This window comes from Mixophyes fleayi, chromosome 1 (genome assembly GCF_038048845.1).
Source record: "Mixophyes fleayi isolate aMixFle1 chromosome 1, aMixFle1.hap1, whole genome shotgun sequence".
NCBI classification, from domain to species: domain Eukaryota; kingdom Metazoa; phylum Chordata; class Amphibia; order Anura; family Limnodynastidae; genus Mixophyes; species Mixophyes fleayi.
In genome coordinates, this window is record NC_134402.1 from 232,275,854 (window position 1) to 232,347,942 (window position 72,089).

Here is a 72,089-nt window from a genome sequence, read left to right on the forward strand (position 1 = left end):
TTATGAAAAATGTAATTGGAATGTAAGTAACTGAAATTTAATAGTTTTACAATGAAGGCAGTAGAGAAGTACAAACCATTGTATACAATCTCACTTCGACCACTGCTTCCATATGATATGCTTACCAACCTGACTCATTTATCAATGTAATAATAGCCTGGTTATATTTTTTGTTCCTCATTTTCTACTGTAAATGATGTGGCAGAATTAATAACTGATAATAAAGGCATTTTGAAACCAATCAATATAGTTATTGCAATTTAAAAGAAATCTGAACATTAGAACCAAAGGTGAAAGGAGAAAAGTTGCCATATTATCACACAGTGGGGGTCATGTACAAGTTTGGAAAATTTCAGAGGTGCGTTGTTTCTTTCTGATTTATGATGTTATGTTTCGGTTTTGGATCTCACTAAATTGAAATATACATGAAACATTCATGGACTGGCACAGCAATATGTCATGGATTGTGTAGTAGCATGTGGGCGAATAAGGGCATTCCAAGCTGAAAATGGGATTCATTACAGCAGAGATAATCTCTTTGACACATGGGTATCCAGGACATTATCAGACCTTAGCTGTTCCTCCTGTGTCTTCTCACTAGTGTGGCTTCTGTTTAAGCTTGGAGGCTGTCGGCCCACAGCATACTGGAGAAGACAGACACAGTCTTGCGAGATAGTGCTTATGTCATCTAGCGAGCTCCATGTTGCAAGGACATGACTGGACAGCATAATAAATGCCAAATCCCGCCATGGACAGCTCAACAGCAACAACACCCCCTCCCCCCACACTGGTCAGGAAAATTACCAAAGTCAGAAGAAATTAAAGTTTTTAGCAAAGTAATCACACAAAGCACCTGCCCAGGCCCCAGTACTCAGTACTCGCCCCCCCCCCCCCCCCACTTCTCTGCACCTCTGATTATATTATAGGCCTGTGGCACCAGTGCTGGCAAATGTTTGTGCTTTTCCTCCCTTCACTATTAAAAATGAGACAAGACAGAGATGTCTCCTTGTCCTGCTTTTTGCACTGATAAATGAACCACTTGCTGAAAAGATTCACAACAGCAAGATATCTGGGTTTGGGCATTAAGGTCATAGTCTTATCCAGTGGATAATGGAAATTCAACTTCTCCTCTGCCCCTCATGCTCCCTCCTCCCATGGACAAATTGAGTTATGCCTAAGCATATGATAAAACGTAGCAAGCACATATTGAATGCAGCTGGTTGTCTAGTGGTGTCTCCCTAGAAGATGACTGACCCAACCACACTGACAGCAGTTATCATTAAACTTTGTCAAGTGCCCTGCTTGGAGTATATAGCCAGTATAATTTACAGCTGTCTAAATAAATGTATCAGTAATGGTGGGCCTTTCCCATGCCAATGGTGGTATTGTCTATGCCCCCCACAAAATCCTTCTCTTATCGTCCTTTACTAATGTGCCTCTTTTCCATTTCCACCAACATCTCCTTCAGGGTGCCCATTCTACATTATGCCTGCTGCATCCCACCAACATCAGTTACATCTAGGAAGATAGTTGGTTGTCTGTTATTGCAAAATAAAGGTCGTAGATTGTTTGGGAAATTACCTGAACATGGAAGTGAAAATGCTTGTTTATGCAAAGTACCCTTGCTCTGTACCCCTCTCCCCATATTTTTTCTGTACTCCTCACCAAACTATTTTGCAAAAGAAGTAACAGTGTATTTAAAAACAAAACAAAATATTTTCTTTGATCTTATTATTTATATAGCAATAAATGATTTCTGTTCAATGATCTTATTCATATTCCTCTTTGTTGCTATTTCTTATATAGACTGAATTTAAAGACGATTTACAGTATTATGTGAACAAATGCTAATTTATTAAAAGAGGAGGATGCAAATATATTGATTGCAGCGGAGCGCCAAATATTCCAGCACCGGCCATGACTGTCCCCAGCGCTGAAGCCAATTTCAACATGATCAATCCGTCAGCTCCTCCTGTAAAAATCATCATCTTCTCCATTGTTACACACACTATAATATCTTTCATATCCCAACAGAATAGCTGACGTTTTTCCTACTATGACATATCAAACAGCCCCACCCATATCACAGCAACCAACCAAGACATTAGTCACACCAACCACCCACACTCATTTCACCAGTTCTCCAGTATCACATTCACTATTTGTTTTATGTCATACTTAAAAACCTGAGATTTTCAAAAGTTTTTCCTACTATGACATAACAAACAGTCCCATCAATATCACAGCAACTGACTAAGAGGTTTGTCACATCCACCAGTCACACCCACCAGTCACACCCATTTCATCACAATGATTGACATAAGGAGGGTCATAGTGGCATGGTAATCATTTGCCTATATAACGGGAATTTTCTGGCCACTATACATCAGTCACTATTACAGGCTTTAAGCAGAAGGACTTGTCAGCCTGAAAAATGGATGAGTTCCCTTCATGGAGGATGTGTGACTGGGCCTCTGTTTGCTTTTTTTGTGGCGCAGATGGTGGGGCCTGCACACTTGTCCATTGTAGTGGAGGGAAGAGGAAGGCAATGACATGCAATTGAAGTAGAGAGAAAAGGTGGCTGGGACCAGGAAAAACTTGGGTGCAGGAGGCAAACAATGCCAATGTGATCAGAGCTTTACACTGCTAGAGAGAATTTGGACTCCAGAAAGAGGGCTTCTCCATATGAGCAACAGCTAAGAGCTACTAGAGTCAGGCAAGACATAGATAGAGATGTGATGGCAGCTACAAGTGTGAGGATGACAGCCGGCAGAGGAAACTAAATCTCCCACTTTAGTGTACATCTTATCTCCTAAGGCTGGCTTGCTACATTTTACTTTAAAACGTATGTTAGCATTTGTTGAATAGTGGAAGCTAGAGTTTACAGGTTTAAACACCATTATGTTTAAAAGGATGTATTTTTTTTCTCTGAAAGCCATCCTTGCCCCCAAGAACAGTTATAGAGGGTATTGGAAGGGTGGAACCTCTTCTTGGGGGCAGGGGTGGACTTCACAGTGGCTTTGTGCTAAATAGGTGGATTATCCAATCTATTTACTTGAAGGAGAAACATCTCCATGTGTAAGTGGTGAGACTTCTTTCAAACTGTTTAATACCACCCCAAGGTGGTTTATACAACAAAGGGTTATTGTAGATTTATTCTCCAGGTGATTATTCTAGACATTCTACGATGATATTACATGCATGTCATCTACCTAATGTATGTTTCACTTCTATAGCTTGTTGGTAAAGGATTGTATGGTGTGAATAGGATACAGCCTGTATTGTACACAAGGATATTCTCTGCATTATATTGTGCTCACTAGAATGTAGTCTGTATTGTACAGTAGAATGCTCTCTATTTTAGACAGGTCAGTAGAATGCTCTTTATATTGTGGACAGGTCAGTAGAATGCTCTTTATATTGTAATGGCCAATCAGACTAATCACTATTCATTTAAGAGGCTAATAAAGAAGTAAGTAAAGGTTTTGGGGTCTTTTTAATTTTATATGTGAGGATGACAGCCAGCAGAGGAAACTACATTTGTCACTTTAGTATAGATTTATCCTTTAATGTTGAAATGCACATATTACTTTAAAACATTGTTGGATAATACAGGAAACATTTTCATTCGATTGCGAACAGAATGAGACCAAACTCGATGTAATTAATATGTTGGAAACATTAATTCGCTTTTTAACCACATTATATTTTATATTAAAAGATATAACAAATGGTAAACATAATTAGATGTTGCTACAATAATACTTAAGTGCAGTATTAATCGCATCACAACTGATTGTAGTGTACAGCACTTATTGATTACCACCTTCACCCAATTATTTAACCTCAATAGCTGCTCCACTATAAACCTGATGACTACATTTGTAATCCATATAGCATTGAGCCTTACTAAAGTCTAGATAAGCTCCAACTATGGCCCCCGCTTGATCTATTACTTTAGTCACCCAGTCAAATGTCAATAAGATTTGTTTGACATGATCTCTCCCCAGTAAATCCATGCTGTTTGGGATCCTGTAAGTTACTGGTTTTGAAATATTCTACAACTCTTTCTTTTAAGAGTTTTTCCATTCCCATACTAAACATAATAAATACTCCTTTCTCACAGAGTGCCAGTGCTGCCAAAAGAATAAGGTGGAGTACAATGTCTGAGAAGACAAATTACAGGTGTTGAAGAGCAGACTGTGTGGGCCAATTGTCACTTAATCATCAGTTAGCATGCAGGGCAACAGCTCAAAGCCTCTTCCTACTCAACTCCTGATACACAGCAGGCACCAGCTGCTAAATGAGAAGCTATAATGGCTGACAGGTTATGTCAAACAAATCTTACTTTTGGTTTTGCTGACACGCGGGTAGGCGTGTAGAGGTGGCGGTTATGCGCAGGGGAGCCATCACCGATGTCCTCCTCTAGGTGCTGAGGCTGTTCAGATCTGTCAGCAGAGCCACGTATGTGAGGCCACAGAGACCGATAAGCAGTTGGGAGTCAGTTGGGAGTCATCAGAGAAGGGAGGGTAGACAGGTTCTGGTGGCATATAGGAATTGCAAGTACTGTTTAAACAGAGCGCACTTACATCCAGCACCCCTGCCCTGACTGGCTGTGCACCCTGTCTCTAATCCTAAACATCCTGATCCCCACTGACAGCAGTAGTACATTTACTATGTCAGGATTAGCCTCAATAGGACCTGGCCAGCTTGATTAGTGCCCTGAGCCCTCCTCCTCCCATGTCTGTGGATGGTTGAGTCCATAAGTCAAGGGGCCAATGCAGGGCCCCCATGACGTATGGGCCAGTGTGATCAATGGATGAAAAACCTATTGCCAGTGATAGAGCTTTCTTTTGCTGCATCCTATACATTACAAGGTTTCAATCGGCAATATCCCTGCTGGTGGTAAGACTTGCCAGCTTTTGCTACAGAAAGCTTCCACAAGACTTTGCATGGGGAAGCTTATTTAACAAGCACTGTGGCAGTACTTGTAACTTGCAATTCCTGTTCTGGCATACAATAAAAAAGACTTTTCAAACACCAGTGACTACATATCCTTACTGATTTGGCCACTTACCTAGGTGCACATATTTCCCTCTGTGCTTGTCAATTTATTATTTGTCAATATTGTATATTATATGACACACTCACCTTTGACCTAGGTAGTTGGGGTTATTTTGAATTATTTGACAGGTGTTTATCTACATGAGTGTAAACTTTATTTTGGAACAAGTTATGCGTCTGAAACATTAAGGCTCATTTACAAATCACAAAACCACATAATGTTCTTCTGTGATGTTACATGTATACTTTTGCACAACTGTGTGATGTTCTGGGAAAGTGAATGGATTTGCAATGAGATGAACTGGCCAGATCCAGGGCTTCCATTGCTAAGTGTGGAATATATGCACAGTTTTTCACTGATGCAAGATTTCATTTTGTGGAGTGGGTTTATAAAATGAGATTAATGGGTGAAAACTGGTACAGTCATTTATAGAGTTGTTCCCTGCTTTGCGAGATGATGTGCAGCTTTTATCCTTTGCAAATCAACTTGATTCTTCACCACCAGTGTGATCCCAGATATTGGGGTTACCTCCCTATAATAATAGTGGGTGTTACATCTTATGTATGCCTTTATTTCTGTGTCAACTCCACCTAGTGGCCAGCCTAGACTCAGCTTAACGGAACACCCCGGGCCAGACCCCAAAAACCTAGTTTGAACTGGTCTCTATTTCTTAGTGTGTGTGAGGGTGCCAATGTATATAGTGTGTATGTGAGAAGGGGCCAGTGTATATATTGTGTGTGCGTGTGTGAGAGAGGGGGCCGGTATATTAATATGTGTGTGTGTGTGTGTGTGTGGAGGTGGGGGAGCAGTATATTAATATAATATGTAAGGGAAGGGGATATTAATTTAATGGTGGAGTGCAGGTTGGGGGCTAATTATGGGTGCTATTTTATTTGTGGGTGGTGGGGCAAACTTTTAGTGGGGCCTATGAAGTTAAGATGGGGTGATTGGACCTTTAATTTAATGCAGGGGTGGTTTGAGAGCTATTAATTGAATGTGGGGCTGTTTGGGAAAAATGAGGTATATTTACCATGTGTGATTATGAATTATTTAATGCCTGTGATGGTTGTGGAAAATGGTTATATTTATTAAACGTAAATTCTATTTAATTTATTGCTGGGGCTGTTTGAAGGGAGGAAAATAGGTTTGTTTATTAAATGGAAATACTATTTAATGTTGGGGGGAAATAGGTCTATTTATTAAATGTGTATGCTATGAATTTAATGTCAGGGCTAGTTGGAGGGAATTAGATCTATTTATCAAATGTGAATACTACTATTTTAATTTTTGACTGAAGGGAGGCTTTATGAAATGTGGGTGTTATATTGATAAGTTTCTAAAGTTCATGCTTCATGTACCCATTTTTTTTACCAAATAGGGCCTCCAACATTCCAGGATCCAGACAAGCAGAAACTGATCAATAGACACCAGCAGCCACAAGTAGTGAAAGTGACAAGAACAGGTAGGAGAGAGGAGTACAGTCTGCCAACTGTCCTGAATCTGTTGGAGCAGTACTGAATTTGGGTGACTGTCTCGCTTAGTCAGGATTTGGTCTGACAGCAAGGACAGTTGGGAGATATGTCCCGCTTCACACTGTACTGTTCATGAAGGCAGAGCTGCATGCACCTAACAGTAGTGCACACAGTGTTGCCTGTGTATTTGTCTAAAATGAAAACCATATTACATCATAGGAGTCTGCCTGTTTAAAGTACCCGGGCCCCCCCAGAGCCTTGATCCAGCTCTGGGCAAGGTTGTCAGATTGACACCTAATGCTTTGCTCCTCCTAGCAGTAGCACCGCTCATATTATTTGTTTTAGGTTAACCCTAAAACAAATAATAACCCTATTAGTATATAGTATACTAATATTAGTATATTATTATTATTATTATTATTAATAATATATAGTATATTAGTATATAGGGCAGCACGGTGGCTAAGTGGTTAGCACTTCTTCCTTACAGCACTGGGGTCATGAGTTCAATTCCCGACCATGGCCTTATCTGTGAGGAGTTTGTATGTTCTCCCCGCATTCGCGTGGGTTCCAAGGCAAAAACATCAGGTTTTAAAGCAAAACGGCTTTTTGCATTTTGATAAATTAGCCTCTGTGTTCAGTACTATAATAGAACATTATATAATCTATTGCTATAATATGATTTATACCCCATTATAATCAGCCAGGTTTGTAAAATAAAACAAAAGTGCTGTAGGGAGAAGTAACATATAAAATAAAATGCAATATAAACAGAGGGGTTATTTTGTTGTTGAATTTTTTGTTTCATTATTTAAGATTTACCATTTATAAAATAAAGTATAGCTGGATTAAGCAACACTAAAATAGCCTCATTTTATATTGATAAATATATTTTGTACCGAAGACCACCCTTTAAAGATGGGCCGCTACTTATGGGTCAGTGCTATGTGCTTGCCCCAGGGCTAATGTCTGCCAGTCAGCCCCTGTCAATGCACCCTAGGTAAATGACAGGAGGGCAGATCTCACATATTCAACCAGACATGCAATATCTTTCCCCCCTTAGCACAGCTTTGATGGTAAGATTTCTGTCAGGTTATGCAGTTATGCCATGTTTTCATTGCATCATATTGTGATTGCATTCTACCATTTGTTTATTACAGTTTTACTACTCAAATTCACATGTTCTTTACTACTAAAACAAACACCATTCTTCAGATTTTTACATCTAGATTGTATTATTAAAGTAGGAGTGGTTATGCTATCTGCCTGTTTATATTCCTACCAAAGCAGAGGCGGAACTAGCGAGTTGTGGGCCCAGGTGCAAAAATTAGCTTTGTCCCCTCACTCACACACACGCACACACAAGCACAAAACATATATAGTATCGTTTTGTTTATTTAAAATTTATAAAAAATATAGTATATATCTCCTACAAACAATATAAATATATACATGTACGTACATTTGTAAAGAAAGATGTGCCCCTTCTTTATCACACTGTACCCCTACTCTATCACACTGTGGCACTTGCCCCCTTCTGTATCACACTGTGCCCCTTCACAATCACACTGTGCCCCTAGCCCCTTTCTGCATCACACTGTAGCACTGGCCCCCCCTTCTGCATCACACTGTGGCACTGGCCCTCCCTTCTGCATCACAGTGTTGTACTGGCTTCCCCCTTCTGCATCACACTGTGGCACTGCCCCCCCCCCCTTCTGCATCACAGTGTTTTACTGGCCCCCCCTTCTGCATCGCACTGTGCCCCTGGCCCCCTGCACCATCACACTGTGCCCCTTCTGTATCACTCTGTGGCACTGGCTCCCTTTTGTATCACACTATGGCACTGGCCCACCTTCTCTATCACACTGTGGCACTGGCCCACCTTCTCTATCACATTGTGCCCCTGACAGCTTCTGCATCACACTGTGCCCCTGGCAGGGCTGCCAAGAGAAATTCAGGGTCCGGGTACAACAAATTCATGGGGCCCCCCTCATAGTCGAGTAAGCCCCAAAAAATTTACGGCGGCGCCAAAAAATTGGTGCGTGGCTATCCTTATTTATTCTGTGCTTCTCTCCACTTTTTTATTTATCGTTTCTCTCCCCTTTTTTATTTTTTTAACTCTGTGCTTCTCTCCTTTTTTATTTATTCTGTTTCTCTCCACTTTTTTATTTATTGTTTCTCTCCCCCTTTTTTTTTTTTTTAACTCTGTGCTTCTCTCCTTTTTTATTTATTGTTTCTCTCCCCTTTTTTTTTTACTCCCCCTTCTTTATAGCACTGTCCCTTTCCTCCCCTTGCCTCTCCGTTTCTTTACTTACCTCCTGTCAGCTTCTTTCTTTTTCTCCTCTTCTCTTCTGTCCTCTCTTCTTCCTTCTAGCTTCGTCTTGTGCGGCGCTCCTCACTGACTGACAAGCGTGACTTGATGACGTCACGCCCGACAGTCAGTGTGAATGGAGAAAAGGAGGGACGCGGCGCCGCGGTCACGTGGGTATTTTCTTTTTGGTTTTTTTTTGTTTTTTTATTGTTCCAGCTCCCCCCACCAACGAACCGACCCCCCCACCCCTTGCCGGGAAAAAAAAAAGACAATAAAAAAAAGGCAGGATAAAGAGAAGACAAACAAAAAAAAATTTAGAAGCGAGTGCCCGGCCCGGGCCCCCTGGCAAGCCCGGGCCCGGGTAAAATGTGCCCCCCCCCCTCTCGGCGGCCCTGGCCCATGGAGCCACTTCTGTAACACACTGTGCCGCTGGTCCCCTACTGCATCACACTGTGCCCCTTTTGTATCACACTGTGCCTCTTCTGTATCAAACTGTGGAACTGCCCCCACTTCTGTATCACACTGTGCCCCTGGCCTTCTTCTGTATCAGACTGTGCTCCTTCTGTATTAAACAGTGCCCCTGGCTTCCTTCTGTCTCAAATTGTGGCCCTGACCCCTTTCTGCATCACACTGTGCCCCTTCTGTATCATACGGTATCCCTTCTGTATCACACTGTGCCCCTGTCCCCCTTCTGTATCACACTGTGTCCTTTACTTACCTTTTACTTGGCCTTCTTTCCTCTCTCTTCTTTGTTCAGGCTTGTTGCTCCTTTCTGCACCGCTCTTCACTGAAAATTGCGGACATGATGACATCACACCCGACAGTCCATGAGAAGGAAGAAGTGAGCAGGGAGGAGGATGCTGGGTCCCGGGCAATAACGGATTGGTAAATATACTGTATATTTTTTTTAATGGATGCTGGTTCGCCTGGTGAAGCGGGGAGTCCCATTATTGGCATAGGCCCTGGTACCGTGCACTGGCCACACCTTTGAGAGTTCCACACCTGGACCAAAGGCTGGACCAAGAGGCTTTTTTGTAGTGCGGGGGGGGGGGGGGAGGGAGGGATTTACCATAGTCACGCCCCTCCCTCTGATTGGTTAGCCCTGGTAGGTCCCGACCCCTCCTTCTCTTTGAAACTCACGGCCGAATTCAAAGGTATGGAGAGTGCTGCTGGTGGGAGGGGGGGGGGGATTGCCTTGTTTGCCCCCCCCCCTGACTCCACCACTGCAATCCCTTAAAAATTGCTTTAGCACTTCTGTGAGAAAGCAGATTTAGTGCACACTTCAGTCAATGTAATAAATGTGACACATGTAATAAAGACAGTCCCGATGTCTCCAAACTCTTTTAATTAATTCAAGGAATAAATAAGGCTAAGCCGAGCAGTATTGTAGAGGAAAATATGATTTATAATATTTTACTGTTTCTACTTTACACATTTTTGTAGAATCAGCCAAACTGCAAAACTAGGCATTTATAGATATAATATGTAATCGTAGACTGAGTTTTTGGGTGTGCTTCTAAATCCTGTGAAGTGTGTGTGCACTTCGAAATGTGCTTGGAGGACAAGTAGGCTTATTTGTGCACTTAAAATAAGCATTGAGGTCCTGCAGATTGTGCTTTCTTAAATGGCCCTTATTGTGCCTCATATATCTGCTTCAAGTCATTGAATTACTCTAGCCACCATATGAATGTCTTCTACTTTCACAATATAGAGCAGTGTGGTGGATCTCCGCTTTCTGGTGAGTCCCAATTGAGAATATTGAATGTTTGTGACACTTACTATTACTTGAATCCACCTGCCTGACTTTTTACATTTAATACAAGCATGCAATAAATTAGGAATGTAGGATTGTCATATTGTAAAGCATCTCAGGGCAGACAGTATGAAAACTTCCCAGCTGTAGTTCCAGAACATTTGCATGTTTATGCCATGTAATCAAAATGCTACATAACAGAAGAGGCGTCATTCTGTGGTCTGATCCAATATTTATAAAAATGCAACCTATCAATTTACTAGGAAGCAGCAACATCGTAGATTCACGTCAAAACTAATATTTATGAAGTATTGGTTCATTCTCATCAATATTAGTTATGACCACTTAGCTGTGTTGGTGCCAGGTACATATCTATGCACCTTTACCCAACCAATATACCTCATATTACTGTACCTATCACATGATCTTTTCTCTAAAAATAAACAGCCACATTTACAAAGGAAAAATGAAAAAACAATTTTGTTATTTTTACTTTTATTATATTTAAGAAATATTATAACACATTTTTGTTAAACTCAGCAACAACTGCAACTTATAAAAACATAATAGAGGCATCAATGACTGGTAACATATTAATTACTTTTGCTTCAGAATGAGGAGAAATATGTTACGGTTCTGATTATACAGTAGTTAAGTTAAAAAATGGTTCAGTTGGTTGTAACACGATATTGCGGAAATATATGGAAAGAGGACTCTTATATGCGCGAACATAAGACCAGAGGTCATGTGACTCCAGGGAACCCCACTCTGACATCGCTATACTCTCTTTTTCTTTACAAATCCGTTTGACATGGCTTGCCTAAATAAAACAGGATACAAAATTATGTTACTATATCATATAAGACTTCTTGAAATTAAATATGGAAAAGTTATTATGATATAAGAAACAGTCACTTGAGATAAGACTATGTTCTGTTCAGGAAACATATTTTTTACAGTATTCTGTTCTGCTATCTGCCTAATCATACCTGCAAAACATTAACTCTTGTTTAAATAACAAAGATGGTAGTTTACAGTACATGCAGACGTCAGAGAGCTTAGCCAGGCCACGTTTTCAGACAAGGCAGTGAAGGCATGTGCCTTGAGCCACAAGCCTGCAAGGGACTCCTGGAACAGGATGTGTACTGGTTCCATTCTATGCACTGTGTTATTTAAATAGCATTTAATGTTAGGGTTACAACGGCAATTGTTAATCCCTACGATTAAATCTTATAGGATCAATCGATTAAGAAAATTTTAAGCAACTTTAATCTTATGAGATTAAAAGCCATAAGGAAAATAAAACGTTCCAGTACTTTTTACTTCAATTAGCATTTGCTGCCCAGAATTATGTAAGATTAGAGGTACTTACAAATTTGAAACCAGTTTGAAAGTCAATAGTATTTCACCAGTTTCATGATTGTGAATATATTAACGTCACAATCTTCATAAGAGCCCAACTTCATTTTGTGGTTCAAAATGTGTGGGTCGCTTTTTGTCTTTGCTAGCTGAGGTTTTCTATATGCATAAAAAAAGAGCTAAAATTTAAGTTTGAAGGTGTTTGAGCTGGTTCGCACATTTTTTTGTACCAACTTGAGAAGCTGGTTCAAGAAACCGTTTTCAGTTAGATTGAAAATCTCCAAAATGAATAAGTGCTTGATTGCTCATTCCATTAAACTGTATGGAGGACCTGAAGTTCATGTGATTGAAGGAGATCATCATATAAAAAAGCAATTAAAGTTGTGTAATAGAGAGTACATAAGAATGAGATCAATCTCGTGAGATTGTGCAATTAAATTTACATGTGTAGCATAGCCCATAATTTATTATGCTTTTAGTATATTATAATCTTTTTATTTTGTACGATTTACTAAAAGTTTATAATTTTAATAATTTACAGGATTTTATTATTCTAGGCTCTATTCTACTAACTGGTATGTTATTGATTTCACAAAAAAGTGGATGTGGTACCAATATTCAAAAGGGCAATAGTTTTAATAGTGGCATTTATAGACCAATAAGTTTAACATGTATATTAGGATAGGAGGACATGAATTTACGAAAGATGAATATCATTGAAGATATTTTCTAAGTAGTAGGAAGTTGGACAGTGGTGTCACTGTGTATACTTAAAGGTTGTGGAATGGGGGTGTAGTGTAGAGAAGGAAAGACTATCTAAAGCTGGATACACACTACAGAAATTTTGACCAACTTTTTATGCCGAGCGATTTTACATGCGATAGATGGTCCGATCGCTCGGTCCATGGACTGCATACACACTAGCCTTGTTTAGGACGAGAAAGGGAAGAGCGGACGTCCCTTTAGCGACTTTTTACAGCCATGTTGTCGTGAGCAATGACTGTTATTTCGTACTCACTGTTGTGGATCGGTCGGAAGTTTATACACACTACACAGCGGAAACGAGATTGGAATGAAAATATTAAACGGTACGACCAACTAAATGAGGCGACTGTTAAGTGCGTATTGTCGCTAACCAATAACGATTGTCGAACCTCGATTTGTGTTTCCAACGCACAAAGATTTATTCACAAAAATTAGTATATGTTCAAGCGAAGTGATAATAAATACAACCGTTACTTATCGCAGGCGCTCTGGATCCAGTGTGCAGTCATTCAATCATTCAATTATGTCTAGTCTGGGGACAAGATGTCTGAACACTAGATGAGAAGCTGCTGCTTATATGCACACAGAAATATAGTAATACAATGGAGATGGTATAGCTTGCTTCTATTGGTCCAGGTTTCAGGAAGGTCCAAGGGGTTGTCATCATTGGCTAGTTCATACTAAAGAATCCAAAGGAGGGGGTCATCTCCCCAGGGGGTATGCTCTGCTCTTCCCGCCAAGATTCCTTAGTCTTAAGTAGTTCATAATTCCCTATCATTCATAACTTGTGTATGCACTCTGCGATTCCTTCGCAGAGTGAACCAAACAGTAACAAATGTTAAGAGGTTTATTATGATACCACACATGATATGATTCCTTCAACCTGTTCCATATATTTCACTAATGTGCATATAACTTATAATATATAACATAAATACTACTATATTTCGACATAAATGACTATGTGTTGCAACTACCATTAGTGTGTACTATTTTACAAGTATGCGTGTTTGTGCGAATGTATAGTAAAAGACCAAATACTGTTGCTGCCACGTGTTGCAGCTGCGTACGCCCTTCCATGCCGTAGCGTGCCCTTATACGCCGTAGCATACCGTACGCATCTTTTCAGACAAAGACAACCAAGTTTGCTCGACTTTAATTGAAATGACTTTATCCAATTTGCTGACTTCGACAGCTCCACCCTTTGATAGTGTAACAAACTATCACCCAATCACCGTTTCAAGTTCAGGATTATACAATACTTCTTCACAGACCATGATCTCGGTATCTGGTACCACCCTTTCAGTCTCTTTCTCTGTGTTACTCCTATGAGACCATTTTCCACACTTCAACACAGTAGGAACACATTTGACAAATAAACCAATTGCTAAGATGACACCCAGTATAAGGAGAAGGAGCTTACCTACACTAGCAATCATTTCCTGTACCCACTCCCCTAGACCAGAGAACCATTTCACAGGGTTCAACCATGAGAACCAACCTGCCACCTTTTCCCCGACCTCATATAACAAAGAATTATAGTTCTTTCGAAATTCCCATTTCAGTTGCAAAATTTCATCCATCTTCTGGTCTATAACCTCTTTAGGGTCATCCGTATTATTGGTGCTGTACGTGCAACATTTGACACAGAACTGGGTGGCCAGTGTCACACAGTACCCACCAGTAATAGAGGTGAGATAATTTAGTACCAGTCTATGTTGCACCAACTCCTTCTTGTACGCTTGTAGCTCCCCTCCAGTATACCTGAAAGTGTCATCATACATCTCGGTGATATTATCTATTAATTTAGCTAGGTCTTGGATATATTTAAAGTTTAATGTTCCCTGAGCGGTCCTGGTGAGATCTAGGGCTACCATAACTTGGAAACCAGCAGTTTCACTAATCAATTTTGTAGCTATGGGTTCCTCACCAGGAATCATATTTCTATTGCCACGGTGTTCATACTGTGTGTGTACGTATGGTGGTGATGTAGTCTTGTGAATACCAACCATTTCTTCATGAGTAATAGTCATGATTTCAGGAACCAGTTTAGCTAAGAAACACAAGCCCTTGGAACTCGGAGTCACCCAGGAATAAGCTTTCCTTCCACAAACAAAATACACATCATCAGGGAGAACATAAGGAACAGTATGCCCATTAATTATATCACACAGAGTTTTGATAAAACTACCCATGCCTAGTGTCTCCATTTGCTCCAGACACGTGTCGGCATGGATGACATTCTTACAATTATCTATAGAGACTTTTCCAATGGCTACTTTCTTATGTTTGGTTATACGCCCTAGTTTGTGACTTCCATCAACATTCCTGCCTATTGGTGACCTTGTGAGTCTCCCTCTAAAATGAGTGTGGCGAGCCATTGTCTGATCTGATGGGTCAGCTTCCCAATTCTCCAGACGTTTTGCATGAGAGATATTTAGGCACAGCAAAGATCTGTCTATGGAGTATTGTCGAACCGTCAGACTAGGGGACCTAGTGTTATTGTACCTCCCGTCTATGGGCCTCCCACCCCTCAATTCGAGTACTTCGGATATGGTTAGAGGGAATGGCTCTAGTCCTATATTATGCTGCCCTTGCGGTACGTGAGAGCACATCCAACACTCGGTTTGGTTTAGCACCTTACCCACCAGGGAGTGAAAATCCTTCAAAGGATGCCCGCCTATATTCAGAGTAATGGGGGACTGGCATCGTTGGATGCATCTCTCTTCAACTAGGGAGTCGCAAAACTTGCAGATGCAATACTCATCAGACAATAGCCCCTCACACTGCCTCTAAGTTCCTGAGCTAGCAGACCTTTTCATAACCCCCAGACCAAGCTTGATAATGGGCTGCTCTGAGTATTCTAATAACTTTTACTCTGCCTCCATTTCATCCGTATCACTACCAGAACTCTCCTCCGTCCTCCATCCTCCTTCACAAAAATAGAATGTCCTAGAAAGAGTAAAAACAAGAAAAATCCTGGAACAAAAGAAAAACAAAAACCGCCACTCCATCGCTGGAAAGATAGTTCTGGGGCAACGTCTCTGGTTCAGGTGTCTCAACTGCAGACTTTAGGTCTCCCGGAACAGACTCACAAGTGACAGATCTATGTCATCGGTCTCCGTTTTATCTTGCACTTTCTCCGGATTATGGACTCTCCTGCAGTGGGTGGAATGGACCCAAGTGTCTCTTTCTGCAACCTTCAGTGATGTAGAACTGGTCAGCAGCACTTGGTACGGGCCTTCCCAACGGGCTGTTAAACAACCTGAACGTAAGAAATTGCGGATCACAACATAGTCTCCAGGTTCAACATCATGACAGTTCGTTTCTGGCATACCAGATGACAGCATTTTTAGTTTTTGTTGTTGTTGCTTTAGCTGTCTACTCATTCTTATAAGATATTGTACAGTCACTTCATTATTACACTTCAAGTCGTCTTGTGGACTCACGATCAAATGAGGTTGTCGTCCGAACAGTATCTCAAAGGGGGACAGATTAAGAGGAGGTCTAGGAGTGGTCCGAATGCTATGGAGGACCAATGGCAAAGCCTCAGGCCATGCCAACCCAGTTTCAGCCATTACCTTACCAAGCTTGTTCTTTATAGTACCATTTACTCTCTCCACCTTACCACTGGCTTGTGGTCGGTAAGGGGTGTGAAGTCTGCTACCGATTCCCATGAGTTTACACATATTTTGGAAGATATCCCCAGTAAAGTGGGTACCCCTATCACTTTCAATGATTCTAGGGATACCGAACCTACATACAAAGTCTTGTACAATTTTCTTTGCAGTGAACACAGCAGTATTAGTGGCTGCCGGATATGCTTCTACCCAACCGGAAAACACATCAATACAAACTAACACATACTTTAGATTCCTGCACGGTGGTAATTGGATATAGTCAATTTGTATTACCTGAAAAGGTCCGTCTGTAGGAGGGATGTGGGATGGCTCAGCTGGAATAGTTTTCCCGACATTTTTCCTTAAACAAGTAAGACATGACATTGCCTTCTTACCAGCCTGAGAGGAAAATCCGGGAGCACACCAGTATGCTCTCACCAGTTTGCACATACCTTCTTTACCCAGGTGAGTCAGGCCGTGTGCTGCTTCAGCCAGGCTTGGATATTACGTTCGGGGAGCTACAGGCTTACCTTGTCCATCCCTTCAGAGTCCTGAGGACTCTTGACCACATCCCTTCGCCTTCCAGACCGCCTTTTCCTGCAGGGAACACAAATCTTGCATTTCAATTAATTTCTGCATGTCTAATGTCTGAAAAACCATCATAGTCTCGGTCAATACAGTCATAGGTTGCCCTGCTGCCCATTTAGCAGCTTCGTCTGCCCTGTTGTTGCCCAATGACACTGGGTCTTTTTCAAAGGTATGGGCTTTGCACTTTATGATGGCTACTGTTCTGGGTAACTGTATCGCTGTCAGAAGTCCTTTTATGTGTTGTGAGTGTGCCACTGGCGTACCTGCTGCTGTCGTAAAGTTTCTAAGACGCCAAAGGGCCCCAAAATCGTGCAATACCCCGAAGGCATACCTAGAGTCAGTATATATATTGGCTGATTTACCCTCTGCCAACTCACACGCTCTCCTTAATGCTACTAGTTCCGCCACCTGGGCTGAGTGAGGTGGACCAAGGGGTTCAGCTTCTACCACATCCTGATCGTCTACAACAGTGTAACCAGTACATAGCTCTCCCGTCTCTGTCTGTCTATGACAACTTCCATCTGTATAAAACGTAAAATCTACATTTTCTAAGGGGGTGTCATGTATGTCGGGCCTTGCAGTAAAGGTCTGATTCAGGTGTTCCATACAGTCATGCGTGTCAGTATTCTTGCCTAACTCATCATCAACCAGGGTCTCCTCACCTCCCACCCTTTGTGTCTCTAGAGACACATATGGAAGGTATGTAGCTGGATTTAAGGTGCTACATCGTTTAATGGTGATGTTTGAGGGTGCCATCAGGGCTAGTTCCCACTTTGTGAATCTAGCTGAAGAAACATGTCTGGTTTGGGCTGAATTTAACAGAGCTGATACAGCATGGGATGTATAGACAGTTGAATTATGTCCTAATACTACGTCCTCGCTCTTACTTACCAGAAGAGCAGTTGCTGCTACACTTCTGAGACATGATGGGAGTGATCTTGCCACATTGTCCAATTGTGCACTGAAGTATGCTACCGGTCTGCTAGCGTCACCATGTTTCTGTGTGAGGACACCTGCTGCACAACCATCAGCTTCTGTACAGTATAGCTCAAAAGGCTTTTCATAATCAGGTATTCCCAATGCAGGTGCTCTAGTCAGACTATCTTTAAGATTAAAGAACGCTTGCTCTGACTCTTCTGTGTGTACGACACGTTCTGGTTTTGAGGAAGAGACTAACTCCTGCAATGGTAATGCCAGAATAGAAAAACCTGGGATCCAGGATCTACAGTATCCACACATCCCCAGGAAAGTATGAATCTGCTTCTGGCTCTGCGGCAGAGTCATGTGTTGTATGGCCTCAATCCTGTTGGTTGTCAGGTGTCTTAGCCCCTTAGTGAGGCAGTGTCCTAAGTATTTGACCTTAGTCTGACATGGCTGTAATTTATCCTTTGCCACCTTGTGCCCTGTTTGTGAAAGATGAAGCAACAACAATTTAGTATCATGTAAACATGACATAAAAGAATCAGAGCACAGCAACAAATCGTCCACATATTGAATTAGAACAGACCCATTGTGGGGTTGAAAGCATTGCAAACAGTCATGTAAGGCTTGGGAGAAAATACTAGGGCTAGCAATGAACCCCTGGGGTAGTCTGGTCCATGTGTATTGCACTCCCCGGTAGAAGAATGCAAAAAGGTATTGGCAGTCAGGGTGAAGAGGGACTGAGAAGAAAGCAGAACATAGATCAATGACAGTAAAGTGACTAGCAGACGGTGGAATCTGCATGAGGATGACAGCTGGATTCGGCACTACGGGGAATTGGCTCTCAACGACTTTATTAATTCCCCTTAAGTCCTGGACTAATCTATAGCCCCTCCCCCCACTCTTCTTCACAGGGAAAATGGGACTATTTGCTGTACTGGCTGTACGAATTAAAATCCCTTGTTGTAACAGCCTCTCAATAACAGGATATACCCCTAGTTCCACCTCCGGTTTTAATGGATACTGTGGGATTTTTGGAGCTATCCTACCACTTTTTAGATTGACCATGACAGGGGCTACGTTTGCCATCAGTCCAGTGTCCTGTCCATCTCTGGTCCATAGTGAACCTGGTATTTCCAGCAACATCCCCTTTACTTGAGATGGACTGTGTTCTATAACAGTAGAGTGTAACATTAACCTTTGAGGGGTGTCCAATATGTCCTGTACCTCATGAGCGTCCTTCTCGGGTATATCTAGGAACACACCATCTGAAGTACAGTATATGACACATCCCATTTTACATAGCAAGTCTCTACCTAGCAAGTTAGTAGGAGCCGCTGCAGCCAAGAGAAACAAATGCTTAGTATGCAGAGGCCCGATAGTAACTTCAGCGGGTTTAGTTAGAGGATAATGTAACACTTTTCCCGTTACCCCCATAGCTGGAATAGTTTTACTGCTCATCTGTAGATTGAAAGGAGAGGTTATTACAGATCGGGCTGCCCCTGTATCTACAAGAAAGGTTTGTTTCCTACCAGCTATGTCAACTATCATTGTTGGTTTTTCTCTCAGACTCTCAGTTAACCTCACTGGCTGTAGACTACAGGTATGACCTGACCCCTAGCGCTGACTATTGATTTCCCACGCAGCATTTGCTGCTATAACATGCCCAGGTAACTGTGTGTTCTCTTGCCTATGTGTGTTTCTCCATGGAGGATACCTATATGATTCCCTATCCATATGTGTATCCTGTCTTGCTTTTTTACAATCTCTTGCGAAATGGCCTTCTTCGTTACACTTGAAACATCTGATCACTTTAGGTTTCTTGTTATATGGGTTGTATGCTGGTGGTCGTGTATGCATCCCCTCTAGAGCCTGTATACTTACCGTCATTAACCTATCACTTTTCTCTTCCTTTTTTCTAAAAAGGTTCTTGTCATGCTCCACAGCAGACTCCCTAAGAGAATCTACTGTGATGCCTCTCCAATTAGGTAATGTGGTTTGTACTCTCGTCTTTAAATTTTCTCTAAGGCCATCCATTAATACTCCTACAGCTACATCTCTGTGATGTGGGTCCTCAACTATGTTGGATATCCCAGTAAACCGTGTTATCGCTGCTATAGCTCTAACAAAGTAATCTGAGGCTGTTTCACTATCCTTTTGTTTTATGGTGAAAATCTTACTCCAATTTACTACTACTGGAAAATAGATGGCTAAATGTTTGACAATTTGTTCTATATTTTCTTGGTTAATCTCATCAGTTAAGGTGTCATCTTCATCCAACAAACAATCTTTAATAAATTTTTGTATGTCAGTATGGGGAGGAAGACACGCCCTCAACACTACACGCCAATCCTTATCGGTTGGTTCGTGTGCATTTCCTAAGTCTTTAACAAATTTCTGACACTTTGCCAACTCTTTTCTAGGATCTAGGAATTCAGTCATAATGGAACGTAATTCTGATCTAGTCCAGGGACAATGCATTGTAACATTTCTTAAAGGAACTACACCATCCTTATCCGGTTTCCCATTGGGAACTGATATTGTGTGGACTGGGTATGCACCCACTGGTTCACTGGTTTCAGAAGTCACTACCGGATCTGCTGTTTCAAGATTTAGAACGCTATCACTCCTAGTGATCACACTACTCTCACCTATCTCAGCCATTGCTCCTTTCCCATACTTACGCTGAACCTTTAGCATATTAACAGCATGAGCAATGGCCGAAATCACAGTGGGTTCATCTTCATCTTCTGATACACTTGTTTTAAACTGGCTTAAAACAGGATAAAACTTAGCAATTTTCCTTTTTTTCAGTTTTAATAACGGCTGTACTTATCGCTCCCGCCACATAAGGTGGCGGTGGGGCGCTTGCGCTGAGTTCGCCACGCTTCTCAACGGCTACTTCCGCCGTGCGCGTGCTTTTCGCCACGCCTACTTCCGCTGTGCATTCGCTGCTCTGCCACGTGTTACCTTCCATTTGCCACAATTTTAAACAATCATTATTTCTATTTCTCTTTTTCGTTGACTTAATCAACCATACTTTATCTTTTACAGTATTTAGTACCTCTGCATTAAAACTCCCTATTGTTGGGAAAGGCCTATCACAATCTTTGGTCATCTTGACCCACGTGTCGCAATACGCAGTTGCGTATGCACGATATTTCTTACACATGAGAAATCTCGCTGAACCAATAGGACCTTCCTTAGGCTTCACCAATTCGCACTAACGGTGCGGTTAGATCGCACTGCCTACCAATACTAATTATTGGCAAACCTTGCGATCTATTGGTAGCGCTTTGCGAAAACCCGGTTTTCGCATTCGGTATACCTGCCCTGTATACCGTCCTTAAATTGGGCAATCCGCCTCGTCAGACAGCAACTGAGCACAATGAATAGTAAACAGTGTATCTACGTTACAAAATCACACACTATACACCTTTTCTGCGCAGAAAATCAAAAGTTCCCAACAACAGTAATAATGTCTCAGAGGTTTTCACAAGTAGTTATACTATGCACATAAAATAACTATCAAGACGATTGTTTAACCACGTGGCAAATCTACCGGAAGTTCGCGTACGCACAGCAGGAAATACACATACGCTAAGCAATACAATACAGTTAAAACGCACAATGACAGTAAAGAGAAACAGTTTTCTCTTTTGTCCCTAGGTTCTAGTTAGCATGCTCTAGACAATGCAAAACGGACATTCGGTTTCACAACACAGAGTAAAATTTAGGTTTTGAACACATTGCGTTCTTACCCGTTTATGACGCGTCTCCATCCTTTGTTGAGATACCCAAATCCGTTGGTCTTGCGTATCATCGGCAACGAAACCTCCAAAGCTGACGAGCCCCCAAATTGTTAAGTGCGTATTGCAGCTAACCAATAACGATTGTCGAACCTCGATTTGTGTTTCCAACGCACAAAGATTTATTCGCAAAAAGTAGTATAATATGTTCAAGCGAAGTGATAATAAATACAGCCGTTACTTATCGCAGGCGCTCTGGATCCAGTGTGCAGTCATTCAATCCTGAAGTCTGGGGACAAGATGTCTGAACACTAGATGAGAAGCTGCTGCTTATATGCACACAGAAATATAGTAATACAATGGAGATGGTATAGCTTGCTTCTATTGGTCCAGGTTTCAGGAAAGTCCAAGGGGTTGTCATCATTGGCTAGTTCATACTAAAGAATCCAAAGGAGGGGGTCATCTCTCCAGGGGGTATGCTCTGCTCTTCCCGCCAAGATTCCTTAGTCTTAAGTAGTTCATGATTCCTTCAACCTGTTCCATATATTTCACTAATGTGCATATAACTTATAATATATAACATAAATACTACTATATTTCGACATAAATGACTATGTGTTGCAACTACCATTAGTGTGTACTATTTTACAAGTATGCGTGTTTGTGCGAATGTATAGTAAAAGACCAAATACTGTTGCTGCCACGTGTTGCAGCTGCGTACGCCCTTCCACGCCGTAGCGTGCCCTTATACGCCGTAGCGTACCGTACGCATCTTTTCAGACAAAGACAACCAAGTTTGCTCGACTTTAATTGAAATGACTTTATCCAATTTGCTGACTTCGACAGCGACAATCGTCCATTTGGGCAGACTTTCGACCATTGTGTCACTGCACACACTGACCAGACTTTTGAACGAGCGGTTGTATGTCGGCTGATTTAGCCAATTATTGGATGAAAACTGTGTAGTGTGTACCCAGCTTAAGATAGATTTATTTTACACTAGAGATGAAACATTTAAGGGAGGATACAATAATTGTGTATAAATACATTTACTAACCAGATAAAGTCTCTGGTCTCCTCTTCAGTATCAGGTGACTCAAGGTCAGTTTCTTAAACATTTAATTACTATAAGAGCAGTAAAACTATGGAGAGTATTTCCACAAGAACTAGTACTGGCAGAGACTGTAGATATACTCAAGAAATAATTGAATATGTTTCAAGCAAAAAAGAAAATGCAGGGCTACTGCCAATGTTGTACTCCCTAAACATGGAGTACAACATTGAGGATAGTATTTGCAGCATGTAAACATTACTGATGTTTCTAGGGAATGCCATATAAACTAATATGTCAAGATATTGCCCTGGTTATCATAGATTTCATTAATCTTTATTTGTTTCTTCAAATGTGCCATCAATACTCAATAAAATGAAGGTGCCTATACACAGATTGAACCATTCAGCATACAGATGGATCACAGAAGGTACAGTGAGGTACCACTGTCAGACCATGAAGTGTCAGCCAGATGTCGTCATTGTCTGACCAGATTTGCCCTTATTGACATCTGAATGATCCCATTTAGATGTTGATCAGAATTGCAATTCTTTTTCAGTAAATACAAGTAGCTGTTTCTTTAAGGAAAGGGCTAGCAACACCAATTTTTTATTTTATATTCTATAATTAACTGAAAGGGGTTCAGGGTAAATACAAACAAACTGTAAGATGAGGTAAGTGGATTCTTAGAGAGGTATAAGATATATAATATAATGAACATGGGTGGGATAATACAGTGTAATGAACACAGGGTATGGTACAAGATCATATAAAAAAAATCTCCAAATATATTTCCTATACTTGCATTCAAATAGATTTCTGTAAACTTTAATTTGTTCTTTATGAAGCAGATGGAACTAGTCCAACTGCAATTTGTGACCAAGCAAAAGGAACACATGGAATTTGGAATACAAAATGTGGTTACAATAATACCAATATTAATTTTAATCGGCCACTGAACACCTCTAAATAGTCATTTGAATACACTTTCTTTCTAAAAAGGGAAGTAAACCTCACTTATTAAGCTGTTTCAGAAAGTCTGTTTGTCAGCATGATTAGTATAAAAGGCATTTATTTATAATAATCTAATATGCAGTGAACTTTATTCATCTCTCTTTCAGATCCTGTTATGTTTGAATAGATTAATGACAGTCCAGTCTAAGTAATACCACTCATTGAAACATGGCCTCTTACTTGTTTATGGTGTCCATGTGTCTGGGTGTCTTGGTATGATCTCGGTCATCCATTTTCTGATCTTTAGAAATATCATATTCCCGGACATCATTTACTTCTTTAACCTGGCCCGTTAACACTTTCACAACGAACATTACAATGTACTGAGAGGGAAAACATAAATATGTTAAGCGTCAGAATCAGTATCAGTCAGCTGTTTTCATGTGCATCTATTTATACAAAACATACATAACTCTTAAAAAATAACGTTCTAATGAGCAAAACCTTCTTATCTTATTTCATACTACCCCATGCCATGCTACGCCTCCACATCCATCTGATCTTTTTCCCCAATGTGATACTAAACCCTTACTGTAACTTCACTACCCCTACTGTCCACCTCAAGTTACAACTCCAATGTCAAACTTCAATATAACAGTCAGTCAATATTTAGAAAGTGACACATTTGTTTTAAGGAGGGCCACACATAATGACATAATCTTAGATTGTAAGCTCGTTAGGGCAGAACCATCTTTAACTTTTCTTTCATGTAATTGTCATATCTTTATATCACGATCCCCTCAATGTACAACACTGCATACTATGTTGGTGCTTTATAAATAATAATTGTTATTATTATTATTATGAATTTGATCTATGATCCATGATCCAATTTGAAGAGCTACTTGGTCCCACCAGCACCTGTAATTAACTTCTTGTTTGCTGAAAAACATAAAAGATTTGAAAATAAATTGCATCCATTGGAGAGTTGTAATGGATATTATTGGACGGTAGCAGATCTCAGGTAACCCTTGAACCCATGCCCAGACCCATGTGAGTTTACTAGTGGGAGTGTTGGAGGGTTATTGCTAGATTTATATTTGAAAAGGTTATGGACAACTTTACAAATCAAAGCAATGAAAATGTAAATGCTGCATATTAGGTAACATTGACCACCAAAACATCAGTTTGACAAACCTGCTCTGGAGAGTAGGTACAGAAAATGGTCCACGCTTATGTCAGTTGTCCACTGAATAAATTAATCTAAGTAGATGGTGTCCACCTTTTCCAAATGGAGAATGAATCATTTGAGGATTACCGTGAGATGCCAGGGTGGACGCAACTGTTCACTAATCCCTACCTGAACACACATCCTCTAATCACATGGTGAAATTGCAAACTGCATCAAAGTTCAAAATGCCCCAAAATGCATGGTCTGTTTTGGTGCATGGTCTGTTTGACATCATACGCATTCACATAGGGATCAATGATCGCTATGCTTGTATCCATAGGAACAGAACATGCTGAGACTGGGGTAAATATGAACATGATATTAGACACATAACAGGAGAGGGCTAGTAGATTTTGGCATGTGGACAAATACTAGCAAGTATCCCAGGCTCGACTACAAGTGCACCACACTGGAAATATGGGTGTGACAAAAACTACGCAGGCATAGTTGGTCTAATGTGAGTGTGGTTATATATAGTAATTTAAAAATAAGAAGCATTGCTATCTCAGTCTTATCTGATTACTATTTAATACAGAGATTATTCTAGTGACCTCTATACAATGTAGAGAGCATTCTAGTAAAATCCACACAATACAGAGAGCATTCTATTGGTTGACATACAATATAGAGAGTATTCTGAGACCTTTATATAATACAGAGAGCATCCTAATAAACAATATACAAAAGATAGAGCATACTAGTGACTGATATACAATACAGAGAGTATCTTATAGGCCAATGTACAATTCAACATGCATCATAATAAAGAATATACAATACAGATAACATTCTAGTACCCCCTAATCAATACAAAACATTTAACACATGGCTTCCTTGGTTAAATTATTTTTACCTTGTAAACACACTTGATGTAGTGTTTCTGTGGGAATTTCTGCCCATTCATTCTGTAGAACATTTTTGAGGTCAGGCACGGATGTTGGATGAGAAGGCCTGGCTCACAATCTCCGTTCCATTTCATCCCAAAGGTGTTGGATGGGGTTGAGGTCAGGGCTCTGTGTCAGCCTATCAAGTTTTTCCACACCAAGCTCATCAAACCATGTCTTTGTAATCCTTGCTTTATGCACTGGGGCACAGTCATGTTGGAACAGAAAATGGTCTTCCCCAATGCTCTTCCCAATGCTTGCAACTTTGTTGTCACAAAGTTGGAAGCATAGCGTTGTCCAAGATGACTTGTTATGCTGAAGCATTAAGATTGCCCTTCACTGGAGATAAGAGGCCTAGCCCAAAACCCTGAAAAACAGCCCCATACCATTATCCCTCCTTCACCAAACTTCATAGTCGGCATAATGCAGTCAAACAGGTAACATTTTCCTGGCATTCACCAAACCCAGACTCGCCCATCTGACTGCCAAATAGAGAAACGTGATTCATTACTCCACAGAACACGTTAACACTGCTCCACGGTCCAGTGTCTGTGTGCATCCGACGCTTGTCATTGGTCTTGGTGATGTGCGGCTTGCACACAGCCTCTCACTGAGCTCTTCAGAACGACCCATTTTGTATCACAAATGTTTGCAAAGGACTGCATGGCTAGGTACTTGATTTTATACACCTCTGGCAACGGGTCTGATTGAAACACCTCAATTCAATAATTAGCAGGTGTGGCCAAATACTTTTGTCCATATAGTATATACATATATATATATATATATATATATATATATACATACATATGTATACATATGTATATATATATATATATATATATATATATATGTACACACATATATATATATATATATATATATATATAATCATCAACATTTATTTATTGCAACCTCCTCCTCTCCGGCCTCCCCCTCTGCCACCTTGCCCCCCTCCGCTCTATTCTCAATGCGGCTGCAAGACTCATCTTCCTCTTTCGCCGCTCCTCCTCCGCATCCCCCCTCTGCCTTGCCCTTCACTGGCTCCCCATCCCCTACAGAATCATTTTCAAACTCCTGACCACCACGTTCAAGGCTCTTTCCCAGTCCACTCCCCCCTATATCTCTAACCTCCTCTCCATTCACACTCCTGCCCGCTCCCTGCGCTCGGCCAATGACCGTCGCCTCTCCTCCACCCTGGTCACCTCTTCCCACTCCAGAATCCAGGACTTCTCCCGTGCAGCTCCCCTTCACTGGAACAACCTCCCTCGCTCCATCCGTCTCTCTCCCAATCTAAGCTCCTTCAAACGAGCACTTAAAACTCACCTCTTCCTTAAAGCCTACCATCCTTCCACCTAACCCATATTCCCCTCTCTCCTCCCAGTCCCTTCTCCCTCCCATATGCATCAACTGACTCCCTTTGTGCCTGAGTCTTGTTCACCCTCCCTTAGGATGTAAGCTCACTTGAGCAGGGCCCTCTTCCCTCCTGTATCCATACCTGTTCTTCTGCTCCGTCCTTACTGCATTAGCCTGCCTGGAGCCTCTGAAGTTTGGTATTTATTGTTTATTGTTCAGTAATGTCTTACCCTGTATAGTCTACTGTTTTGTACAGTGTACGGCGCTGCGGAACCCTTGTGGCGCCAAACAAATAAAGGATAATAAAAATAATAATAATTTATATAGCGCCAGCAGATTCCGTAGCGCTTTACAATTGGGAACAAACATTCATAAGACAATACTGGGTAATACATACAGACAGTATTACTCCTGATGAAGTTCTTTGAATGAACGAAACGCGTTGAGCCCCTACACCACATCTGGAAGATCACTGGCTATACTGCTACACCCTGAGACACATACCATTAGAATATCCTGCACTGAGCTTCTGTGTGGAGCCTGCTGAGGGACTTCTACTATACAAGGGGATGAGACTGCAGACCAGTCACTTACAGATAAGCCTATTTAAAGCATATATATTGTGAGTTTGTACTCTAAATGCTATACTTGAATAAAATGTTTATATGAAAAATACTACACCATATGGCTTTTTATATATTTCCTTTTATGATGAGCGGATAAGTTTGGTGTCGCGGTTGTTTTAGAACATACATTTTATCCATCGTTAAGGAGAATTGGTTGCAGATCATACTCCGGGATTTCTAAGGAGCTACTATACAGATAAGCGGTTTGATTTTATATATCTGGTACGCACATGACTTCTATTATTCTGCACGATCAACTTTTGAATATATCGCCACAAGGGTTCCGCAGCGCCGTACACTGTACAAAACAGTAGACTATACAGGGTAAGACATTACTGAACAATAAACAATAAATACCAAACTTCAGAGGCTCCAGGCAGGCTAATGCAGTAAGGACGGAGCAGAAGAACAGGTATGGATACAGGAGGGAAGAGGGCCCTGCTCAAGTGAGCTTACATCCTAAGGGAGGGTGAACAAGACTCAGGCACAAAGGGAGTCAGTTGATGCATATGGGAGGGAGAAGGGACTGGGAGGAGAGAGGGGAATATGGGTTAGGTGGAAGGATGGTAGGCTTTAAGGAAGAGGTGAGTTTTAAGTGCTCGTTTGAAGGAGCTTAGATTGGGAGAGAGACGGATGGAGCGAGGGAGGTTGTTCCAGTGAAGGGGAGCTGCACGGGAGAAGTCCTGGATTCTGGAGTGGGAAGAGGTGACCAGGGTGGAGGAGAGGCGACGGTTATTGGCCGAGCGCAAGTCAGTTAACTTCCATCATCCCCCCTTCCCCCCATGGGAGGGGTAGTAAAGGCTAAATTTACGAGTTGAGGGGTCAAACTCATTTTCGTGAGGTAATTTTACCTCATGAACACACATTAAAAAGGGCGCTTGCGTCGGGAACTAACGCTCTTCCCCTGAGGAGGCCTGGGCTAGGTCCAAATGCATGACAAGAACCTTTTTAAGACCTTAAGTAGCTTGATTTGACTAGAATGCATGAGTATCATGCACGGGTTAACTTGTATATACATAACAGTTGTGATCTGTACATCAACCTATCATATAAAAGTATGTTTTCCTTATTATGAGTGAGTATTGCAAATGCAGAAGTGTAGTGTAGCCGTAATATAAACTCCTCAGAGCGTGGCAGTATGTGAATTAGTGATTGCTCTGTGTTTTTTATTTTGCCAGTCCACGAAAAGGACAAACTATCTTTAATAATTGACATTTAGGTCTGCCATTACTACTAAATCTCCAGGTTTTCATATAAAATAGTGAAAATAAGTTACAGTGTTGTAATAGACATTAAATGTCTTTCCATATTTTAAATATATAGTCATCCATTTTTAGCATTAAAGGGGTGCATCAACTAACATTCATCTAGTGCCAGTATTTGACCTTCTGAAATATTGGGGAGTTATGAATGAATATGCATGAATTCCTAAACTAAAAACAAAACCTAAAAATGAAAACGCTTGGCAATGCACAAGAGTTTAGACTGAACAAATTCACAATGCAGTTTAGACATCCTACACACTACTCTAAGGCTTGTCTGCCCACGTAATAAATTCAACATTTAGTGTGTGCAGTCTAATCACAGAACAGGCATTGTTAATGTAGGATGAGCACAGAAAAAAAAACATGTCACCATGAATCACAGTATTGTCTCAAATACAATCAGTCCTAACAAGTTCCTTTTACAATTGCATATACATTTTTGTATTTTGTAAATAGTATATTGGTTTGCCCTAATGGCACAAAAAGCCAAATTGGTGTTTAAATATCAAATATATATTATCAGGGAGACCCGCCTCTGCCGGCTTCCTGATCTGATAACTTATCAAATAATCAACCAGTCAAACAATATATCACCTCTAATTTGTCAGGAAACCGCTCCTAATGACATTTACCTCTCATAAATCCCACTCTGCGCACTTGTGACTTGGAAATTTACTGTAAGGGAACACCCAGGATACCAATCTCAATCTTGCGCTCACCTATCTCTTAGATCACAGATCTAACTGGTCCCTTCTTCAACACAGGCACACACTTCCACCCCTCTCATCTGCCACCATCTACATATAAGGCCCGTAAAACGCCTATGACTTATTTACCGAATTGTGCTCTAATAGCAAAAAGAGTTAACACTTCACACGCTGGTATTTAATAGGTTCACACAGCCAATCAATCAACCTCTTCTAAACAGGCAGTGAATTTATTTAGAGCAATAAGGAGAGCACTTGTTACATTTTAGATTTAATATACAAAATATACAATGCTTACATAAAAAAACAAATAAAATATAATAAAATATACAGCAAAACAGATAAAAATAAAATGGACAAAGTTTCATGGTATAAACCTACATACGATTTGTATAATCTGCACCAAGGAAAATTGGCTTGGAAGATGGACAGCTCATCAATGTTTCATTGATTTCCCAAAAGTCTGACAATATCTTGTAAGTGGTCTGATCTTTTAAAGACAATTTGTCAACTTTCCCCTCCTACGATGATTGGTCCTCAGGAGAGGCCTGTGACACAGTTTTACAATCACAGTTTACATCTTCCCTGTTTAAGCCCCAATGTTAAAATTTAACATATCTTTTCTGGGGATTGTTGCACAGATCCAATTTTATTATTAATAGATTCAATACAAATTTACCAATCTACAGATACCAGAGACAGGTCAAGTGTATTAGTTGAGCGGATACTCATTCCTTCTCATTCTCATTCCCTGAGTGACAGACAGCGTTATTCAACGTATGGTATGCCCTTCCTCATCCTATTTATGAACATGTGTTTGATTACTAATTATACTGACTGTAAGTGTTATTTTGGAAATGGAATTATATTTTCCTATAGAAAATATAGCAAGCCATCATGTGGTCAGTTCCTTAAAGTCTCTTCATATGCAAAAAACACTCCTATACCAGGAAATAGCTCGCCACAGGGGGCCTTTGAAGCTGCTCAGCTTCCCCTAAAGGTAACAATGATATCTTGAAGTCATTGGGTCTGCAGAGCCACAGAATAAACACATGTTTCACATTTTACACCTTGGGTTAGATCATTAACCCTGTGAGATCAGGTTTTACTTTGAAGTCATTTGCATTACACCCTAGCTTACTGAACAGATTCATTTGATATATAGTATTTACAATGCAGTCCATTATGATTATGCTTTATTCACTACATGTTTTATTATGGGTTAATCCTTATAACTGTAATTCCTTCCTTTTCACTACACATATTGGTCTATTTTACAGTTTAAACGAGCAAATTTTAATGACCTTTCTTACAACCCCAACTTGATCCCAGGGGATAGTATTATTATGTATACCAGTGATGGTCAAAAGGCGGCTCAAGAGCTGCAAGCAGCCCTCTGTGCCTTCACATGCAGCCCCCAGCTCCTTCCTGCTTTATTGTCAGATCTGCTAGTTACAGCTTGTAACACTTGTATAACATGCCAACTGATATGTTATTACAGATAGGTGTTTTTTTCTTTGATTAAATGTATCGTTTTAATTTATTATTGAGATTAAGGGTAATGTGCGGCTCTTTTGAATGTTACATGTGTCCCCTGAAGTGTATCAGATTGCCAATCCCTGATATATACTGAGGAATAAAGGTGTCAGCCTTTGTTGCTGCTGGCATAAGAGGGTCAATACTGTGTGAACTGCAGGTATAAGAGGTAAAACTGTGTATAATGTCAGCAGAGGCCTGGTAATTTCTGAGTAGTGCAATTAAGTGGCCCATGGTATCCTACCCCCATGGTACAGTGGCATTAAAAGAATATCTGATTTAATTGCAATCCTCAATTGGTTCTAGGATAATTACTGTGTTGTTTTGTATAAAGCCAAAAGTAGATTAGCTGCTCAAGTTATGTCATTTATCGTTGAGGGTGACATCATAAATTGCACTAAATCATCACAGCTGCCAGCATATCAATACAATTTCCCAAGACACATTGCTACTGGGCAAATGCACCTACATTTGTAGTGCATTATGGGAATATGCCCAGCAAGATATAACATTGCCCGTAACAATGCCCAGCAAAATGTAATGTCTATTATAATTATATAACCAGCAATACTGGCAGGCAAAATAATTTGCAATACACATTTAGGCGCCCTCCAGCCTCCTCTTGACTGCGCGCCACTCTTCTCTTGAATCCCAAAATAGCCTACTGAGTATACTACCTCTCCTAAATGTATCCAATGCCTATTCCAATAGATTGTAAGCTTGCGAGCAGGGCCTTCTCACCTCTTTGTCTGTTTTACCCAGTTTGTTTATTAGTTTACTATGTTTGTCCCCAATTGTAAAGGGTTACGGAATATGTTGGCGCTATATAAATAAATGATGATGATGATATTATGTACTAATCTCCCCTTCCTCCCCCCTTATGTGATCCCCCTCCACCCTTCCTCCCAAAATTGTGATTGTATGTTATTGTTTGCTCAAAAAATGTTTCTAACAAAATATATATGTTTTTTCTCTTATTCATTGTACCGCATGTATTTACTACGTGTCCTTTCAAAATAAAGAGTTTAAAAAATAAAAGAAATAATTTGTAATAATGCCTAGCGAGATACCGTTTACACAGTAAGATGTGATATAGCAGTTTATAGTGCCCAGCAATGTGTAATCTGCCAGTAATATTATACCAGCAAGATTAAATATGCCAGTAGAATGTAAATAGTAGAATGCCTAATAGAATTATTATTATTATTAATTTTTATTTATAGGGCGCCACTAGGTATCCGTAGCACCGTACAGGGACAGACAGAAACACGATACAGGGTGAGGCAGCACGGTACAGTTAACAAAAAAGCACAGTAACCCGGAAGCTCAAAGTACAGCTAGATGAGAGGTGAGAGATCCCAGCGGGGTAGAGAGAGGGGTAGAAGGGCAGAAGGACCTCACGGAAGAGACAAGGAGCTGGAGAGCAGAGTTAAGGTGGTGGAGAACAGGAGGAGAGGAGGCCCTGCTCGAAGGAGCGTACAATCTAGGGGAAGAATAGAATAAGCAACTAACATTGCACGGTCTTTCCCAACCTCGGTCATTGTCCTGGGGTGCATCTTGTGGAAAAATGGCCCAGCGGCCATTATCATATCATTTTGTTTTCACTTTTGTTCTCTAACATATGTAACAAAACATCGCTGCAGCCCACAATCATATGACTAGTAGTATAAACTGATGTAAATCACAATGTTACCACTTATAACTGTATAAGGACGAATGCAGCTCTCACAAAGAGGTAGATTTAACCTGCTTCTGTCTGACATCATTGTCTTCTTACATCCTTACCCCATCTATCTCAGTTGCTGGTGGTCCCTCTGTAATATCAGTGCAAAAGAACGGGAGAAGACAGATTCAATTTAGCAATTAAAGAAAAATACATGGCTCCCAGCACTGCAGCTTTTTGGAGAGATAAGGAAGGAATTGTAAAACTTTTTTTAATTTTTTGTTAACAAAGGATCACAGATGCTTAATTAATATAGTTTTGGATTGAAATGACAAATGTACTTGAACATAGGTTATGTTACTATTTCATTAACATATATACTCACCAAAAACCAATAAATATTCATAAGGGTCAATGTAAAAAGCAGAACATTGAAGAAAAAATAAAACGGGATGTTTGGATTAGACTGGAGGCTGGAACAACATGTGACATAGAGGACTTTTACAGGAAACCAGTAGAGACGGAACCAGAACCTGTGGGGACAGGAATGTGACACGTTCTAGAAGTATGTACACACAATTATAGGACAATCATTTAACAAGTCTCAACATATAGCAGATTATAGGACTACGTATTTACTTACCAGCTCATGCTAAACAGTACTGATCCAAAATCTGTAATGATGCTATTAACTTTGTGATAAACGCCACCTCGCGTTTTGAAGTAGATATTCAGTTTGGTGAATTCTAATAGAATGTCGTTAATGTCATGAAGGAAAAGTACAAGAATTCCAATGTTGTGGTATCTAGAAGGGACACATATAACAGGATATTGGATCTTACTATTTGAATATTTCTGCAAATTTACATAATAAATTCAAACAGTTTTGAAATTATTATTTTTAATGTGTATCTCAAAGATATTCCAACATGGCCCATTTTACCAGGGAGAAATTACTTTGGTTCAGTATTCTACATAATTATTGACTGAATTAACCTGGACTAAATTAATTGGTCTAAACACAGCATTTCCATTATTTGAGTGCATGTTAGTACAGTGGGAGATAAAGTGGGGCCTATTTATTAACAGCCCCATGGTTAGTTCATATTGCGGCATTAAAAAATCCTGGACAAAATTTATGAAAAAAATATCACAGAGACAGCTGAATATCATGATACTGGCCTGAAGTGATAAGATTTAACTCATCGCTTTGCTGGGCAGGTTTTGTAGTTGTGCCCACATGCACATGCATAGTGGACCTGAGAGCCCGGAAACTTGGTTAATATTATTATTATTATTAATTTTTATTTATAAGGCGCCACTCAGTGTCCGTAGCGCCGTACAGGGACAAACAAGTACAATACAAGGTACAGTAAACAATAAGCACAGTAACTCAGTAAGCTCAAAGCACAGCTAGAGAGAGGGGGGAGGGAAGACCAGCAGGCGCCGGAGCCCAAGAGGAAGGGCGCGGATGACGGGGAGACCCCCAGAGGGGTGGGGGGAAAGGTAGCTGGAGAGCAGAGTTAAAGGTGCAGGAAACAGGAGGAGAGATGGCCCTGCTCAAGGGAGCGTACAATCTAAGGGGAGGGGTAGACAGACAGAGAGACACAGGGGTGAGAGGGTTAGAATAAGTATTCTATAAATTGATCCCATAGATTGTTTAGAATAAATATAATTAAACAGTGATATATAGGGGCCTATTTATTAAACATCATTTTCATGTAAATTCCCTGAAAACAGCCGTTTTCGGGGAATAGACCCCAATTAAAGTATTTCTCTAATCTATTAACAGTGCATCGCAGCAGATATAGATATCTACTGCTTTGCACTTTTCTTCGCGATACATAGCAGTCCCCATAGATGTCTATGCTATGTACCGCAATTTACGAATGAATGAAAATCCTTTTACACATACGGTAATGTACGCCAGCTCTGGCTGACGTACATTACCGTTTCTGCTATTTTTCAGCACTGTTCAAATCTGCTCCGAACAGCAGAGCTGGACAGCGCATGTGTGGAGGGATCACATGATCCCTCCCTGTCACACTCCGCTCTCTGCATCACTGAAGTGCAGAGAAGTTTTTAGAGGAAGCATGCGCAGAAGGCTTCTGTGAACCGCACAGCAGCTTCGGGAATGAAGAGGCAGTGGAAAGGTAAGTTTTTAACTTCACAGGAACAGCAGTTTTTTGTGACTGCTGCTCCTGTGGAGATTTTTTAATAAATTTAAGAAAATAGTTCAATAGTTCAATCCTTATCCATGCGATAAGGATTGATAACTATTTTTCATTTTTGACGAATATTTATAAATGTGCCCCTTAGTTCATTAAAAAATTGATTGTTTAGTCTGTTGATCTGATTCTCCTCTTAGCATTATGCTGCTGGTGGAAAGCATCTTGTCTCAGGGGAGATTTACAACAAGAGAAAACAGAGCAAATGAACACTGAAGCCATTTGTCTGCTGTGAAATCATACATCTACTGTGGTGTTGGGTTTTACAAAATGATTCACCCAGTACAAAATGCTCTGCTTACAAAAAATGTCATTTACTTTCCTATTTCAGAAGCAAGGGATGAATTATTTAAATGATATTTAAAAATCAACATCCATATCAATTAATTAACTCAGGTCAGGTTACTGCAAAGTGGGTCTGAATCATTAAGGATCTTAACTTAAGAAACTTCTTATTTCAGTCTCCAGGACAAAACCATGTTACAATGCAAGGGGTGCAAATTAGCATTCTGTTTTGCACATAAGTTAAATACTGACTGTTTTTTCATGTAGCACACAAATACTTGATAGCTTATTTGTACACTGAAATTAAAAGTTGATATTTGTGTGCTACATGAAAAAACAGTCAGTATTTAACTTATGTGCAAAACAGGATACTAATTTGCACCCCTTGCATTGTAACATGGTTTTGTCCTGGAGACTGAAATAAGAAGTTTCTTAAGTTAAGATCCTTAATGAATCAGGCCAAGTAAGTTTAGGAGCAGAGGATTTGTGGCAAGTAGAATGGGTCATTCCAAAGGGTCTGCTTTACACCATTGTACATGGCTTTTAGAAAAATTATGTCTTCTGAAAAGGAAAATATTTGCCGTGGATGATGAACAATTTAGTTGCAATTGAGGGTAAGGCGAATCCTGACATTTACAAAAACAAAATGATGTTATGTGTACAAGTATTTAAAACTGCAGTGCCACGTCCGAAGATAAAGGATAATAAGATTGTGGTGCTGCACCATATTTTTTTTGCGACTCATTGAGGAATTCTAATAAATATTTTTTTGCCGCCTGACATATGGTGCAAAGGTAAATTATATTTAATTTTGTGCAAAATTGATATTTCAGTAGAGGATATGTGATATTTTTGCATTGTTTGTATGTTGTGTACATAACCCCTGCAAAAAATGTTTTTATTATCCTTCCCCTGGGTAAAGGTCCACAATGTAGCGTGCCCAATATGCTGGCAACTAGAGATTATGAGTAAACCACACATTTACAGGGCTCCCTTCACCTGCATTGCACTGGGATCTGTGACATAGTGTAAGTCTGAGAGTAGTGCAGCTCAGATTGACTTCGAGGCCAAAGGTGAACAATTAATATATTGAGCAGACAACAATGTGGTCCCTCTCCTCTGGAACCTCATAGACGGGGAATGGGGGAGTTTACATTACATTATACACACCTTGGTTAAGTTAATGCAGTAAGTACAAGCACCAAAAATACATCAGCAGTTAATAAACTAGATAAATATGTAAGCTTTCATTAAGGACTGAAGTTGTATGGTACTTACAAAAATGTATACATCTTACCTTTAACATTTTAATCATATACTTTTTCAAACAAGTGTTTAAATGATAAGTTTACAAGACCTCGTACATGCAATGTAATGTCAGTCATTATTGTATATATAGTGATATATACAGTACATATTAATAGGATTATATGATTGAGTTTGTTACTATTTTATGTGTGTGTTTGTGTGTGTGACTCTGTGTGTGTCTCTTTAGAACGTTTGACTCACCGGAAAGCATAGGAGAAAGTAATAAGAGAGAAAGTGACCACATGGTGCAGGATCATTACAAAAGAGTCTTTTCTCCATACATCCATATACAAAGTGGCATATGTAGAGTGTGCATAAAAACTGCCTTGAATGAGATACACAAGGGCAATATTCCTGGGAACTTCAACTCCTGACTTCCAACCTAAACTCCACCAAATAAATAACAACATGATATAAGGCAAAGTAATTCCAGTACACATATTTGTGCTGTACAGCAGGAAAACAATGTAAATTACAAGACTGGACAGACTAAATTTATGAATCAAATTAATCTAGTATGGAATAATCTAGCGCTGTTTATCTCTCATATAAACATGTGCAAAAATGTGTTCAAAGTGATTAACATAAATTATACTTATATTTGGATATAATGAATCCACATTTTGCTTCATCGATGAATGCAGGATACAAACATATAATGAAAGTACAAAATAAAGCAAATATAGTGTAATAACATCAAAACTGTGCACAATGTGCTGTCAATAAATATATCAAATAAGTAGCTTTAAAATTCAACAGTGCCATAAATTTCAGAGGATCTCACCCCCCTTCTGTGAATGCACTCACAATGTGAATATGAATAAAGGCATCTTTGTATAATAACAAGATCTCCCACTGTAATTCAAGCCCTTTAAGTATTGCACTTACAGCGACGTTTCTTGAGAATAAGCATCTAAATGGTTTCTTTAGACATTAGCCTTCACAGCATACTTTTCCCAGATTTAAAAGGATGTTTTATTCATTCATTTGAAAAAAAGGGAATTCCAGTAGAATAAAAAAGTATATCAACCGATTTATTATAATAACAATCAAACTTATAAAAATATATAAGTGATTCCAGGTACTCCTACCAGACACATGTAAGCATATTCACAGAACAAAATGATCTTTAATGGTCCTGACCAACTGGATTGAGCTTACACAGTCAGATATTCATGAATGTAGGTGAATTACAGGAATCCTTTCCACGTGACACAGCTCCTCCAATGCGTTTCGACCCAATGGTCTTTCTCAAGGTAAGTTTGCACATGTTTATATGAGAGATAAACAGCGCTAAATTATTCCATACTAGATTAATTAATTTTTTTTAACAAATAAAAATACTAGATTAATTTGATTCACTGTTTCACAATTGGTGTATTTTGGATTTTGTATCTGGCTGCAGTGGGTAGTGAAGCGTTTGTTTGGACTAAAATGATGGTCATTACAGCAAATCTTGAGTAGTTTGTAAAATATGGTCTCCTTAGAGGGTAATTCAATTTCACCAACATCCTCCATCCCCCAATTAACAGAATTGTGGGAGGCCCATTCAAAGGAAGACTCCAGTTCTTGAGAACTCAATCCCACCAGTGCAGTAAACGCTTCCTGTTCCTGTGTTGACAACCAAGCACAGTTTAAACTTAAACTGCCCTTTCTTAGTATCTAACACAGAAGCTGATTGGACAGAGCCTCCGATTTAAACCTCTCCCACTCCTGGTTGTCAATAAAGGGAAAAGGAAGATTGGAGTACCAGCTGGGTCTTGTTCCCCTGAACAGTACTAGTCCCTGTCAAAGAGACTCCAGATTTCTGCTAGTTGGGTGAATGGTATATTGGAGATACATTTATGGTAAAATTATGCTTTAAGTAAAAGTTCTGCCACTAGCAGCTTCATTTACCAAGTGGCAAATTTGATACAGTGGGGGCATTTAAGAAAGTGGAGAAAAACTGCACTAAGCATTAGTATTATTTGAGAATGCCATAGTCCCAATTTGGAATTCTCAGATAACTCCACTTTTTATTAAAAAAAATTGTACTTTTACAAATGTCCCCAATGTTTCCTGAGAAAGGATAAAGAAAGGTGCTCTGTAGAGTAGAATTTGACATTCAATCATTATATCTTTGAAAATCTTTGAATATCTGCAACATTTGAATTTTCAGGGACAAATGAATTTATTCACCTAACATACAAATGACCTGTAGGCAATTGGTATATCTTGCAACATAATATGACCATAGGACATGATCATAAGTAGTGTTGAAAGTGCAAGTAAAAAGGAATAGAGGAGTTTTTATATGCTTCCTTTATGCAGCAATTTAGTTCACTGAGAAAAAGTTTACACAGAAATAAAATTTGAAAGTAACTAGTACTAGAAATATTGAGGTTTCAAACCCACATCAATTGAGAGGTAATCACCAATAATCACTAACCTACACATGCTCGCTGGGCAGATCTCCTTCCAGGTGTGAGGTTTGAAATTAAAAGGCTTTGACGCCTGTTGTGTCCAGACCACTTATCTGATGGGCCAGCCAGCCGCACAATGCTCTCAATACAAGAAAAAAGCTGCCTCTTTTGGCAGAACCGACTGCTAGGTAGGAGTCGGTAATTGTATCTCTCACAAATGGCAGGAGTCCCAGCCACCAGACTACTACAGCTCTTTGGGTTGGGAGAGGGAAATCTTATTTCTGGATAGATTTCTTCTTTAAGAAATGCAGGTGTTTAAGATTAATTCCTAAACATAAAATATGAGCCTGATTATAATATTGATATAAGGACATATAGAAATACATGCCTACTCTCTTAGAATGTCCAAAAGACCCTCATGGATCCCTTGGAGAACAGGCAATTCTCCTAGAATGGCAATTTTCTGCCTGAAAGTGGGGCAAGGATATGCCAAGCTGATGCAAATTGCGCCATCACACAACGCCCATGTCTATGAACACTGAGCGGCTAGGGGCGTGATGACGAAACTAGCATACTCATATGAATACCCCACACACACTTGCTGCCCTGCAGATGAGCAGAATGAAAAGGAATACTACATATATCCATGTATACAGCATCCCTAAACATACCATGGAAGGCAGAAGGTGGATCATAAAAGAAATTGTGTTCAGTGAAGAAGAGGAGATATGAGCAGTAAGACCACGATAAGCTGTAGAAGAGAAATTTCCAGGCACTCTCTGGAACCTTTTCTGATTCTCTTGGCCGCAGTCGACACCATTTACTAAATGGCTGTAGACAAAAGCAGAAACCTTGTCAGCGTATTTATAATGAGTGGAGGGTCAGGGTAAGGAATACATACTGTATGTGTTTATAATAATCAGCTTTCTGTGTGAGTTCCATGCCTGTGAGGAATAGAGGGAGCTCTGTATGCTTTGAAGATCATTGTACACAAGAGGTTTCAGAAGATTCTAAATACATCAAGAGGAGCACTACACAAATTAATTGGCACATGTGATTCTTGAAAGCAATGAATCAGAGACCTTAAAATGACTGAAGTAATCTGTACTGTAACAAACAAATTGAACAAAGCTGTCTACCCAACTGATATGGAGGGGACAAATAAGGGGAAATTTAATTAACAGGATAGTGAACATATAAATAATACTACCAATAAAGTTTTTAAAATAAAAATACCACCGAAAACAGTCTGACCGAACGAACATAATGTGTAAAACGGAAAAGACAGACAGCCTCTGGGTTCCTCTGCTCTGTTAGCTTTCTATGTTTAGAATGAGAAGTAATCATATACCTCTTGTATACCTCAGCAGTTTTCCTGTACTGTTCCTAGCCCTAAGTCTAAATTTAGGCTTCAGCTACAAGAAGATACAAACGTGGGACTTAGCAGTCACGGTACATACAGAATAGAAAAGGCCTTACACTCAACAATGAGCTTTCTAGTTACTATATTGTTGGCCATAGTAGATCACACTAACATATTTCAAAAATGGCAATATAACAAAACATACTTACTCATGTTTTACTATGTCTACAACTTTACGTAATATTATTTTTACCCAAATATGAACTTCATTTTTTATGCAAAAAGTATATCTCCAGATGCTTTTTTGGTCTGACTGAAACAATCTGAAACTTCTTCTGAAAAAATATAGTAATGTGTTGGTGGTAAAGTAGTACATTATTAAATAATAGGAAATAATAAAAGAAAAATCCCAAGCACTACATTGTATAGAAAGTAATGAACCCCACATGTTGAGCCGCAACAATACTGAGTTTACAAACCCAGTGATTCTAAACATTAATTGCACTCCAGAATTTCTGTAATTAAGGGCCTGAGTGATCAGAAGCAGCCGGAACACTTGAACGACCAATAACTGCAAACCACTGGTATATATTAACATGCCGACTGCATTTATTGGGACCAATGAGAACTGTCTGCTTGGCCCTCTCATCATTTTGGTACCTGATGTCAAGCGGCTGCTGGATTTAACTGATAATAAATTCCCAACTCACAATCTATCTGTTTACTTCCTCAAACTGGAATAATGCTTGGAAATATCACACATAACAAGCACCTCCTGACTCAGATTGTTTACTCTAACAGGAAAGGATCCAACCTTTGCGAAAAACGCATTCGTGTGTCTTCAAGACGGCAATCAGTACCTGTCCTGTAACAGTGCTAATCTATTGGTCCCTTGTAGATTGCCCGAGATAATGATTATCTGGTACCTCAGTGATAATAGCCGCTACGGCCAATAGTTCTATTTAGTCTAGCAATGACACCTCTATACTAAGAAGTTGACCACAATCATTTCATAGTTAACAGATTAAGGACATAATAACGGGACAACACAACAGTGTCCACTAACCCCCTATCAGCTCACTGTGATGAAATCAGTGGAGAACATTTAACCCCACATCATAACTTTAGCAGGACACATCAATAACATAATATTTTAACTTCTGAAATAAAAGTTATCAAGCGTTAACCATCTTTATTTTCCATAGTGCACCTTGACACAACAACTGTCTTTCTGCCTTGATCTAACACGAAAGAATACATATCATTGATATGTTATTTTTTGTTGCATTTATGGCAATAAACCCCTTTCTTTGCAGATACCACCTCATTAGAGAATAACTAACTTCTCTGTCTATTTATGGAGGGGAAGCCTCTATATTGTTCACACGATAAGCCATGGTTTTCATCACTTCCCACAATTCACAGGAAATTTACATTAGCTTTGATAAGTTCAGAGATATTAATATCTCTCTACTGTAAAATGAGAGTATATCCATTTATGCTCAGAGCCTGAGAAAGGAAGTACAACGTCTCATTCACAAAACAAATATTCATTTTGTTCTAAATAGAAAGAGTAAACTGGTAAAGGATGAGAGGAAGGTAAACCTCATACATTTCTACTGCACACTATAGATACAAGGTGACAGCTAACACCAGTATTGTTTATAAGCTAATGACCAGAATGATTGAAACTGATTCTAATACATTTCTATATAATTGGAATATCACTAGCACATAATGCCTCAGCAAATGACAGAATGCAATTAAGACCTGCCCGGGTGGCTCTTGTCATTGACTCTCCATTTATAACAGCAAGTGACTCCACTATTTGACATTAATGCATATCAAAGGCTAAATAGTAATAAGCAAATGATGAACCTGAAAAAAGGAGGTGATTATAGCGAAATAAATATGTTGATCAAGCTTTCTGTAATTCTTTCCAGCATGGTGCCATGTTTGTAGGGAGGGGCTTCCCTGTCTGAACCAGCAGGGTGCGAGAGACAGACTTACAGCGTAGGAAAACTCCATGTGGGTTAGTGGATGTGTACATAGGGTCAGACTCAATGATGTCAGAGCAGCTTAAAGGATAACACCACCCAAAAACTAAGAAAAAAGTGTTTGGTGAAATTAATATAATAATTTAATATAATATATAATTGACTCCTGACTCTCAGAAAATCAAATAGCAAAATTCACATGACATTGGCTACACAACTAGAAGTTTGAAACAAGAAGGCACTGATCAGGAGCAGGTTCCATGCTGTACCCATTCCATGTATTACAGGACCTACCAGATCAAAGAGGGGACTTATCCTTTAGCTGTCAGAAATGTGAACCTTTTGATCCATATCCCATTAGCAGTCTTAAATATTTGGGAAATGTTAATAACTAATTGCAATACAGTGGGGAAGTAGTACTCTATACATTACCCATTTATCAAAGCTGCACTGACATATATCAGGTTAACATTGAACTATGTATATCACATTCATGAATTACATTTGGTAATTTGTATTTGAAAGTGTAGTGGTCCCTTGAAATACAAAGATAAAAAAATAATAGAAATCCTACCATTTTGCAATATACAATATTGCTTTTGTTTTATATAAACATTTACGGTACTTGCAAGTGTTACTCCAAAGGAATATATATAAAAAAATGTTTATTTTTTTATATTGAACAATAATAAGACTTTAGTAAAAATAAATCTATCATACGTCTGAATAAATAGATGGTCCAATCAGTAGGAAAAGGCACATATGTATATAACAGGAGGTTTATACACAGAGTAGCTAATTATTACTGTGGCATAAAAACCTTGATAAATATTGAATTTCTGCCTCCGAGAATGCATTTAATACCACTAAAACTTATATATTAATCCCCTTCTGTAAAAGAACTACTAATAATATTTCCATAGCTTGACATAACTTGAGATGTCGGATGTTTTATTTATATTTGCTATGGAACTGAGTGCAGGCTATTGTTCTCTGTTATCAACCATTTTTTGTGAAGGTTCTCAGCACTAAAGATCTGAGTTCACAGCTCTACAATACAGCCCTATTGAATATGTTACATAGAGCTCTTTTAGGAGCAAGTGTAGTTTTACACTGTGCGTATTTTGCCTGCAGCATAGTTTGCATATTCTGTAAAATAAAATATACTTAAATGTGTTGCACACTTTGGACAATGTCTTCGTACTTAACAATCCACCTTCAATAGAGCTTACAGTGTGATCATTTTCCGTGCAGTTTCAAAGCACGAGCTGGCTTCTGGATTCATGTAACATGGGGGCTTCTTGGGAGAGGATCCCTTATTTGGGGCAAATTTTATGAAGAATGGGTTCTCCAAAAGTGCACTACCCCTTTAAGAAGGCTGTATTCCACAGTACAGCGTCCAACAACAAACAATATAGTTGCATTAAAAAAAGTTCAAATACTGTAACAATTTCAGGAAAATTCTGTAATAAAAATAACAAAGTGTCAAACAGCCATAAAGTTGATATAATCTGCGCAAATTGATGTCTTTTACACACATCACCAAGGATATGATAGAATTCTAAATTAAAAAGAGAGGATACATTTATCTGTAATAGTTACACATGCCAAACACTTTGATAAATCATTCTGGTACCACTGAGATTGTGTTGCTATGGAGACCCAGAAGAATGCTAATGTTGCTATAGACAACCGTTCTGCAGCTGCAACCATTCAGTTCCCACCAGTTTCTTCTTTTGAAATTCATCCCCACCACCTCTAATTCTGGCTGGAGGTGAAATCACTTCTGCTGCTGTACATGAAGTAGAGAGAAGGCAGGAATTAACATTGTGCGTGTCCTGGCGTCTGTGTATTAGGAGATGGCAGAAGATACAGGTTCTGATGTCTGTGTATTAGGAGGTAGCGGGAGGTACATGATCTGATGTCTGTGTATTAGGAGATGGCGGGATGTGCGTGTCCTGATGTCTATGTATTAGGAGGTGGAGGAAGGTACGTGTCCTGATGTCTGTGTATTAGGAGGTGGTGGGATGTACGTGTTCTGATGTCTGTGTATTAGGAGGTTGTGGGATGTACGTGTTCTGATGTCTGTGTATTAGGAGGTGGTGGGATGTACGTGTTCTGATGTCTGTGTATTAGGAGGTGGTGGGATGTACGTGTTCTGATGTCTGTGTATTAGGAGGTGGTGGTGGGATGTATGTGTCCCCTCCTCACACATTCCCACTCTGCTCCTGGGCACATGGCCTAGTGTACACATTTCAGGGGGTGTCACTGACCTGGAAGATCCATGTTGTAGTTGCCATTCGGAGACCAGTCAATGCAAGAGAACACAAAAGAACGCACAGCAACTCCATCCAGGTGAATTTAGCATAAGCTTGTAATGTGGCCCATGACGTTACCAAACCACAATCTTTGCATTCTTTCAGAGAACCCAGGAATTGTCTACCACTCTCAATAAGAAGTTCCATGTACCCGGGAGATGATGGCATCTTAAGACTGTGTATTCTATGTTCTTGTTCCATAATTGGCAGAATAAAACCTGTAGGACTTTGTTTTCTTTAAATGTAATTAAAGTGCAAATGGCGTATTAGAATAAAGCCTGCCTCAAAACAGCTTGAGACTTTATTTGTTGGGAAAGACGTGAGTGGAAGAACATATGAAGCAAAGTCTTCATAAAATCTACCCTTGCATCCAGGAGACAGAGGTGCATTGACATGAGTTACCTGTTGGACCCTTTTGTAGGGGACTGTAAATGATGCAGAGGTAGGCTGGTCTATGTTCCCCCTTCCTGGCCTTACCTTCTGCAGATCTAATAGGGGCAGATGTGATGCATAATATGGTAAGATGGAAAGGGGAGACAGCCAGCTGTAGAAGGGGTGATGCACATGGGAGGAAAAGTCTTCAGTCTCTTGCTGGGGTGAGGAGGGGGCAGCTGGTGCAGTGAATTTCCCTTCCTCTGATTGGAAGCATCCAGTGTAGCAGGGCTGGTTCTAGGAAAGGGGAGAGGTTGCTGCAGCTAGTTCAGTGAGCAGATAGATAGCAATCAGATCCTATGTAGGAAGTCTGAGCAGACAGGCGAGCTTGGCACAGCACGGTAACCGAGCACTGGAGAGAATGATGCATCCGATTCTGGGGAGAACTACAGTCTGCTAATCAGAAAAAAAGCAGCCAGTCTTTATATGTATGTATTCAGAACACGTTTGAATGGAGGGGAGGGGAAAAGAGGGAAGGATTGTCCAGCAACCAATCGCTTCCAGAAGAGAACAGGAGAAGGGGACAGAATCTGAGTGATGTCAGATCCTTTAAGTAACTCATCTGAGAGGGTCAGCTGGGTCCAGTAACGAGGATGTACAACTATCAGATCATACTTGCCTATTAAGAAGAGATGAGAAGAATGTATTTGTGATCAGATGTGTCCTGATGTTTGTGTATATAGTTGATGGCAGATTCATGTTCGTCCAAATTACCTTGTCCCTTTTTTCCAAACTGTCCTTTATGTGGTCTAATGTATGTTATTGATATACATAAACTCCCAGTTATTTTCTAAAAATCTTAAGTTCAGTGCACTATAAGTGCCGATGGAAATGCTGGTTAATACAGATCTGTAAATCACTGCCCAGAAGAACAAATTTGAAGGAAAAGGGAATTTGGCTTAATAAATCAGACAAGTGAGAGGATTGCCTGTGAATTTGCAGCTGGAAGGAAAAAATGTCTGTTTACACTAAACCATATGTGTAGTAGAATATAATGTGAGATACATAACTTGAATATTAGATGCAGGTATGTATTAGGAAAAGGCAAGTGGTAATTGTGTTAAATGTATTAGCATGAATTCAAAGGAATGTGCATATTAGGATAAAAGAACATGCATGTATCCTGTTGCCTGTTTATTAGAAATATATGTAGGTTAATATCTGGGTATTAAATGGATCAATTGACTTTTTTTTCTTCTTCCTTTATACAGTATTTATGATAGATTGTAAGCTTGCGAGCAGGGCCTTCTCACCTCTTTGTCTGTTTTACCCAGTTTGTTTATTAGTTTATTATGTTTGTCCCCAATTGTAAAGCGCTACGGAATATGTTGGCGCTATATAAATAAATGATGATGATGATGACATGGTTTTGAATATAAAAAGTAAAAAAAAAAGATGTACAGTGGCTTGAGCCATCAGTGTGTAACAGACAGACTTGCTCTGCAAACAAGCACTGTGTGGATTGGTGGATGTATATACAGTGGCAGAGCAAGTGATGTCAGAGCAGCTTAAAGGATAACACTAACCAAAATTAAAAGAATACTTTTGAGATAAATAATATCAACTTATATATCCTGATCTGGCACCTAACTCAATGCTCAAGTGGTCTGAGTAGCAGATCCAAATAAAAAGCCCACTGGAGAAGGGTATTGACAACACTGCTAGAAGTTTGAAAATAAAGCACTGTGCCGGAGAGAGAATTTCATACTCAACTCATTACAGACATTGCAGAAGCTGCCTGATTGGGGGAGAGCTGGACAGATGCCCAAACATGAATCAGGCCCAGCGTGGCTTTTTATTACTAGGGTAATGCACAAAAGCAATTAATTACTTGTGACGTTCCCATGATGAAATGCATTATGGGCATGGTTTGGTTCACTACAGTGGTCAGTACGATGGTTTGTTTACTTTGTGATGAGCAAGTTATCATTATCTTTTTCTGATACAAAAATAGTATTAATGTTGCTCAATAAAAGAATGTTTTTACACTATAGAGCTCCTCCTTTCATTGTGTTTCTACATGTTGCATGCCCATGAAGGTCTTGGGTAATTGTTAAAAGTGGAAGCACCCATGCAGAAATGGCTCTTTCTGCTTTGTTTAGCAAATTTAGATATCAGGGCTATTTAAGAAAAGCATATTGCAGGAGATATCAGCGTTCACATAATTCTCAGATGAGACGATTCAAAATCTATCCTTTGTTAAGAATGGATGTGAGCTAGTATCCCTTAGTATACAAAGAATTTTTTCCATAGGGTCCGCTACAGTCACTGCCCTTTGATCTTGAGTAGTATAAGTTTGGGCATACCGGGTATAATGGTTGGTTACTACCAATACATTGCAGATATTTTCTTGATTGGGTTCAGTAGACAGGAAATTGATACACACTAGCTCCAGAGGCCCATTGCTGGATATGTTCACTAGTGGTGCTATTTTTCATCTAGTATGTGCTTCCTCAAGGCACAGGCCCCATAGTTCTTGGAGATATTTCTCTGGCAATACCAACTGCAGCCGGATACTTCCGAATGATCTCTAGATATAACACTTCCCCTTTCAGGGTCAGTAATTCTTGTTGGTGTGAACACAGAACTGCTTCATCTGTCTTTGTGCTCCTCTTAATTCTGTCCTATAGAATTAAGTCACTTTCGAACAGGTGGCACTATGACTTGGTTCTCCTGAAGCATGCCGCATATTCAGGAGAAGGAACTTGGATCCAATCCTTCTCCTGTACCTTACGGTGAAAACCATGACAGGGTGTCTGAATCGATATTTGCTTTTCTAGGCTTGTATTTTTAGATTAAAGTTGTAGATAGGTAAAGCAGCAAGCTACCGGTGCCCTGCCACATCCAACCATCGCTATCACCTGTACATAAGTCAATGGAATACTACCTCAAACTGAACTCTGTAGTTTGTCCACAATGGCCCACTTTAGGGCTAAGAACTCCAACTTGTGTACTGGATAATTTTGCTCCCTTGAAGAAAGGCCTCTGCTGATTTAGTACACTGTATGCAGCTTTCCATCCTGTTCCTGATATAGGACTCCTCCCAGTCCTCGAAGGAGGCATCCACAAGCAATACATAGGCCAGTGGATAGGTATAAGCTAAGACTGGAGCCTGAGATAACATCTCTTTAGACCTCTGAATGTCCCTCTCCAAAAAGATAACCATGAGTCAGATTGATAAGTGGCTTAGAGACATCCAAGTAGTTTGGCAGAAATCCTTTATAGTATCATCATCATTTATTTATATAGCGCCAACATATTCCGTAGCGCTTTACAATTGGGGACAAACATAGTAAACTAATAAACAAACTGGGTAAAACAGACAAAGATGTGAGAAGGCCCTGCTCGCAAGCTTACAATCTATTGGACAATGGGAGTTTGACACATGAGGTTAAGTCTACATTTGCAGTCGGCCCAGCCAGACTGCAAAGGTAAAAGTGACTCATAAGCTAAATGATCCTGTTACACAACAATGTTGGTTTAAGGGGTAATTGTTTAACAGGTGGTAATAGGGTAGTGTAGTGAGGTTAAGAGGGTGGTTGAGGAATATTATAAGCTTGTCTGAAGAGGTGGGTTTTCAGAGAACGCTTGAAAGCTTGTAGACTAGAGGAAAGTCTTATTGTGCGAGGGAGAGAATTCCATAGAGTGGGTGCAGCCCGGAAAAAGTCCTGTAACCGGGAATGGGAGGATGTAATGAGTGTGAATGAGAGACGCAGATCTTGTGCAGAACGGAGTTGCCGAGTTGGGAGATATTTTGTGACAAGAGAGGAGATGTATGTTGGTGCAGCTTTGTTGATGGCCTTGTAGGTTAGTAAGAGTATTTTATATTGGATTCAGTAGAAAACAGGCAACCAGTGTAGAGACATACAGAGTGATTCAACAGAGGAATAACGATTTGCAAGGAAAATCAATCTTGCCGCAGCGTGCAAAATAGATTGTAGGGGTTTGAGTCTGTTTTTGGAAAGGCCATAGAAACCCAAGATAGACTGGAGTGCCTTAAACTTTGTGGGTCAAGGTTACTCTAAAACTACTTCCTCCTTAGCGGGATCGATAGCAATTTCCACCCAACTGACTGTGACCCACATATTTCACAGTTGTCTGACAGTACTCACATGTGTCTAACAATAAGTTCAGCCTATGATCGACTAGCCAGTCCAACACTTTGAAAAGCTGGTTGTGATCTTGTAGGTAATGGCCGAATACAATCAAAGTGTCAAGGTAGACCAGTACTTCTCATATACCCAACTGCTTTTTGCATACAGTGTTGAAATGTGGCCGGTGCATCAGATATCCCTTGAGGCATTCTTTCTAACTGAAAAAACCCAACAGACATGTGAAGAACGTTTTCTCTGCATCTTCTGCAATTATGTGTACTGATCTGGGATTGTTCTCCTATTCAGCTTTCTGTAGTCAACACACATACATATAGTTCTGTTCTTATTTCAAGCAACTAATATAGGGGATTGTTCCTTAGACTCGCAGATCAGAATCGCATAGTGTATCCCACTGCTGCCACCAATTTTCCACAAACAACTCCCATCTGCCGTGACTTTGGGGTGTTCGCTGAATGAGGTCACACGATTTCAGCCCGCAGTCTCTCTCTACCTATCACACAGGTTATAGACCTACGGAATCGCCCCCAAACACAGTGCTCTCACACCCCCAGACACTTCAAACTTATCAATGGATTCATTTGATATAACCTATTTACACTGCAGCTATGAATTATCTCTTATAAACAACTGCAGTCTATGTTCACGACAGGGATACATACAGGCTCTCTGACTCGTTGACCACAGCTGTGAATGACGGCTTCTGTAGGTGTTGTCTGACATCATCCCAGCCTGCTGGGGCTAGTCTCTGGGAACACTCCCTGAAGAGTTTATCATCAGGGAGATGGATGTGATGTTGGAACTTATGAGCCTGGCTTAAGTACCAATCCCCTAGTGAGAGGGCTGCAGCACATTGCAACTTTCCTGCATTCATTTTCCTCTTTTCCTCAACGGAATTATAAGTCTCCTCAAAATATGACTCAACACTTTCGGGGGGCAGCGCCCTCTCTCTTATAACTATTTGTTTCTCTTTCTACTTATAGGCTGCCAGAGAGGCTTGGTGAATAATAAGAGTCCTTGAATAGATCTCTTCTTGGCACCACTGGTCTAGTGTGTTAAATAGGTGGGTATTTGTGCCTATAATGATGGGTACCTCATAGGAATCATTCTCAACTTTCAGGCATACCAATGCCCCTATATGTAGCTCACAATCTATTCCAACTACATCTCTCAGAACCTTCAACGTGACCATGATATATCCAAGGTAAAGTAGCTCTAACCCCTTAATCCCCAGAAGACGATTCCAGATAAAGGCTGTATGGGCACATCAGAAGAGTTATTTTCTGGTACCACCCCTTGAACATGATGGACTTGACAGTCCCTATCCAATAGGGCCATACAGGAATTCCGTACAGGCAAAATTGTATTTGTGGAACAGGACCAACTAATCCATCTGGGATTCTACACCATTCTGCATAAGAATGCCCCTGTCATGATCTGCCTGCAGCTTGCTGCTTTGTATTGGCAGATCCTGCCTCCAGGACTATTAGACTCTATTATTTGTGTTTCTTTTTATGTGTTGCAGCAGTACCTCTATTCACCAGAGGTGCTGCTATTGTGCCTTTCTAGTCCCGTAGGAGTTAACCTGCTGCACTAATTGTCCCTGGCACCTGGGTGTTCCCTATGTATACCTGTCTCTCCCAGCATTCATTGCTGGTTATTGATGTTACTCTCTGTTGTCACATCCTGTTCCTATTTGTTGTTCCTGCCTTCTGATATGCTTCTGGTTATTTGCTGCTCAGGATCTCTCCATACCTCCTGCTTCCCTGCATCAGCTGTGTACCTGGTGTTTTCTGCAAGCTCATATTACCTTCTGCTTCCTGCATAAGCTTTGCACCTGGTATTTACTACAAACTCATGATTACCTGCTATTTGTACACTTTTGCAAATAAACATAGTGTTTTTTTCACCATATTCGTGGCTCCTAGCTGTATTCCTGTATTTAACCGTGACAGCCCCATTGTATAAACTTCCATTTTCTCTAGATGGTCTGTGGAGGGGTTGGAAATCTCCATGGGCCCCTTTCTTTCAGGCATTGCCAACATATATTCCATGATCTTCTGCATATAAAATAGCCTTTGAGGTCTCAGTCTCTCTGCCATCTTACCCTAATTTGTTCTTAAGGGAATCTTAGAGACAGTTGCTCCATCTTATAAACTCTGGAAGGTTGAAATCACTCCTCTTTAGCGTTAGAAGTTGGGCAATTTGTTCACTCTGCTTTTCAGCGATCTAGAGAAGCACCTCCTCACATTTGGGAGTTTGGGCCTTGGTGTTTACCACCATTACTTCCCTCATCATTTGTTCTCTGGCCTCAAATGTGGATCCTTCACTCCTGACTGCAAACACTAGCTGTGTAAATGAATGGGGAGGTCTCCCTGGGCAAATAACGCAACTTCTGTCCAACAGTCATTGCTCCAATAAATAACGGACTCAAGAGTCATCTATCCACTTTACTTAAGGTCATTCCTCCTTTCTCTACAATGTGGTAGATCAATTTGTACAGCCGGTACAGGTATCTGGACAGCTTCTACCCTGATAAGTGTTCCATAGCTGGTACAACAAGTCAGTCATATCCTCAAGGTTCCTGAAAGCATCTTCCAAAGCTGCCAACTTGTCTTGGGCATAAGCGCAGCCAGCCATAAAAAATCAAATGGCAGGCTATGTCCATTGCTGAGCCCCTTAAGCTTTCCATGGTTATTTGCCATTTTGCAGGTTCAGGGCAAGACCATTCTTCTAGGTATTGTGATGCTGTATCTCTTCAGTCCTCATAGTTCTCTTATCCAGCTAGAATGTGCTTGATCCCAGAGAAGTTCCTGAGCCATCGATTTACACCCTCGTGTTGAGTCTTACTGAGTTGTATCCATGGCAGACAGGAATAATGCACTCTGATCTTCCACTGTCCTTCCTGGTTCTTTAGAGAATGCACCCCCAGAATATATGTAGTAAGGAACAATGAGCCACTTGGACCCTCATCTGTAGAGCTAGTCTCTGTCTGACCCACTGCACTGGTGATAAGCACTCGTGGTCTCACTATGACCCACTTCTGACTGTGCGCATTCGGAATCGCAGAAAGGATGAAATCCCACTCTAGTGTCATTTGTGTCTCAATCAATAAGGACCCCCCCCCCCCCCCCCCACCATTGGGCAATTACGTTTTTCTGTGCCCAATGTTATTTCTGTATAATTTGTAGGACCTCTTTGTCAAATACCTCAGACAGTCCTTCACACACTCCAAGGCTGTGTTCTGGAACCACAGAACCACAGATCACTGTTCACACCATCTTCTGTAAATCTCGCCATGGTGGTTTTCTCAATACAGACTGTGTGGGGTCTCTTCGGGATCTCAGCAGTGCCTCCAATGTAACAACCCCTAACACTGGTTGCCTAAAAAGTGCAGATAAACCGTGTATAGCATAAATTCTTTTCACCTTCTATTCTCACCATGGTGTCTCCACTTGAATCTTCACAGTAGTTTGGGTGATATGGGCAGTGATCCTTCCACCAGAGATCAACTTGGGAGACACCTTGTGCCTGGAACCAAGATGCACTTGATAACACTAAACACAGACAATGGGTATACTTGGGAAACCGCAACAGTTTATTTATTGTTAGGGGTAGGAAACACAGTGAATGGTGGAAAAAGATTTGAATTATAAAGGACTTATACAAATTATATAAGCAAGCCTTGATTGGCCAATTGTAAAGCAATAATGGCGACAGCGCATGCATAACCTTTTCTGAAGAATCACACTCACAGCCAGTCACACAATTCACAAGCAGTCAACCGTTAACTAAACTGAAAATATAACGTAATAATAATTCATCATCATCAGTTATTTATATAGCGCCACTAATTCCGCAGGTAGGTAGGCCTTACTGGTAGGTCAATTGGCTGCTAACAAATTTACTCTAGTCTGTGTGTCTTTCTGTCTCTATCTGTCAATTTAGACTGTAAGCCCCAATGGGGCAGGGACTGATGTGAGTGAGTTCTCTGTACAGCGATGCGGAATTAGTGGTATATAAATAAATGGTAATAATAAAATAAAACAGACTATTATTCTCTGTTATCAGCCATGGGTGAAATCACTGGCAGGAAGTCAGCTGTGTGTAGCAAAATATCTCCACTTACAATAAGCTCTTGAAACTTTTACATACACTAACTAAGATTTATACAGCTCTATGGAAGCGTTTTATAGAGCTTTATTGGGAGCAGAGACAGCTTTGCAGTGTGTATGTTTTGCCTGCATAGAAAATAGGCATATCTTTGACCATGCTGGCTCTCTGCTCGAAGTAACAGGTCCTTCAAAGCTTCAGCTTTAATTTGCTGTATGTGTGGAGGGAAGGTGGGGGCATTTTAAATGAACAAAAACGGCATTAATGATAAAGATGGCATTAACAGTCAAAAGTAAGAGTGTGCTTTTGCCAATAAATTGGTCAAACGGAAGGTTTGCAGCCAACAACATTCTCCTTTGCATTCCAGATGGTGCTGTGTATGTTCTGTAAACTAAGACAAACTTAAAGGTGTTGCACACTTTGAACAATGCCTCCTTAATGAAACACTATCCCCAGTATTCCCCTGTAACCTGAGGTATCTCAAAACTTTGTCCGTAGCCCTTTCAGGAGAGAGTTATTGAAGAGCTGTAAATAGCTTATAATGGGCTTATTTTCCTTACAGTGTCAAAGTGTGAGCTGTCTCTTGGATTCAAGCAACACAATGGCTTCCTGGGAGAGGACCCCCTATTTACTATACATGAGGGGCATATTTGATAAAGTGCACAATCCCTTTAAGAAGGCTGTGTAACTCCCACAGTAGAGCGTCAAACATCAAATGCGCTATAATTGCATTAAAAATATTGTGACAATTTTCAGAAATATTGCTTGCACATTAGTAACAACATTTCTCCATGTTAGTACACCAAGGTTATAATAGAAGAGATTAAAAAGAGAAGATATATTTGTAGTAGTTACACATGCCCACTCCTTTGTAAAATCATCCTGGTAGCACTAAGTGAGATTGTGTTGCTATGGAGACACAGAAGAATGCTGATGTTGCTAGGGGCAACTGTTCTGCAGCTGCAGTTATTCTGTTCCCCCCAGCTTACTCATTTGAAATTCATCCTCACCGACTCTCATTTTTGGCTAGGGGTGAAAACCTTGTTCTGCTTTTGCACATAAAATAGAGAGAAGACAGGAACTAACATTTTCTCTGGTGAATAGACATAGCCTACTTTTAATTAGACTAAAAAAAGACAAATAACGTTAAGCATTTTACCATGTTTCTGTAAGTAATTGAACTATAGTTAGATTGTTTATTGCATATTTATATGTTGTGTATTTTAAGTAGGTGCAAGGCATGTTGCCCTGGTGTATATGTATTAGAAAACGTTGGGATGTATGTATCCTGATCTCTGTGTATTAGGAGGAAGTGGGATATATGTCTGCTGATGACTTTGGAGTAGTTAGAGGTGGGATGTATGTGTCCTGATGTTTATGTATTAGTAGGAGGTGGGACGTATATGTCCAGATCTCTTTGTATTAGAAGTAAGTGGGATGTTTGTAGTGGGAGGTGTCCTGATGTCTGTGTATTAGGAGGTGTTGGGATGTTTGTTTCCTGATGTTTGCATATTATGAGGAGGTGGGCTGTATGTGTCCTGGTGTCTGCGTATTAGGAGAAACTGGGATGTAAATGACCTGATGTCTGTGCTTTAGGAGAAGGTGGGATATATGTTTCCTGATGTCTGTGTATTAGAAAGATGTGGGATGTATGTGTCCTGATCTATGGACTAGTAGGAGAGGGGGAATGTATGTGTCCTGAATGATATCTGTGTAGTAGGAAGAGGTGGGATGTATGTGTTCTGATGTCTGCAATGCAGCCAAGTGGAACTTCGGGCCCTGGTATTAACTGGCATGCCACACACAGACTAGGGTCAATTTGTAAGCAGCCAATGTTTTTGGAATGTGGGAGGAAACCGGAGCACCTGGAGGAAACCCAAACACGGGGAGAACATACAAACTCCTCACAGATAAGGCCATGGTCGGGAATTGAACTCATGACCCCATATCCTGATATCTGTATATTAGGAGGATATGGGACATGTGTCCTGTTGTCTGTGTATTGAGGAGGTGTGATGTATTGTCCTGATGTCTGTGTATTAGGAAGATGTGGCATGTATGTGTCCTGATGTCTTTGTAGTCGGAGGATGTGAGATATCTGTGTATAAGGATGAGGTGAGATGTACGTGTCCTAATGTCTGTGCATTAAAAGGGGGTGGGATGTATGTGCCCTGATCTGTGTATTAGGAGGAGGAGGGATGTATGTGTCCTGGTATCTGTATATTAAGAGGAGGTGGGATGTATGTTTCCTGATGGCTGTGTATTAGAAGGCTTTAGGGTGCATGTGCCCTGATGTCTGCGCATTAGGAAGAGATAGGATGTATGTGTTCCGATGTCTGTATTAGGGATAAGATGTATGTGTTCCAATGTCTGTGTATTAGAAAGAGATAGGATGTGTGTGTTCCTATATCTGTGTATTAGTAGGAGATAAGAAGAGGTTAAGGCTCATGTGTCTTGTTATTTCTTAGACAGTCCCTTTGTCGTCTATTAGAAACTTTAAACGCACTATGCACTAAATGCACACAAATTAACAGAATACATAGAATTAGGGTACTGAAACAGTATTTTCATACTTAGGACCTTAAAGGAAGCACATGAGGAGATATGATTTATGGAATGACTAAATTGCAGGTTACATGATTGTTAAGGTTTACAAATTTAACATCATGGAAACTTTGTGAGAGGTATATGTTCTGATGTCTGTGTAATAATAAGAGGTGAGAGGTCTAATGTTTGTGTATTAGTAGGGATAACAATATGTGCTCTGATGGCTGTATATTAGAAGTAGATTGGAGGTCGATGTCTTCATTAGTATTAGGAAGAGGTATGTTTCCTGTGTATTAAAAGGTTAGAAGTATTATTATTATCATTATTATTATCATTTATTTATATAGCGCCACTAATTCCGCATCGCTGTACAGAGAACTCATTCACATCAGTCCCTGCCCCATTGGGGCTTACAATCTAAATTCCCTAAAATACACAGACAGACAGACAGACTAGGGTCAATTTTGTTAGCAGCCAATTAACCTACCAGTATGTTTTTGGAGTATATATCCTTATGTCTATGTATTAGGAATGTTTACTTAGTTTTACATGATCTTATGTGTATTAGTATGAGGTGATGTTATTATATTATGGACAGATAATACATGATCTATTGTGATGACTAGTGTCCTCTGTCTTACAACTGCTCCCCTCCTCACACATTCCCACTCTGCTCCTGGGCACATGGCCTAGTGTACACATTTCAGGGGGTGTCACTGACCTGGAAGATCCATGTAGTAGTTGCCATTCGGAGACCAGTCAATGCCAGAGAACACAAAAGAACGCACAGCAACTCCATCCAGGTAAATTTAGCATGTGCTTGTAATGTGGCCCATGACGTTACCAAACCACAATCTTTGCATTCTTTCAGGGCACCCAGGAACTGTCTACCACTCTCAATAATAAGTTCCATGTACCCCGGAGATGAAGGCATCTTAAGATTTTGTATTGTATGGTCTTGTTCCATGACTAGCGCAGAAAGAAATGTAGGACGTTGTTCTCCTTAAATGTGATTAGCAAGCCGATGGGGTATTAGTAAAAGGCCTGCCCCAAAACAGCTTGAGACTTTATTGGATGGGAAGAACGTGAGTGGAAAAACATGAGGCAATTTCTTCTTGCATTCAGGAGACAGAGGTGCACTGACATCAGTTACCTGTTGCAAGCTTGGTCTTGGTGGACCCTTTTGTAGGGGACTGTAAATGATGCAGAGGTAGGCTGGTCTATGTTCTCCCTTCCTGGCCTTACCTTCTGCAGATCTAATAGGGGCAGATGTGATGCATAATATGGTTAGATGGAAAGGGGAGACAGCCAGCTGTAGAAGGGGTGATGCATATGGGAGGAAAAGTCTTCAGTCTCTTGCTGGGGTGAGGAGGGGGAAGCTGGTGCAGTGAATTTCCCTTCCTCTGATTGGAAGCATCCAGTGTAGCAGGGCTGGTTCTAGGAAAGGGGAGAGGTTGCTGCAGCTAGTTCAGTGAGCAGATAGATAGCAATCAGATCCTATGTAGGAAGTCTGAGCAGACAGGCGAGCTTGGCACAGCACGGTAACCGAGCACTGGAGAGAATGATGCATCCGATTCTGGGGAGAACTACAGTCTGCTAATCAGAAAAAAAGCAGCCAGTCTTTATATGTATGTATTCAGAACACGTTTGAATGGAGGGGAGGGGAAAAGAGGGAAGGATTGTCCAGCAACCAATCGCTTCCAGAAGAGAACAAGAGAAGGGGACAGAATCTGAGTGATGTCAGATCCTTTAAGTAACTCATCTGAGAGGGTCAGCTGGGTCCAGTAACGAGGATGTACAACTATCAGATCATACTTGCCTATTAAGAAGAGATGAGAAGTATGTATTTGTAGATCAGATGTGTCCTGATTGTGTATGTAGATGATGGCAGATACATGTCTGTTCTACACCTGCGGACAGACCCTCTTTTGGGCCCAAATCACCCTCTCCTTTTTCTCCATCTTGTCCTTTTATTTGACCTAATGTATGTTATTAAAGTACCCAACCTTTTTCCAAAATGTGTCTAGTCCACAGCTCAGTGCAATATATGGGACAATGATTTTTGGTTTTATTTTGTTAATACAGATGTCTAAATGTGAGGTGAGAGGTATGTACCAGATAATATGTTGAAATTATGTATGTATGAACAGAAGCAGGAAATATGCCTGTTTGCACTGATTTGTAAATGCAATGTGAGCTACATGACTTTTAACCTTTATATTAGAAGCAACTATTTATTAGGGAGAGGGAACAGGTAACTTATAACCTGCATTAGGAGGAGGAAGTGAAAGGTTTGTTTCCTGATGACTGTGTTTTAGGAAGGTATGAGAAGTAAGTTTCCTGATGACTGTGTTTTAGGAAGGTATGAGAAGTAAGTGTCCTGATGACTATGTGTTAGAAGCAGGTGAGAGGTATGTATTCTGCTGATTTATAATAGAAGAAGGTGAGGGGTATGTGTCCTGATGACTGTGCATTAGGATAAATATATCCCATACCTCCTAACATGTCTGGCTCCAGCAGAGGGACAGGGGGCATGGCCATATTGCGATGGTAATGTAGCCATGCCCCAAGAGGGTTGCCTAGCTTCAAGGGAGGATTGGGAATTTAAAGTGACTCTGGAAAAAATTCTTGAAGTGCTTCATGTGGGTGAAAAGAAGTAAACTGTAGGTGGGGCCAACACAAAAGTAGGCGAGATTTAGACTAATGGAATTTGGTTGTAGTAATATTTAGGAAACCTGGATGTGATGACTATACACAGTGGGTCATCTCTAAAGCAAAGTAGGGAAAAATCTGCCAGTCCTGTGTTATAAAATTTCATAAATCTGTGACTGGTTTATACCTCTGTGCTTAAACTTGTTTAGTTGCCTACTAACACATCCTTCCAAAATGTCCTTCATAGAAACATATCTCACTTTATTTAATAGGTTCATCTATTCCGAAACATGTTGGCACAATTGTATTTTATCAGTCTGCCAGAGCAGCATATGAGCACCTTACCCCAATGTTGCATCTTTCCCTGATGTCCTGAGATGCAAACTACCATTCAAATGTCTCTCTATATAATATATTAAAATGTGTATTGTGTGTTTCAAAAAAAGACATTACAAATAATCGTTATAATAAATGGCTATCCAGTGCGATCTCCACAAAGGTGAAATAGCATCTGCAAGAAAACACTTTTTTTGTAACAATTGTGTATGAGCCCTAAATGTACCCAGTGATTGGTGGTGAATTAATAGCAGTGCAAGGAGGGTCGGCAGACAAGGGCAAAAGTGAAGGGGAAAGCTATTCCAAGGGTTTATTGGTGATATACTAAGTACAAAGGAGGAAGGTTTAATAATATTGTCAGTTCAATGAGGGCTGGCCATATGTTCTACAAAGTGATCTGAGGATAGGACCAGTGCACAGTAGGAGGCAGGCAATTGAATCAATGCAAGAACCACTAAAGTATCACCAGAGCTGAAATAAGGCTCTGGGGGGCCTTGGGCACTTATGACAGGAAGGTTATCATTTTAGAAACAGATACACAGGCAAAACTGTGTACACTACTGTTAGTTGCATGCAGCTCTGCTTTCACGAGCAGTATAGTGTGAAGTGGGTCATACCTCCCAACTGTCCTTGTAGTCGACCCAAATCCTGACTAAGCAAGACAGTCACCCAAATTCCGTTACACATATATATATATATATATATATATATATATGCATACATATATACATACATATATATATATATATACATATATATATATACATACATACATTTATATATATATATATATATATATATATATATACACACACAGGGGCGGATTGGGAACTTAAAGTGACCCTGGAAAAAATTCTTGAAGTGGTCTCATGTGGGCAGGTCCAAATCAACTGTGGGTGGGGTCAACACAAAAGTAGGCGGGATTTAGAACTACTGGAATTCTGTTGTAGTAACATTTAGGAAAACCTAGATGTGATGACTTAAGACACAGTAGGTCATTTCTAAAGCGCAAAGCAGGGCAAAGGCTGCCAGTCCTGTGTCATAAAATTACATTAATCCTTTTACGTTATCTGCAGCTGGTTTATGTCTCTGTCCTCAAGCTTCTTTAGTTGCCTACTAACACATCCTTCATAGAAACATATCTGACTTTGTTTAATAAGTTTAACTATTACAAAACATGTTGGCAGAATCCTATCTGATCAGTCTGCCAGAGCAGCATATGAGCACCTCAGTGCACTGTTGCATGTTTCCCTGACATCATGAGCTGTAAACTACCAGTCAAATCTCTCTCTATATATTATATAAAAATGTGTACTGTGTGTTTCAAAAAATGCATTAAAAATAATCCTTATTATAAATGGCTATCCAGTGCGATCACCAGAAAGGTGAAATGCTTCAAGAATCTACAAGAAAACACTTCTTTGGGAACAATTATGTATGAGCCCTAAATGTGCCCAGTGATTGGTGGTGGTTTGATTTAATAACAGTGCAGGGAGGATTGGCAGACAGTGGCATATGTGAAGGGGAGAGCTATTCCAAGGGTTTGCTAGTGATATAGTAAGTTTAAAGGAGGTAGGATTAATGATATTGTCAGTACAATGGGGGCTGACCATATGTTCAACAAAGTGATCTGAGAATGGGACCAATGCAAGATAGAAGGCAGGCAATGGAATCAAGGCGAGAACCACTAAAGTATCACTAAAGCTGGAATAAGGCTTCGAGGGGACCGGGGCACTTAAGACAGAGGGGTTATCATATATGACAAATAAACAAGCAAAACTGTGTGCACTACTGTTAGGTACACGCAGCTCTGCCTTCACAAGTAGTACAGTGTGAAGTGAGACATACCTCCCAACTGTCCTTTCAGTAGGACCAAATCCTAAGCGAGACAGTCACCGAAATTCTGGACTGTCCCACCAGATTCAGGACAGTTGGCAGACTGTCCTCCTCTCTCCTACCTGTTCTTGTCACTTGTCAGTTGCTGCTTGTCTGGATCCTGGAATGTTGGAGGCCCTATTTGGAAAAAAAAAATGGGTACATGAAATTTAGAAAACTCCAACCATCCCTGGCATTTAATCAATAGCACCCACATTTAATAATTAGGCCTATTTCCCTCCCTCCAAACAGTCCCAGCAATAAATTAATAGCATTTACATTTAATATAACCATTTTCCAAAAAACATCACGGCATTGAATAATTAATATTCACATTTAATAAATGGCTCTCCTTCCCAAACTCAGCCCCACGTTCAATTAATAGTCCTAAACCATCCCAGCATTAAATTAAATGTCCCTTCACTCCATATTAATTTAATAGGCCCCAGTATTAAATGAAATTGTTCCACCAATAAATTAAATTGTCCCACCATCACCCCACAAATATTAGCACCCATTAAATAATTAGCCCCAACATAAACTCCACCATTAAATTAATACCCTACCTCCCACCCATGAACTATTAAGACAGCCCCCTCCCTTCCCTCATATTACACAATATATTAAGACGCTCCCATTCCAACCTTTAGCAGCCCCCACTCCTAACCTATATACTCTTTATCAGCACCCTCCTATCCTACATGCCCTTTAGCAGCCCCCCTCCTATCCTAGAAACCCTTTAGCAGCCCCCCTCCTATCCTACATACCCTTTAGCAGCCCCCACTCCTATCCTACATACCCTTTAGCAGCCCCCACTCCTATCCTAAACACCCTTTAGCAGCCCCTCCCTCCTATCCTACACACCCTTTAGCAGCCCCCCTCCTATCCTACACACCCTTTAGTAGCCCCCCTCCTATCCTACACACCCTTTAGTAGCCCCCCTCCTATACTACACACCCTTTAGTAGCCCCCCTCCTATACTACACACCCTTTAGTAGCCCCCCTCCTATACTACACACCCTTTAGTAGCCCCCCTCCTATACTACACACCCTTTAGTAGCCCCCTCCTATACTACACACCCTTTAGTAGCCCCCCTCACACACACACTTTAGCAGAGTGACGCACACACAAACACACTTTAGCAGAGTGACACACACACTTTAGCAGAGACACACACATACACTTTAGCAGAGAGAGACACACACTTTAGAAGTGACACACACTTTAGCAGAGAGAGACACATATACACACACACACTTTATAGCAGAAAGACACATACACTTTAGCAGGCATACACTTACCTTGTTCCTTCTGCAGACTCCCCTCAATGCCTCACATGGGAACGGCAGCTGTCATGTGACACGTCCCATGTGACCTGTGTAGGAGACTGCAGCCACAGAGGGGGGAGAGGGGAGAGAGAATATCCGCGGCCACGTTAAGGTAGGTGGCTGGTCCCGGAGGTGGGGCCAGCCACCTCGTAGCACGCTGCCTTTCCCCCTCCCCTGCCGTTCGGGTGGGGGGGGGGCGATACACATATTTTTTTATAAACTTTTCCCGGTAGGTTACATTGCCAATCCGCCCCTGTATACACACACATATATATATATATATATATATATATATATATATATATATATATATATATATATACACACATATACATACGTATATATACAGACATATATATATATATATATATATATATATACACACACACACACATATATATATATATCTCAAGCCTTCATGTTGTGATTCTCTGGGAATCGCATCATTTTGGCCCACCCTCAGTGGTGAAATGATGCATTTGCATCATTACGTCACAGGGGGCAGGGGAAAATTACGCCATTCGCAGATCCCCACCCCCTCACGCCCACCTACACACCGAAACTCCCGGTTGGCAATTATGCCCAAAACCCAGGACTTGTGTGATTTATTTGCTGCTGTTCAACATCATCTATCCCAGCAGATGGCACCTGTTCCCCTAATGCGGTCACTCTATCTGTAGTTTATAGTGGTATGCCATACCGCCACTTTGTGTAGTGGCTTCATTGTAAAACTACCAAATTCCATTCACTTGCACTCCATTCCATTTTTCATACTGCCACTTCTAAATTTTCACTTTGACTCCCTGTATATAACCATAGTATGAATGAATGCATTTTGTTCAGACTTATAGCACCAACTAAACTTATTGTGCTCACATTTCTTCTTGTCATGTCTCTGATCCTTCAGGTAGCTCCTGCTCTTCTCGCTCTCACTGTACGCAGTGTACAATTCCCAGCCAGTAACATGGATTCTGCTTCATCTGGCTGCGTAGCTGAGTTGCAGCCTATAGGAGGTGATTGCTTTACTTCTTGTATTGGGTTCCCAGAGCCAGGCACCTCTGTCTGTGGAACAGGTGGGTTGGGCCTGGGCAAATAGCTGGTGCCCCTTCATGCTTGCACCCTATGCAGCTGTACCGGCAACACCGCCCTCGTTATGGCCCTGTAAAAGCGTTCCATTATTTTGGATATCTCCTCTTGCAAATGTTTATGTATCTCATGTATGTGAAATCCGCTATGTACAGTCTCTGGGATAATATAATTGTCACTTGTAGGCTTTCCATTATCCTAATAGATACTGCATAGTGTAACTGATATTCCCCAAAAACTCAAATGCGGAGATCCATTGCTAAAGTGAGTCACTGGTTTTAGTAGTCTGTATGATGAGGAATGGGGGGAGTTTCATGGGGCAATGCTTTTAATCTGAACTCAGTCTTCCTCATCCTACTCAGGTAAATGATACAAAGTTATTTAACTGTCTCTCAGACAGCGTAAGCACATAGGTCTATCCTTTGTTCCCCACATTGACTCTATATCTAAATCATGTTACATACATCTAAAGAACATTTCCAGAATCCGCACATATCTCACACAAGACACTGCTAAAACCTTAATTCATGCACTAATCATCTCCCGCATTGACTATTGCAATTCCCTCCTTACTGGTCTTCCCAAAAACAGACTCAAACCCCTAAAATCTATTTTGCATGCTTCGGCAAGACTGATTTTCCTTGCAAATAGCTATTCCTCTGTTGAATCACTCTGTATGTCTCTACACTGGCTGCCTGTCTTCTACCGAATCCAATATAAAATACTTTTACTAACCTACAAGGCCATCAACAAAGCTGCACCAACATACATCTCCTCTCTTGTCTCAAAATATCTCCCAACTCGGCAACTCCGTTCTGCAAAAGATCTGCGTCTCTCATCCACCCTCATTACATGCTCCCATTCCCGGTTACAGGACTTTTTTCGGGCTGCACCCACTCTATGGAACTCTCTCCCTCGCACAATAAGACTCTCCTCTGGTCTACAAACTTTCAAGCGTTCTCTGAAAACCTACCTATTCAGACAAGCTTATAATATTCCTCAACCACCATCTTAACCTCACTACCTTTAGCCTGTTACACAATTTCACACAAGACAACTACCCCCGGACCAACATTGTTGTGTGACAGGATCATTTAGCTTATGAGTCACCCTACCTTTGCAGTCTGGCTGGGCCAAGATGCAAAATGTATACTTAACCTCATGTGTCAATCTCCCATTGTCCCATAGATTGTAAGCTTGCGAGCAGGGCCTTCTCACCTCTTTGTCTGTTTTACCCAGTTTGTTTATTAGTTTATTACGTTTGTCCCCAATTGTAAAGCGCTACGGAATATGTTGGCGCTATATAAATAAATGATGATGATGATGATGATGATGATGATGATGATGATGATAGGTCAATGATGTCCTTATGCCTTCAGCATCTGCTTGCAACTGGTTTTATCTCAGTAAATTCAAAGGCTGTGACATTTACTGCATATATTTTCTTTCTATTTACTCATTTGTCACAGTACAGCCTCCTTTTGAATAGCTTTCTTCCCCAAGAGTTTCATACCTAACCTCTTCTTTTAAATGTTTAACTGTCATTCTGTTGGTCCACTGCATTCGGCGGCATGTAATTCCTGAGCCCAAGATGGTTGTAGTGGGGTATCACATATACAGGTACACCATGTAATCAAAACAGAGTCAGGAACTTTGGCTAATACACAAGTCCAGGTTGTTGTGGTTACTGGAGACGAGGAAATTTTGTTCTGCAGGCACAGGGTTAATGACATGGACTCCAGAGCAACTGGAAAATGATACTCATGATCAGAGGCACGCTGAGGGTCTGGTACACAGGAACAGAAATCTGCTAGACACTGGTGATAGGCGCACAATAATTTGGCAACACAGCACTGAATGCACCGGATTGATATAGCGGCAGAAGTGCACCCAAAGTCGATGATGATGCCAACAGTTGTATTTGGTGAACTCATCTGTCCTTTTCACAAAAGCGGGGAACAATTTTCAACCCCTTTTTTGTATCATTTATTTATATGGCTCTACAGATTCCATATCGCCTGACATATATGACATACATAGAGCAGAATAATAAATGCATAGATGTTACTGGCATTGGAAAGGAAATGATAACAAGGAAAAGAATAGACATTTAATATGGTAAATAATGAAAAAGCATGATCTACAGGTAGTTTTGTATAGACTACTGAACCAGAAAATAAGATATAATAACAAGTGCTGTTTAAACTGGATATATCAAAATCAATAATCACTTTCAGATGTAATAGTACATCAAAATAATCACACATGGCGACCGACTCTCCCGGAATCTCCTAGGGACTTCCGAGTGGGTGGGTGATCTCCTGGACTCCAAGAGACTCTGGCAGTCTTCCTGAAACCGGATCGGACAGAGAAATGTGGTGCAGAACCCAGCGTGCTTGCGTCATCATGATCTTCCCAAATATTCAAGGCGCATCATTGCACACAACTACACAGAACTACCCTCCATATGTCCCAGAGGGCAGGTATAGTTTAGGGATGGGCATTACTCTGAACTTAGTTTGTTTACATAGCATATGAATTCACTTCAAGAACTGCACACATGTTGTTGCCATTGTAATAGCATTGGCTATAAAATATAAATATTAATTGAGGAACAGTTATGTTTTGTATTACATAACATGGTAACAAACAATAAAAAGAAAGAAAAAACAAACACAGAAAAACAACAACGTCACCATTTGAGGCCCCAATGCCTGTACGAAAGAAAATTTTGTTTGAATATGAGTTTATAAGATACATTTTTAGCATATTTTTAGAAGACAAGGAACCGTTTCTAAAAATGACAGGTGCTGTCCTGCTTCTGCTATGTCCGCGTTCCGTTGCATAGCGATGGGACATTCTATTCGCATTCGTATGCAGAGTGTGGTATTAGGGCCTAATAAAGGCAATATGTTGCCTTTATTACAAATCAATACACTTTTTGCATTTACAATAATATACCAGGTGTGCAGCATTATACTAGAATTTCATACAATAGATTATCTCTTGTATCTTCTCGTGTGGTGTAAGGTGGGGAAAGGCGAATCCAGCCACACCTACATAGCCAAGAAAAGTGGCTCTAAATATATTATAAAATATAAATGGGAGATACCAAGACAGTAAATGTGAGTGGAATTGCTGAAAATCTTCAATCTTAGTCTCAATCCTAGATCCTAGGATTGAGGACTAAGATTGAGGATTTTCAGCAAGTGACCACTTACCACGGTTATCCATTTTTTAAATCATAGTTGGAGATTCATTCTGTTACCGGAACTGTGTGGTGTGGCCATATCTGAGCTGTTTCTCATAGCGGGATATTCACTTTACTCGTGATATATGTGCACATGTTTATTTACTGAGAAGATCTGCTACTTACACGGATGATTTTTTGAGGACTTACTTCCATTCCTCCACACACTAAAAACTAGCAGTGTATATCGCTGAGTGGAGCCTACCTGATCACCGCTCAGAGCAGCCGCATGTCAGTGGACTGACAGATCCTCAAAGGTACGGATCATAGAGGTCATTCCTTAGGTACATTTTACTGAGGCTGGTGAATTCAGTACAATAACTTACCTTTTTACCATTTTTGTTTCTGCATTATTGGAGGATTGATGATCCTCTTTTAGACTGTTTTTAACATGACTGTATGTATGCAATCACCAATTGGGAAAATATAGATTATGTTTGTCGAGACAAGCTAAACACATTTCTATATTAATTTTTACTTGAGAACTAAAAGATTGGTCTAGACACACTGTTTAATACAGTCTGTATATTGCATTTGGAGTTCAGATCTGTATGATTCTATATCACCGGTGATCCGTATTTCAGAAGTACCATATCAGTGCACTGATTATAACATTAAATTAACAATCAGAGCTTATTATTGTTTTGTTATCATCATCATTTATTTATATAGCACCACTGTGTAGCAGCGCTGTACAGAGAACTCATTCACATCAGTCCCTGCCCCATTGGAGCTTACAGTCTAAATTCCCTAACACACACACACAGACTAGGGTCAATTTTTGATAGCAGCCAATTAACCTACTAGTATGTTTTTGGAGTGTGGGAGGAAACCGGAGCACCCGGAGGAAACCCACGCAAACACGGGGAGAACATACAAACTCCACACAGATAAGGCCATGGTCGGGATTTGAACTCATGACCTCAGTGCTGTGAGACAGACGTGCTAACCACTTCGCCACCGTGCTGCCCATATAATTGTTATAGTTATTTTATATTTTGTGTAATAAATGTTTTATTATATTATTACCATTTCACGGATTTAATTCTTCGAGTGAATGCTAATCTGAGCACTGTGTTTTTCTCTACATTGTGCAAATTAATCAGAATCTCACAAATCCTTCACAGCTGCAACTGTTGCATTTACCAGATACATTCTAGATACATAGTTTATCAGCGCTGATATTTGTTATTGTTAAGCATCTGACAATACCCGTAGGCAGGGTCAGATTGGGAACTTAAAGTGGCCCTGGAAAAAAGTCTGAAAGTGGCCTCATGTAGGCAGGGCCCAGTATGTATGTGCACCCAGTGTGTCTGCCCAGTGTGTGTACCTGTATACGTGTGTGTCCTGTTCTTGTCACTTTCACCTCCTGTGGCTGCTGGTGTGTTTAGCTCAGTTGCTGCTTGTCTGGATCCTGGAATGTTGGAGGCCCTATTTGGGAAAAAAAATTGGGTACATGAAATCTAGAAAACTCCAACCATGCCCGGAATTAAATCAATAGCATATACGTTTACTAAATAGCCATCCTCTCCCCAAACTCAGCACCACATTCAATTAATAGACCCCAAGCTACCCCATCTTAAATTAATAGGCCCCACCAATAAATTAAATTGTCCCACCATCACCCCAAAAATAAAACATTACTCATTAAATAATTAGCCCCCACCTAAACACCACCATAAATTTAATAGCCTACCTCCCACAAACATTATATTAAGAACCCCCCCTCACACTCTATTTGAAGAACTCCCCCACCCTTCCATCCCTCGTACTTAATATTAAAACCCCCCCTTCTCTTCCATCCCTTGCACTTAATATTAAGAACCCCCCTCACACAAATCATATACATATATATATATATTTATTTTAAAAGCCCCCATCACACTCACACACTATATTAACTTACCCCTCCTTCCCTCACACAATATCTATATATTAAAACCCCCCCAATCACACACTGTATTTACATGCCCCAACCCTCCCCCCTCACACTTACACTTACCTTGTAACATCCGATGTCTGAGAGATGCAGACAGCCTCTCCTGCCGCTCTGCATGTGTGGCTGCTTCCTCCTATCAGTGCTATAGATAGGAGTCACATGGGACGCGCATCACATGACAGGTGCTGTCCCTTGTGACTCCTGTCTATAGCTCTGATAGGAGGAAGCAGCCAAACACAGGGATCCGCGCCGCGGCCACATTAAGGAAGGTGGCTGGTACCGAAGGAGCGGCCAGCTACCCACTACCATACTGACCCCCACCGCTAGCACCCGTTCGGGAGGGGGAGGGAGTGACTCTTAATTTTTTTTTTATTTTTTTTTTAAAAAGCAAAAAATACATTCAGCGGCCTCCTGAGGCCAGCGGCCTACCGGAAAAGTCCTGGTAGGTTGTATGGCCAATCCGCCCCTGCCCTTAGGGTTATCAATCTTATTCACCATATGAATGTCCAAAAATCCCTATCAGTAATATTAGCATTGGACACTGAGAAGGCCCTTCCTGTATTAGTGTCTTGAAGCTTTTGGTTTTAAGAGCAAATTCCTCACAGCCATTAGGGTACTCTGCGCTAACCACACTTCCAGGGTCATGATGACTCGCCAGGTATCAGATCCTCTTCACCTCCGTAATGGCACCAGACAGTGCTGCCCCCTCTTGCCATTACTATTTGTGCTTTGCATTGAAATATTAGCTGCTGCAATTAGGAAAAATGCAAACATCTTTGAAATCCCCCTGGGACCTATTCAATATAAAATAACAATGTTTGCGGATGATGTGCTTTTGATATTGTCCAACCCCTGGATATCTCTTCCTAACCTATCTGGACTAGCACCCTACAGGCGGTTGTCGCTGTCTGGTTATAAGATCAATAATACTAAATCCAAGGCCACGGCGTTCTTTTTCTCCGCCAAACACAGAGAGCACTGTATGGGACTCTTTTTAAATTGGCTTCATATTTCTCATCACTGACCCCAATATGGAGACACCCACAGTTCCCTCCAGGTAATGTAGATTTCATGATAGTACCCTGGAAATTCAGAAAAATGGATTGGCTTCTCCACATAATGGGTGAATTTGCACCCCCCCCCCCCCCCATCCACACACACATTTGATGATCTCTCGGAGAGACACGGCCTCCCAACAACTCTGCACTTTTCGTATCTATAGATTTGTAGCTTTATTCCTAAATGCGTACTATAAAAATCTGGCAACTATCACCCATTGAGTGTCATTGTATTTACTCGTTGGGGAGCAGAGGGAGTATATCAGTCATGAATCGCTTTCTCCCCTCTTTTGGATCCCCACTAAGAGGCATGGGAGGGGGACCTTGGGGTGGCCCTGGATGGCAAGAGATGGTCAGCAATATGGAAACATGTGGCTAAGGCATCCATTAATGCAAGTGTCAGAGAAACAGCTTGTAGAGTGTATTCGAGATGGTACCTAGCCCCAACCAAGCTCCACTGTATTTTCTCAACCCCGACAGATAGGTGCTGGAGAGGCTGTGGCGGACAGGGTACTCACACATCTGGTGGGACTGTCCCATTATCCGATCATTCTGGGATACTGCTCTGACCCTTCTCCACCAACTCACAGATGCTCATCTCCCCAAGGACTCTGCAATATTTTTGCTCAACAAAGCCACCCCATCTATAAGCAAACCAACGGACTGTATGATACTACAGGTTAGCCAGGCTTGTAAACTATTAATAGGCCGAGCATGGAAAAAGACACTCTCTCCTACCAAACCAGAATTGATAAAGAGACTATGGCACATTTTGTCCATGGAGTATATCACAGCCCTCCTTAACGACACCCTTCACAAATTTCACGAGAGATGGACCCCATGATTCAGTGCTCTCCCATTCCAGGCAACAGGTAAACATGGATTCCTGGCCCTTTTTGTCTCTCCGCCCCCCTTCTACTTTAGCCTCTCTGTTCCCCCTTTGCACCTCTTCCTTTCCTTTTTGTCCTTGTCCTTCTCCTATCCTTTACAATTTTATCGGAAAACTCACTTTGTTGTATCTAGCCTTCTAGATGAGGTATAATGAGGAACCAATTTTACGTTATAGTGTTTTATTCATCGGGAATGTTCTGTATTGTTGTTTATCGAACAAAGTGTGAAAATAAAGAGATTTAAAAAAAAAAATGTCTCTTTGACTAAATGTATTGTTTTAACTCATTACTCAGATTAAGGGTAATGTGTGGCCCTCTTGAAGGTTAGAGGGCCGCCCAATACCTGAAGTTTATCAAGTTGCCCATCACTGGACTAAGGCACCTGGTCATGTCAGTGTTATTCAGCTGCACCTCCAGCGGAGAATTAACCACTATTGATAACTACCATCGGTAGTTGGTAGAACAAACTGCCAGAGAGCAAGGAAAGGAAAGGAGCTGATTGATCAAGTTTATTAAAAATAATTAATGGACTGTTTAACATTTGCCTTTAGAAGATTTCTCTGAAAAGACTAACTAAGGGACACTGGAATTGGGTTACATTTTCTTTGATGTGCTCAAGTTCACCGATATCTTGTTTGTGCATGCTATTATCACTCATTAGCAGCAAAAAAAATCCTTTTTTTCTTTTAAATTTCTAAACTTACTGGATAACATGTTTCCAGATAGGGGATCCCATTCCTGTACATGAACAATATTCATGAAGCTCTCATTACTAGTGTTCAGACAGGCTGCATTATTTTGAATACTAGTTCAGTACACAAATTCCTGTTTCCATAATTATTATAAATATTCTTAGTAGTCAGTGACAAAGACATTAGATTGTAGGTAAAATATTAAATGATCATCTTTGTGTGATTTACAAGAGAACTAAGAAATATTGTGGCAATGACCTTCATGAGCAACATCTAAAGGGTACATAAAAATAACATACTCCCATATTAAAAACAAAATCAAATTGTTTCATGGCCTCTTTAAAAATTATAAATGTATAATAAAAGCACGTGTTAAGATAATCCAAACTTGAATTAAAATATTATATATTATAATTTATCACATTTATTCACAGCCTTCTTCTTGGTAGGAAAACATCTGACAAAAGGTCACCAAGTGGCAGACCAAGTGAGTAGTAAACCTGGGTACACACCTATGCAATCTTACTTCAATTTCTATGACAATTTCCCCAGTGACTGAAAGGCCCAATGAGCATGTCGATTCATGTGTACACACCTAGACCATTTAGCTTCAGATCTGTGATCTTCACCTGTCACAACCATCTGTTGAAATGACCTCTATACACACTCTTCAGATATCTGCCTAAGATGCTGGTCTTGAGTGAGTACACACTTTCATCGTTAATTGTGATTTTTAGGTTTAGAAAACCCAATCAACGGATGTGTTTTAGTACGATAAAACATTATCATGAGAGAGTACACACCAATGTAATATCTGACCAAATGGTTGTGAATCATGTGATCTGCACGATAATTGATGGATGTGTACCCAGCTTAAGTCAGAGCTGTTATATCAAGACTGATTGAAGTAAGTGCCATCAACACACTAAGTGAAGGTAATGGGTAGTAAGTGAGAGACCAACAAATATAATTATACCTTTCCCATTGTGTATTTAATAAAA

At 40.4% G+C, this 72,089-nt stretch overlaps 1 protein-coding gene across 3 annotated transcripts; it reads right to left on the reverse strand.

The window, feature by feature from the left end:
- Positions 1-11,079: 11,079 nt before the first annotated feature.
- CERS1 (ceramide synthase 1) lies at positions 11,080-57,614 on the reverse strand. Of its 3 annotated transcripts, none has more exons than XM_075207439.1 (7): positions 56,703-57,608; positions 39,771-39,930; positions 36,899-37,079; positions 33,520-33,681; positions 33,262-33,409; positions 23,849-23,991; positions 11,080-11,421 (listed from the first exon to the last, which is right to left on the reverse strand). In XM_075207439.1, exons 1-7 carry the CDS (start codon positions 56,946-56,948, stop codon positions 11,379-11,381), a joined length of 1,083 nt encoding a protein of 360 aa, XP_075063540.1. In that variant the 5' UTR covers positions 56,949-57,608; the 3' UTR covers positions 11,080-11,378. The 3 variants fall into 3 exon arrangements, with proteins under 3 accessions (XP_075063540.1, XP_075063547.1, XP_075063557.1); XM_075207446.1 differs by lacking the exon at positions 56,703-57,608 and adding an exon at positions 44,733-45,644; XM_075207456.1 differs by lacking the exons at positions 11,080-11,421; positions 23,849-23,991 and adding an exon at positions 32,175-33,027 and having other exon boundaries at positions 56,703-57,614.
- Between the last annotated feature and the right edge of the window lie 14,475 nt (positions 57,615-72,089).

Coding starts and splice junctions, on each gene's coding strand:
- CERS1 (XM_075207439.1), bottom strand. CDS start 56,948: ATGGAACAAGACCATACAATACAAAATCTTAAGATGCCTTCATCTCCG. Junction 33,682..36,898: donor ACTTTCTCCTATGCTTTCCG/GTGAGTCAAACG, acceptor TGTCCCTTCTAG/ATACCACAACATTGGAATTC. Junction 23,992..33,261: donor TGAATATTTATTGGTTTTTG/GTGAGTATATAT, acceptor TTTCCCTCTCAG/TACATTGTAATGTTCGTTGT.